The sequence below is a fragment of the Mchenga conophoros genome, linkage group LG3 (genome assembly GCF_057382185.1).
Source record: "Mchenga conophoros isolate Kocher_MC1m ecotype Shallow Benthic linkage group LG3, M_conophoros_male_GT1.1, whole genome shotgun sequence".
NCBI classification, from domain to species: domain Eukaryota; kingdom Metazoa; phylum Chordata; class Actinopteri; order Cichliformes; family Cichlidae; genus Mchenga; species Mchenga conophoros.
In genome coordinates this window covers 36,130,716-36,202,804 of record NC_140528.1, presented here as the reverse complement: position 1 = coordinate 36,202,804, position 72,089 = coordinate 36,130,716, and the positions used below count along the sequence as shown (strand labels likewise).

Genomic DNA, 72,089 nt, shown 5'->3' with positions numbered 1-72,089 from the left:
TCTGGAGAGAAGTCTTGAAGTGAGGATGGCATTTTTTGTTTTATTTCTTTAGTGTAGGAGACTCCTCCAACATTAAAACATAGGTATGGTAAATGGCCTGCATTTGTATAGCACTTTACTCAGTCCCTAAGGACCCCAAAGCACTTTACACTACATTCAGTCATTCACACACAGGCAAGCTACATTGTAGCCACAGCTGCCCTGGGGCGCACTGACAGAGGCAAGGCTGCCAGACACTGGCGCCACCGGGCCCTCTGACCACCACCAGTAGGCAAACAAGGTTAGTATCTTGCCCAAGGATATTTGGCATGCAGCCAGGAGGCAGCCTGGGATTGAACCACCGACCTTCTGATTAGTGGCTGACCTGCTCTGCCACCTGAGCAACAGCCACCCCACCCAAGGTGATGCTTCATATCTCACATCTGAATGTGCAGGCATAAATTTAAATGTCGCTCTGTGAAAAGCAAATTACTGCAAGTTCTCTTCTCCACATTTGCACTTTTTCAAGAATCCTGGGAGCTTTTTTAATGCACTTCAAGTTCAAAACTTTTTTAAGGAACCTGATCATTTAATTAAGGAATTCTCAAAAGTGACTTGGCTTAAGCAACACTTGATCTGGATCATGGAGAGTTTTCCTTTAGGGCTACTCTTTCAGGAATTCAAAGAACTATTTAAAGAACTTTTAATCTCTTGGTTTGTTCGGGATAATGAAGGAAGGTTTCAGAGAAATTGATGATGTGTTTTATTAGATTTTTGGACACCAGTGGAGTTCTGGAAAATTAGATACATCAAGATTTTGATACAACATACAAACTGCAAAGCACTAATGACCTTTCCCCCAGCACAGCAGAAAGAGATCATTCTGGTAGCTCGTAATCACACTATTCAATGGTGTCAGCTCACAGTTCACATCTGAGTTTAGTTTTTCATGGTGTGCCTCTGACAGATGAAGCGCATTTTGCTGGAGCAGTGCAGATCGTTAAGACGTCCATCAGAATGAAGATGAGCGCAGTCTTCATCCCCGGGACCGAGACCATGATGGGTCCAGGCGTCAGGCTGCCCAGGTTTCCACCTCCTACAAAAGAATGATACAAAGTGAGTCTTAAGCTGAGCTGCAACCACCATGACAGACAAGAGAAGCCAGCCTCAAAGCACGTGAAGTTGCAGTTCCTCTAATGTCCAATTGAGGCTCGTTCCAGCAATCACTCAGTTCCCACAAATTTTCAAGGTAAAAAGTCCAACTTTACAGCCGCTATAAACATTTTTGCAGCTCATACAATGAACTATATGGGAAAATGCGCACAGAATTTCTCAAACACAAACGCAATAATGCCAAATAACTATTTATAGTTATGTCTTGATGCATGCTCAATCATCCAGGTAAGGAAATCTCCAAAACTTGATTCTGTTCAACGTTTCTCCCACTGAAAACGCTACTTCCAGATGAACAGAATCAAGTTTTGGATATTTGTAGTTACAGTTATCCCCAAACACACATAAGCATGACCAGTATGATATAAATATAATAGTGGTGTACCCCTGAGATTATAATGTGACATGAAGTGCCTGAGGACTGGGACTTCAGTTCAGCAACAAAATGAAGAGGCTGTTTTTTCCTGCCTGGAGGTCTGGACTATGAAGGTCCTGCAAAAAGACTTTCAGATGTCAGCAGCGAGTACAGCTGATGAGGAAGTGGTAGTCCCGAAGATGCCGCTTAACGTTGATGTCTGATGATTATCCATGATTATGGCTCTCTGGACACTTTTCCTTTTGTCCTTTGCGTACTATTTGTGACATACTCTTTGTAGGTGCCTTTAAAAAGACCATGTCAGGTCACGTGAACTCCTCATAAACATAAAGCAGGATACCCTCGCCACTTTATACCTTTTGATATTGGAAAAAAGGATGTCTTTGTTTTTCCTGAAGCTCATAATGATAGTGATGATGGGACTGAGTATAACGTCTATTAAATCTATTCATTCTACAATTAGTATTCTTTAAAAATCATTGTCCCACAATGACTCTGGGTTAACTGTAAATAGAAAATGTTGCAGATGGTTTCCTGATAATATTGACTCATGATATTTTACTCATGATTAATTACCTAATAGTGTTTAAAAATGAACAAGAATAAAGATTAGAAATATGCCCAATTAGAAAACAAACAAACAAAAGAAACATCTTTTTTAACAAAAGGTTCATCATACTTGGACTGTGGTGCCTTTAGCAAAAACAAAAACCCCAAACAAACAAAACATCAGCATCCTAAAGGCCTCTCTTTGCTGTCTAGAAGTGAAGTGGTCGCAAAGAGGGCGCTGCTTTAGCAACCATTTTCACAGTAACTATCAGCCAGTAATAACTGCTCACCAACTACTCAGGGAATACCCATTTTCCCCTAGTAACCAACACCAGGCCTGTGTGACTGAGGTCATTCATGGCTGGTCTAAATATAAGGAATCTTGTAGCAAGATTACCTTTGAATGGTTGATACACTGGTTATGTACTATTATGTAGCACTATTGTTTTCCTTATGGCAGTGTTTCCCAACCACTGTGTCATGGCACATAGGTGTGCTGTGAGAAATGATCAGGTGTGCTAGGAAGGTTATCTTGTTCCACCTGATTGGTAGTCTAAGCGACCGGCATGAGTAATGGGCAGAACAATTACATTCTCTTCCTAATTGGCACTACAAAAAACACAGCCCCTCATTTTCTTGCACGTATACCAGTTGTTGTTTTTTAAGTGTAACAGCTTACTTCCGGTTCATGATATAGGGTGTCTGGTTGACCCACTCCCACTCCCACTGGTGGCCAAACGTCTCTTTTAGTGTTCTTGGCTCAAGCTGAACTAAACAGCGAGTGACTTTAAGCTTTCAGGAAGGGACAAAGCAGGTCGCTGTAAAGTAACAAGCTTGCTTTCAAAAGTTAAAACTTCCAGTTTGGACATGGGTCATATGTCTACAAGAAAACAGACAAAGTCCAGCAAACACTTTCTTATCATCCCACACAAACGGTAATTGGTTATGGCGTCCACCTGAACAGCAGCAAGACTTCGAGCTCCGACCTTAACATCCTTTAAGTACACCTAAACAGCGGTTAAAAGTCAACCTTTTAGTGGCTTCCTCTCCGACCTAAGCTTCTGCTCTGATCTAAACAGCTAGGATGCCGACTAAACATAGGTTTAAATCTAAAACAGCCGGAAAGGATGGATCAGACGACGATGCTAGGAACGAACTTGAAACCGAGAAGATGGAAGGAGCTAGTGCTAGCGCCCAACAGACCGAGGCGAGTGTTTTGGCCGTAATTCAATCGCTGAAAATACACTTCACTGCTCAACTGCAAGAAGTTATAACATCAAACCAAGAAATAAAAGACGCAATTGGAGTGTTTTCAGAGAGGCTTACCTCAGCAGAAACTCGCATTAGCAAAGTTGAAGACGATGTCTCTTCACTCACAAGTAAAGAGGCTTCCCTTCATAAGAAACTTCAGGAACTCCTGCTAAATTCAAACCATCAATCCCGACAGTGATCATGGGCAACGTGAACTCGTTACAGAATAAGATTGACGAACTGTGCGCTCTGAACAACCACAGACTATGAGTGCAGCTTGTTTATCTTCACGGAGACGTGGCTAACCGAGCTAACGCCGCAGGCTAACGTAGACCTATGCGGTTTCACATCCGTGAGAGCCGATAGGGACACGCAGGCCAGCGGAAAAAGCAGAGGTGGGGGACTCATTGTCTACGTTAACAACAGATACTGTAACCCTGGACACGTCTCCGTTAAAGTTTCGGTATGCCGTCCGGACCTGGAGCTGCTAGCTGTTAGCTTGCGGCCATATTATCTACCTCGGGAGTTCAGTCATGTGATCTGTGTGTGTGTTTACATCCCTCCGAGGGCCGACGCAACAGCTGCCTGTGAGAAAATACACACAGTCACAGCAAGACTTCAGACACAAAACCCCGAGGCTTTCATTATTATATCTGGAGACTTTAACCATGCCACACTGGATTCTACTCTGGCTGCTTTTCACCAGTTTGTGAATTGTCCCACAAGGAGCAACAGGACAATTGACCTACTGTATGCTAATGTGAGAGATGCATACAGAGCCACCCCCCTCCCCCCACTAGGGAAGTCAGACCACAACCTGGTTTACCTACAGCCACAATACACACCCCTCGTCCAAAGGCAGCCTGTCACAACGCGCTCCATCCAGAGATGGACCCCAGAAAAGGAGGATGCTCTGAGAGACTGCTATGACACCACAGACTGGGATGTGCTCCTGAGCCCACATGGTGAGGACATAGAGGGGGCGACACACTGTCTTACAGACTACCTCAACTTTTGTGTGGACACAGTCGCCCCTGCTAAGACGGTACGGTGTTATCCTAATAACAAACCGTGGGTAACACAGGAAGTCAAAGCTGTCCTCAACATGAAGAAGAAGGCTTTCAGGAGCAAAGTGAAGGAGGAGATGAAAGCAGCACAGCGGGAGGTGAAACGCTGCCTGAGGGAAGCAAAGGACACCTACAGGAGGAAGGTGGAGCAGAAGTTGGAGAGGAACAATATGAGGGAGGTCTGGAATGGTGTGAAAACCATCACAGGCCACAACACCAAGAAAAGCACAGTGGGGGGGACTGTGGAGAAGGCAAACGAACTCAACAACTTCTTCAACAGGTTTGACCAGCACACAACCCCCCCACCCTCACCCTCACCTTCACTACAGAGTCCTCTCCCCACTCTCCTGCCTCCCTCGCTTCCCCCCCTTCCTGACACCCTGACACCCCCCTCCTCCAATCCCTCTCTCAGCAGCAAGACATCTCCCCCCCTCCCCTCCTCCCAAACATCTCCCAGTGTCACAGTGGATCAGGTCAGGAGGCAACTGAGGAAGCTTCGCCCCAGAAAGGCAGCAGGCCCAGACAAGGTGTGTCCTAGGATGCTAAAGGCGTGTGCTGCTGAACTTGGGGAGCCGCTACAACGAGTCTTCAACCTCAGTCTGCGACTGGGGAGAGTGCCCGCCCTATGGAAGACATCCTGCATCGTCCCGGTCCCTAAAAGGAACCGGCCCAATGAGCTGAATGACTTCCGACCAGTGGCACTGACGTCACATCTTATGAAGACTCTAGTGCGGCTCTTCCTCAACTTCCTCCGACCACAGGTACAACATGCCCAGGACCCACTACAGTTTGCATACAAGGCGGGTGTCGGAGTGGAGGATGCCATCCTGTACCTCCTGCATAGAGCCCACTCACACCTGGATGAGGGAAAAGGCACGGTCAGGATACTGTTTCTTGACTTTTCCAGTGCCTTTAATACCATCCGGCCCTGTATGCTTCAGGAAAAACTGAACAGGATGGAGGTGGACCCTTGCCTGGTGGCTTGGATCTCCGACTACCTCACCGACAGACCACAGTACGTCAGGCTGAAGGACATCACGTCTGACACTGTGGTCAGCAGCACAGGAGCACCACAGGGAACTGTGCTGTCCCCTCTTCTCTTCACCCTGTACACCTCTGACTTCTGCTACAACTCTGAATTATGCCATATTCAGAAGTTTGCAGATGACACGGCCATCATGGGGTGTATCTGGGATGATCAGGAAGAGGAGTACAGAAGTCTGGTGAGGAACTTTGTCGCATGGAGTCACACAAACCACCTGCAACTCAACACCTCAAAGACTAAGGAACTGGTTGTGGACTTCGGGAGGTCCAGAGAAGGTCCACTGCCGGTTCAGATAGAGGGGGAGGAGGTGGAGGTGGTCAACAAGTACAAGTACCTCGGGCTGTGGGTGGACAATAAACTGGACTGGTCATGCAACACAGAGCACCTGTATAAAAAAGCCCAAAGCCGACTGTACTTCCTCAGGAGGCTGAGGTCTTTTAACATCTGCAGGAAGCTCCTGAGGATGTTTTACCAGTCGGTGGTTGCTGGAGTACTTTTCTATGCTGTGGTGTGCTGGGGGAGCAGCACAGCAAAGAGGGACTCATCCAGGCTGGAGAAACTGATCAGGAAGGCTAGCTCTGTGGTCGGCATGAAGCTGGACACTCTGGTGACAGTGGCAGAGAAAAGGACATTAAAGAAACTGCTGGACATTATGAACAATGCTGGGCATCCTCTGCACATGGCCATAAACAATCAGAAGAGTCTGTTCAGTGACAGGTTGCTTCTCCCCAAGACAAGAACTAACAGACTTAAAAACTCCTTTGTCCCACACGCCATCAAACTGTTTAACTCCTCTCTGGAGGGGAGAGGGAGGGGAAACAGGAGGACAAAGGAGGGGGGAACAACTAAGCTGTAGTGCCTCTTCACCTCACTGTACAATATATATATATATATATGTATATATATATATATATATATATATATATATATATAACAATTCTGTAACTGTAACTTCGGTCGTTGCTGTGCTTTTTGGAAGTCGAATTTCCCAGAGGAACCCACCCGAGGGATTAATAAAGTTCTATCTTATCTCTTATCTTATCTTATCTTAAAAATGGACGACCTCGAAAACAGAAGCCGGAGATCCAATCAGACTCGTCGGATTACCTGAGAATACTGAACAAGGAGAAATCACAATATTTTTGCAAACATGGCTATTTGACATTTTGGGACGGGACGTGCTCCCATCCCCACCTATCATTGAGCGAGCACACAGGCTACAAGGCCGAAATACCCCAAATGGCCCACCCCGTGTGATCATCATGAAGTTCTTGAATTATCAAGACAAGATGAGGGTGATGAGAGCGGCACATCTGAAGGGAAAAATAACGCACAACGGACGTCACATGATGTTTTTCCCTGACCTGTCGACGGAGGTTCAGAAACAGCGGAAACAATACAACCAGGTAAAACAACAACTCCGTGAAATGCACATAAATTTCGGACTGATCTTTCCAGCAAAAATGAGGATTTTCCACCACGGCAACAGGCTCCTTTTCCACACCAGCAGAGGTGGAAGATTTCATGCGAAGAGTCCGGCAACAAAACGAGGGATAAATTCACGCCCACTCCGAAACACTACCATATCTAAAATGTGCAACTCTGATGAACAATTTCAGCTCGGACTTACAGTGGCTGTTGCTGTACAGGTATGATATAGATGGCCTTAGATATGTTATGTTTAAATGTTTTCATTCATTTACATTATGTGGCCACTTTAGTTAATCAGAATCAGAATCAGAATACTTTATTCATCCCGAGGGAAATTAGGGTTACAGCAGGCAGCACGCTAATGGCGCATGCGCACTTACAAAGGAACCTTCTGACCAACTTTACACAAACATCACATTGGGCAGACATGTCAGAAAGGTAGGCTGATAGGAAAAAACAACGAAAATACACTATATGAGGTAAGAGGAGGAGAAAAAAAACTCCACTCAGACTGAGCTCCTAGTGGGAGAACAGTTTGAGAACAGAAAAAACACCTCAGCACAAAAGCACATGACTATCAATACACCATAGAAACACAAGACAAGCAACAGGGGCGGGTAAAGGGTAAGAGAGAGCCGGTGTAGACAGCACATCCGGTCCTGCAGTATATCTGCGCTGGTCCAGTTGACTGCTATCTTCCCCGGTAGGGCACAAGCATCGAAGGCGTTGGAAAGGGAGGGGGGATGAGTGAGTGCTTATCAGTGTAAGTGTGTGTGTGTGTGCGTGTCCATAGTTTAGCTGAGACAGTGTCCTTCGGCCTATCAGGCTAAGTAAACAGTCCTCCAGCCAATCCAGGTGTCCTTGCATGGGACGGGAAGAATAGCCGTAACACAGTCGTTATCAGGGAGTGATTGTTCGGCTCCAGCCTTGGGCCTGCAGCTGGCGCCGTTATGGGGGTCCGCAATCTCAATGTTGATTTGTAAATTTCCATGCGAGCAGCCCAGGAGAATTTTAAGGCTGCCCTAACACTCCGACACTGGCCTCTCGATCTCCCGTTGGAGAGCCGCGAGCCTCAAACTTCTGTTCCATGGTGTTGTCATTCTTTTGATTCTGAGACCTCACAGCTGCAGTGATCCGTTCCGTGATGTCTTCCAACTGTCGCTCAAGGGTCCCATTTTGAGCAGGCCTCTCTCTGATGTATCCCCCCATACGCTCAATGTTGTTGCTTTGAGCCTTCACAGCCGATGCAAGCGTCTCCAAGGTGTTGACCATATTACGTTCGTTGTGAGAGGTCGGGCCTCGTCCCATCGCGTCAATTCCAGCGGGCAGCCTTGGGGGGGTTTGAACAGCCGGTTCCGCTCTCTTATTTCTCTGATAAACCAGGGCTAAGCCAACTCCGATCAGCACGAACCCTGTTATCACGGTTCCGAATAGGTAGATTTCTTCAGCGTCCTCGATCGACAGTCCCGCCAGACACATGACCCTCCAGTTCTGCCACCCGTCCATCGTGTATCCGGCAGGGAAAGTCCCTCCAGGGCACTCAGGCTCTCCCAAGCCCAGACTTAATACGGTCGGATCTAAGTTTGAAGCTTCGAATCAATAATAGGATGCTTTATCAGCTCCTTTTCATGGATCTGATGCATAACCAAGCTGCAATGACTTTGGGGGGGAAGGTTTTGAGATCTACACCGATGGGAGGTCTCGGGGTTGTTTTGTTTTTTGTTTGTAAGAGTTTGTCTTTAAAGTGTAGTGCTCTTGAAATAATAATTTGTGAGTTTCGACAGGAGAGACGAGATGTAGTCAGGTTCAGGTTACTAAGGGCACAAACTGTATGAGTAGTTATTCAAATATTGAACTAATTTCCTGGAATGTAAGAGGCCTTAGAAAATGTATTAAACTGAAAAGAGTGTAGCACCCCACCCGTGATACTGAGTCTAAATCCACTTACCTCAGTTTGGAGGTAAGTGGATTTAGGCGGGGTGTTAGGTTCGTTACAGCCTAGATACCAACAAATGGTTCTGGTATAGACAGGAATCAGGGAAACTATCAGTAAACCTTTGCCTGCAAGTTAGACTTAACCAGTAGTAAAATAATCAACCCCAAACAACTCTTTAACACAAACCAAACATTTAATGAATGTAAGGGCCGGAAAAAGTAATGTACAACACACCCTTTTCTTAACTCAACTCAAATGATATCCAGCTCCATAAACAAATGAAACATGACGTGTAAATGAAATAATTCCCTTTGAAATTATGTTAAACAACACAAATTATGTTATCACCTCTTGGTAAGTGACTCACTAACATACACTCGAAAATATGCTATATAAATCCATTAAATACACAATATTCACACATGGGCCCCACACACACTCACATTCACACTTGTTGCAGGCCTGTTTGCTGCTCACGGCGGACGATGGAGAAAAATCCTCTTCTCCCCAGTAAGAGCACGAAAGTCCAACTTACAGTTCAGTTGCTCGGTAGATTGCCCAAACTAAATCCACTCTCCGCTCTCCCTGCGGACCCGATGCTGTCTCTGCTACAAGCGCGTTAGCCAGTCACTGTCCAGCTCTCCGACAGTCCATAGCGGCTGCCTCCGTGGCGCAGCCAAGCAGTCCGGGCTAGCCTTTAGCCGCGGCACTCGTAGCTGGAAATACAGTTTTACATGGTGGTGCAACCGTTGAAACAAAAAGTCACTTCACCCACAATCTGTTGCGAAGCTCTCACACGGTTAGCTTTCTAGTCATACACTCTTTTGTGCTAGTTAACCTCAGTAAAACTAGCTGAGTCTCTCACTTTGGTTCAGCTAACCTCGTGCATCTCTCCATGCCGTTCTCCTCTCCTCCTCCATTGCAATAGATACACAGGTCCCGTTTCATGCTACCTTCACGGGCCTCCAGAAAATTTGAACTCTGAACAATATTTTAACTCTCTTCAGAGTTACATACCATAAAGTAATACTTTATGATTAAGTTTCATTGCTCTAAATACCTGTATTTACCTTGCGAAATATTACAGGGCAAATTACATTCTGGGTACAGTTACGTCACATAAAATTAACTGTGAACACCTTATGTTACTGTGGCGTTTAAGTTCATGGGAATTACGAGTATCTACTCCCAAATCCCCATCTGGGCTACACCCTCCCCCTTCTAAATGTGATTGATGCCTCTATCAAACCCCACAGATTTATAAACACGAAAATCTGTGCTTTGTTAGTCCAGCTCTTATTTAACATAGGAAGGGCATAGTGCTAGTGGGTGACACCATGAAGTCTGGCAAGTGTGATCTCGTGAATGTCTGTAAGTGCCACTTCCCACCAAAACCCCATGGCTTAAAACCGCTACAGGGTGATCTGATGATTGCCCGAGTTCATCATAACTCAGTCTCAGCACAGGCCTCTTTAGTCGCTGTGGGCGGCCCACTGGATGCTCCTCTCCTTCCAGCGACATCCGACTCTCTTCGGTTCCCTCCTCAGGGCCAGTCACTGTAACTGCCTCAGGGTCTAGATGGAGATCTGGAGGGTTATGATCATCTGGATTTCTTTCAATATCTGCCAAATCAGTGGTTGAACTCTCAAGATCCAACACATTTGGCTTTTGACCTTGGTCCCTCAGAAGCTGTTCTGACAGTGACGGAAGGTTTTTACAATCCATGTATGGGAATTGTGTCAGGCATGCATCTCCCTGATTATCAACTGGTTTAGCCTTAGCGAGTCCCCTTTGGGATCGAGTGACAGGTCTATCAAACAACTCTGGTTCACTATCATTTGGAAGTCTCACTAGATACCCTATGGGTAATAAGTGGTTACGATGCACCGTTTTCTCCACCCCCACTCCCTTCTCAGGTTTCACTCTGAATACTGGTAGACAGGGCATTTTGTCAAGCACAACATAGTGCTTGACACTTATTTTTCAACTTGTGCTTTCCAGTGCCAAAATTCTTTAGCAACACCAGGTCTCCTGGTGCCAAGGTCTGTTCTTTCACATGCTTGTCATGTGCTTTCTTGTGTCTCTGATAACTTTTGACAGCAGCCTCTGTTGCTAGGCGGTAAGCGTGTTGCAAATCAGCTTTCAACTTAGCTATGCACTGGTGATGTGTCAGACTGCTGTGTGTCTGGTCGTTGGTTCCGAAACAGATGTCCACAGGCAGCCGGGCCTCCCTGCCAAACTTAAGCAGGTAGGGTGAGTACCCAGTTGCTTCATTCTGTGTACAATTGTACGCGTGTACCAAATGACTGATGGACTGATTCCATGCATGTTTCTTCTTGGGATCCAAGGTTCCCAGCATGGAAAGTAACGTCTGGTTAAATCTCTCTGGCTGTGGATCTCCCTGGGGATGATAAGGCGTTGTCCGGGATTTCTGGATTTCCAACACTCTCAGAAGGTCGTGGATCAGCTTACTCTCGAAATCACGTCCCTGGTCGGAATGTATCCGGGCCGGAAGTCCATAATGCACAAAGTACCGCTCACAGAGAATCTTGGCTACTGTGGAGGCTTTTTGGTCTTTAGCTGGAAAAGCTTGTGCATATCTGGTAAAGTGATCAGTCACTACCAGAACGTTAGCATATCCCTGAGAGTCTGGCTTTAGGGATAGGAAATCGATACACACGAGATCTAGTTGCCCACTACTGGTGATCTGGTTCAATGGTGCAGCTCGTTGTGTAGGTGCTTTACGTGCAACACATCTCCCACAATTCCTGATGTACTGCTCAACTTCTGCACTCATCCTAGGCCAGTAGAATCGGTCTCGTATGAGCTCCACAGTCTTGTCCACCCCCATGTGACCTGACTCATCATGAAGCAATCTAAGCACCATGGCAACATGCTCTCGGGGTAGTACAAGCTGATGTATTTCCTTTCCAGGTTGTCTCTGTACTTTCCTGTAGAGTACTCCATCAGTGATTGCCAACTTGTTTGCCTCTCTTTGAAGCAACATGGCTTCTGCATTGGAGTCTTTGTCGAAAGTAAAGGGAATCGCTCCATTCATAGATTTCTTTACAGGAGCGATCACTGGATCATTGTCTTGTGCTTTGATAAGCTCGGCTTTGCTTATCTGGGTCAAACACCCGTAGTCAAGATGAGTGGGGAGAACAAAACACTCTGGTAGTGCCTCAGGGGAAACCCCTAAAGATTCAGCAAAGCTGACTGCCCCTCCTCCTGCTGACTTTCTACAGGAGATCTCCTTACACAGAGCTTTGACACTGTCCAAGGGCAGAGTTTGCCAATCAGTGTCCTCTGTTGGTAAGGGGTTGCGCGATAACACGTTAGCATCAATGTTGCTGCTTCCAGATCGGCACTGGAGAGTGAAGTTGTAAGTGGCAAGAGCAGCTAACCACCGATGGCCACTGGCATTGAGCTTGGCTGTGGTGAGGATATATGTGAGGGGATTGTTATCCGTCCTCACAGTGCTCCGTACAGGTAGTCGTGAAACTTGTCAACTACAGCCCACTTCAACGCCAAAAACTCAAGCTGGTGCACGGAGTAGTTTTTCTCTGATGAGCTAAGCTATCGGCTAGCAAAGGCAACTGGCCGCAGCCCTTCTCGGTGTTCTTGGTTGAGCACAGCACCCAACCCCTGAAGGCTAGCATCAATGTGCAACACATAAGGCTTGGTTGGGTCTGCAAATGCCAGAACCGGTGAATTTGTAAGAGAATGTCTAATGTTCTGGAAAGCCTCTGTACATGCAGTATCCCACCTGTCCCCAAACGGTTCATTTACCCGATGGTAGGTCTTTTCTGGGACTCTGACAGCTCTCTTTCCTTTCTGGGTTGGTGGGTAACCTTTACATAGTTCGGTTAACGGCTTGACAATGATGGAGTAGTCCTTTATGAAGCGACGGTAAAACCCACAGAACCCTAGGAAAGACTGCAGTGATGGGAGATCGGTGGGTTGCTTCCAGCGAGCTACCGCCTCAACTTTTCTTGGGTCAGTTGCAATCCCTTTCTCTGACACTATGTGTCCAACATATGTCACTTGTGGCCTGCAGAACTGACATTTGTCAATGGACAATTTTAGGCCAGTCTCTTCCAGTCTGTCAACTTTGATTAGCCTCTGCTCATGTTCTTCCAAAGTTCTTCTGAACACGATCAAATCGTCAAGGTACACTATGACCTCAATCATGTGCATGTCTCCCACTGCTTTCTCCATTACTCTTTGAAAGGTCGCGGGAGCTCCTGTTATCCCCTGGGGCATCCTCTCAAATTGAAAGAATCCCAAAGGACATATGAAAGAGGTCTTCTCCTTGTCCTCTTCTGCCATGGGAATTGGTAGTATCCACTACGCAAATCCAAGACAGAGAACCACCTGGTGCCAGACAAACATTCCAACGCCTCGTCAATGCGAGGAACTGTGTATTGGTCAGGGACAGTTCTGCGATTCAGGGTCCGCTAGTCCACAAACATGCGCAACCGCCATGTTTTCTTTCATGCCAAGACGATGGGGGAAGCATAGGGACTCCTTGATTCTTTTATTATCCCCGCTGCCAAAAGTCCTTGCAGGTGGCGGCGTAAGTCATCCAGATCAGCTGGGGCAACATGGCGGGACCGCTCTCGGGAGGGGGTATGGTCAGCTAGACGAATGTGATGTTGCACTCCTTTAGCCAAACCCACATCCCATTGCTCCGTCGAGAAAACGTTGCCTCTCTCTGCAAGTTTCAGAGTAAGCCTCTGTTTCCATTCAACTTTCAAAATTATACAGAGATGGGTCAAGCAAGCTTAGTAGAAGCTTTTGTGTTTGGGCGGGGACATCAGTCACTATATCAGCTACATGCAGGTGTGCAACCACAGTGCCCATGGGAATGGCAATGTCTTTTAGTGACTGGTTCCGCATGAGCACCAGAAACGTGTCTCTATCAAGCATCTTGGAGAACAGTACGGTTGGCTGCACAAGCACACTTGAGGGAAGGGCATGTGAAGATGCCCGTTCTGTGATGAGGATGCTGTCTCCAATAGTGTGGATGTCTTTGACTTTACAGACAGCTATATGTTCTTTCCCAGCTGGAATGACCAGTGGGCCAGGACCAGTCCACTTAACGTTAGCTACTGGACTGTCATCATCCTTGGCAGACCGAGACATAATAGTCGGTAGGTTCTGAGGCTGCTGAACATCCACTTTGGCAGAGCAAACATTCTCCACTCTCACTTTCTTTCCAGTTGCAGAAATGGGTCTGATTTTATGAACATTGGTGCCCACCAAGACAGGTATGGTATCTGAGCACCGAGGGTCTGGGCACACCAAAGCGAGGACTGGGATAGTCTCAACTTTCTCTCGTGTTTCTTCAGGGAATTCCAATTCAATTTGAATGTACCCCCTGTAAGGGTAGCTGGTCTCTGATTCACTTAGGCCCCAAATATCAAGGCCCGTAACAGAGCGTAAAGGCACATGAGACAAGTGTTTTGAATACCAGCTGTCAAAAATGATGGTCACCTGAGAGCCACTGTCTAAGAGAGCAGTGCAAGGTACACCATCTACCTTCACACCGGCTGTGGAGGGTGGCCCTACCAGTCCTTCAGGGAAACTAGGCGTCCTGACATTGACAACACTCCGGTTAACACCTACATTGGTGGTGGTCAGTTCTTTGGCAGGACTGGGAGTTTTATTACTTTCTCCCTGCTTCCGTTGAGCCTGAATGAATTTCTGTATCACTTTAGGGTAGTTTTCTGGAGCCTTACACTTGGTAGAGATGTGCCCATCCTCCCCGCAGTGATAACAGAAAGAGTGAGTGGGATCTCTGAGTGTTCTCGCTCCCCGCTGACAGTGCGTGGGAGAACCATGGTGGCTGGGCGAGGGCACCGCAACCCCTTTGCTGGGGTTGACTGACATGACAGAGATCTGCTTTCTTAGCCTCACCACTTCTTTCTTTAACGCTTGGAGGTATTTGTCTTCTCCCAAGCCGTCTGCTTCAGCATTCTCTGTGGATGCTGCCCCAGGTGAATGGACACCTGGCACCCCTGCAGCAGTGGTGAGCTCATTGACTTGGGTTTTCAGACCTTGTATCTCAAGTCTGAGATTTTCCACGTACAGTAGTGCTTTTGACATGCACGACTTTGTTGAGGTTAAGTCTACGCCGAGAAGCTTCATGCTCCTCTTCAATGCGGGCCTCATTTAACAGCTGCAGAAAGGTAGGGGGATTATCTTTTCGTTCCCTTAAATGCAAACTTAACAGCATCAGGTCAGATCCTGTTGCACCTTTAATGAGCTGATCAAGACCTGCGTTGTCTATGAGGGCAGGAGACAAACCTCCCTTTTTGACCACCTTGCTCAGAGATCTCACCATTCTTCTCAGAAACTCAGAAAGTTTCTCCCCTCTGTGTTGACATAGCATTCGGAAGGCAAAATAGAGTTCCTCTCCTGTTTCTGGTGTGTCAAAAATATTCTCAATCACATCAATGTATTCTTGAGGTGTTGCTTCAGGGTTATTAAATCATACAGCCAGTAAAATCTCCAATGCGGGACCCTTTACACTTTCCATTATCCTGATTTTCCTCTCTCTGTCAGGCCGATCATATTCCTCTATCATCAGTCGATGGTGAGGTTGCGCACCCTGAGAAGGTGCGCAACCTCCTGTAGCTGCTATTGTCACTGGCAGGCTTAGAGGTATTTTGTAGAAGGTCTCAAACAGCTCTGATGATTGCTTCAGGAGTGGAGGCCTGAAGTGTGGCGGCAGGTCCCAAATCAGTTTGAGATGCCTGCCAGTCATCTGCAACCAGCTGGTCAACTGAACCATCCTCCTCCTCTAAGTGGCCGATGATTCTCCAGGGTGAATTGCTGCCATTAGCTAGAATGTCCAGAGGAATGGCTTTAGTTTTTACCTTTTCTCTGCATTCACACAGTACGGTCAAACACTTGCTCTGAGGATCATACATACGTCCTCTAACCTTCACACATCCAAGAACTTTAATGGATTGCAGTTCTTTCTATGACTTCAAGATGTGTCCTCGGGAACATCTTTAAGTAGTATGGCATGCGAAGGGTTAAGGCCTTCTCCTTTACACCAGTGCCGTAACTGAGCCATTTCTTGGTGCTGGGTGTGTGAATCTTACTGTATGTGTATAGTGTAACACAATACCAAGAACAAACTCATTTTGCTCTGCTGTAACTTACTATAATTTCAAATACAAAATATGAGTAACTGTATTCCGTTACAGTTACCGTTTAAAAAGGTGGTATTTAGAATACACTTACTTTGTTGAAATAAATGGATTACACGGCGGTACTTTCCTGTTTCATATTGTGGCGGGTCAGGACTGTTTGGGTTTTGTTTGACAGCTACATTCTGTTGTTCCAGGCGGCAGCGTTACGGTTGCCATGGTTACAGGGTGACACTCTCTCTCTGCTTGTTTCCTGGGTGAGAGAGTGCCTTTTTGTTGTTGTTGTTGTTGTGCTAAGCTAATAGGCAGAATGCTACAGGCATAGCTCTAAAGAATGTAGCCTGATGGGCAGTGTAGTCGGTGCTGCAGGGAGAATGGACTGCCATACCCGTTATGTGTCTTTGAGCGCCAGGAGGGAGAAAAAGGCGAGTGGAAAAGTACGAGTTATCATCGAGCAGAAACGGGAGCTGGAAGCATGTAAATATAATAATAACCACTGCAGGCAAGTAGAGTGCCTGACGAGCCCAGTTGTAAGTAAGCTATACGACTGTACGCTGTGTTCGTGTTTTCCTCCGAAACAATAAGTTCCGTTGGAGCAGCCTTTCAACACCTCTCTCTGTCTCTCGCAAGAAAAGTTGACCCACAAAACAAACTAAAGCTATTTTTCGGCTACGAGGCCAACACGGAACCCAACGTATTAGCCAGAGGTCCCTTTAGTATTGTTTGGAGCCGCAGACCTTCAGTAATAGTAATAAATCACACAGCAATAGTACATTCACGTAGTTGTAAAAAGCATGATAATATATTAAGTAATCCAAAGTATTCAGAATACATTACTCTCATTGAGTAACGTAACGGAATACATTACAGAATACATTTTGGGGCATGTATTCTGTAATCTGTAATGGACACTGACAATCGTGTCGCATTGGACAGTTACACCTCCACTGTCTTGGACTACATCTGTTTCTGTGTGGACAATGTAACAACTTGGAAACGATTCCGTGTGTTCCCTAATAATCCACCCTGGATGACACACGGAGTTCAACAACTTATTCGAACAAGGAACAACGCTTTCAAATCCGGGGACCAGGAGGCATACAGTGCTGCCAGGGCCAACCTGAGAAGAGGCATCAAGACTGCCAAGCAGCAGCACAGGAGGCGTATCGAGGCCAGGTTTGAGAACAACACAAACCCAAGGCAGGTCTGGGAGGGCATCAGGGCTATCACGGAACACCTATGCACGGCTCCTCTTTGTAGACTACAGCTCGGCTTTTAATACCATCCGGCCATACAAACTCCGTCCCAAACTCCACCAACTGGGACTTAACTCCTCTCTGTGCAACTGGATTGTGGACTTCCTCACTAACCGTAGACAGAGTGTCAGAGTGGGTAAGAACACCTCTTCCACCCTTGTGGTCAACACCGGTGCCCCTCAGGGGTGTGTTCTGAGCCCTCTGCTATACACTCTCTTCACCCATGACTGTATTTCCTCCTGCGCGTCCAATCTCATTGTTAAGTTTGCAGATGACACTACAGTGCTCGGACTTATATCCAACAATGATGAGACAAACTATAGGACAGAGGTGCAACAACTAGAGTCATGGTGCCACGACAATAACTTGGTCTTAAACACCAAAAAGACCAAGGAGATCATTGTAGATTTCCGGAAGAGGGGCCATAACAACCATCTGCCTCTCTTCATTGGCAGTGAGGCGGTGGAGAGGGTGAGCAGTTTTAAATTCTTGGGGGTAACTGTGACCGAGGACCTGTCCTGGGGCAACCATATCACCTCAGTTGTACGGAAGGCCCAACAGCGCCTCTACTACCTGAGGAGACTGCGGAGCGCACACATTCCCAGATCTCTGATGTTGAACTTCTACAACTGTGCCATCAGCAGCGTTCTGACGTATGGATTTCTAGTGTGGTTCCCCAGCTGCACCAAGGCCGATCAGCAAGCACTCCAGCGGGTGGTGAAAGAAGCTGGCAGAATTATTGGAACAAGTCTGCCAGAGATCAGTAATATCTTCCCCACTCGCTGTCTGAGGAGGGTGCACAGTATCCTGCGGGACCAACATCACCCTGCGCGCCACCTTTTCCATCTGCTGCCCTCAGGGAGAAGGTACAGGTCTATACAGGCCAGAACATCCAGACTGGCCAACAGCCTGTATCCACAGGCTGTGAGGCTCCTGAACTCTCTGCCCCCCTCTCACGGACAATAACCATATCCAACTTCTTAATAGCAATGAACTGGTCTGCATTGGTGCATCATATCTTTATTCTCTTCCCCCTCCTGCCCCCCCCCCCCCCTTTCTTAAATAGATAACTATCATATCTGATATCATATCTCACAGTACAATAATATTGAATGGGTTGCATTGTTGTATTTTGTCATGTTTCTCAGGTCTTTGTCTGAATTTCTACGAACATTATTGCTAAGGATTGTCTTATTGCATTGGAGTCACACTGGGTTAAATATGTACACTTGGGTTTTAAGGGGTATTTATTATTTTCTTCTTTTTTTTGGGTTGTATGGAAGCCCCAAACGCAATTTCATTGTTCTTGACAATGACAATGAATAAATAAATACTAAATACTAAATACTAAATACTAACATCTTGTAAAAGGCTTGTGCAGGCGTGAGCAGATTGCTTGCAGGCTCGTAGTAATCCTCCCGGGACCGGCTGGAGCGTTTTCTGCGAGACCTGGGCGTCCGCGGGGAGGAAGCAGACGAGTGGGCCGAAGGGTAGGCTGCCAGCGAGGAACGGCAGCACGGAGGCCCTCCAAGTGCTAGCCGAGTCCCGTCAAAACGGGAGCTGCGCTTCCACGGTGAGTCCGCTGGATCCATTACTGGTCGCGTCGTTCTGTCAGGGCTCTGTGTGCGGGCAGGCAGAGATGAGGATCCAAATGCAGGACTCAAACACAGAATTGAAACTCAAAAAACCTCAGCTTTATTGCTGGCAGAAAAACAAACATGGAGTGAGGATGGAACACTGAGACCAAGGACACACAGGCATAATTCTGAGGGTACGACGCGACACTGAGCATGGGAAAACACAGGGCTTATATACACAGGGTAGTAACGGGGGAATCGGCAACAGGAGGGAGACACAGCTGGGAGAGATCAGGGCTAACGAGACGGGGGAGCTAAGCTGCACACACTAACATAAGACAAAGACTTTCACAATAAAACAGGAAACATGAATTACAAAACAAGCATGCAGACTTTACACTGAGAGACAGACAGAATGACACATGTAATCTGAACTAAACTAAACTAAACGTGAGATATAACTGAGAACAAATCCTTAAGCACGGATAAACAGAAACAAGAAATAATAATCATCATCATCACTACGAGAAGAAAACAATCCATGAAGCAGAAATAAACCAAAACATAATAAACTCAAAATACTGGGTCCAACGGACCCAGAACCGTGACACTCTATGGAGTTCCTTGAAAACACAAACTCTGATGACAACAATGATGAAGACGATGACGACGATGATAATGACGATGAAGACACCTCGTCTTTTGTTACTGCCCACACTTTGCCGGCCTTCCCACCTGTTGCTGTGGAGACGCTCCCGATGCGTTATGACCACGCCCACAGAGAGGAGCAGGTGGCTGCGGTGGCAATGGGAGGGCGGGCGACGCCTGTGAGGTTTGACTCCACCCTCGATGGCTACTACACATTGAGACTGAGAGGTACACTTTAATAAGCGCACTGGTAACCATGGTGACTGTCATGATATCTTATTGAGACACGGTCAGATTTTCCAAATGTAAATGAACCACTCTGTCCCCTCAGCTCTCTCAGACGGAGTGCTGATCGACGCCGTCTTCCTCCCCCATGCCTCATCTTCCTCTCCCGCTTCTCTCCTCTCGTCTCACTCCAACACCTGGACCTCCATCTTATCACACGGAGCCTTCTCCTCGCACACTCCTCCACCATCACCAGGTCAGAGTTCAAATTATAGGTTGCAAAAGCTTGTGACTGCAAAATTGTGTCTGCCTAAGGGACAGTTTGCTCCAGGAGATAAGCGAGAGTTTGAAGATTAATAGGAAGCACCTGGCCTCGAGATGGAGAAGATGTCATTTTAAATGTGTCAAAAGTCGTCAACAGAACATTTGTGGTTTTGAAACTTATGCATGTATTGTATCTGCTTGACGCATGAGGGGGAGTCATAAAAGTAAACCCTGATGGTATAAAACAACTGCTTGTGTATCATTGGGCGGAGATCGATGCTGTCTGGGGGCAGTGTTCATCTCCCCACGCTTGTGTTCATTAAAATCATTGTTTGACCGAAGCTCTTCTGGACCATTGTTGTCTTTGTGGTCACCCTCAATATTTGAACTCGTAACACAATGCAGATTTTCCACTTGTGGGACTAATGAATGCAGATTTGCTGCATGTGTGTGTGTGTTTGTGCAACATTGGCATTTGTTTACTCAGATCCAAAGGCAGGCCAAACCTCTGTGTTACAACCTACATACAAACGAGACACATTCACAATATATGGGTACACAAGTCTGTTTTATTTCAAAGTGTCTCAAACTTTACAGCGTTTGCAGACCCAGTGTCCATCATCCCTGCATTTGGCACAGGTGAATTTCTGACATGTTGCACAGGTAAACCTGCTGCGATTCCTGTTTCCAGCTCTCTTGCACCTGGCACTGCGTTGACTTTACAGTCCCTGGCACAGCAGCTGCAGCAGCTTCATCAGCCTGTCTCTGTGCTAATATTTCCTTGTGCTGCATGAATCGGCAAGGAAGTTCCTGAGCTAGAAGACTCAGAAACAATCTTCTTTTGCCTGCCCACCCTGTACATGCCTTGTACATTTTGTACAAGGCATGTACGCTACTGGCCACCTGCGTGTTGCTGCTCTTACGGAATACATCTGCGCAAGTTGAGGAAGTTCACGCCAGACTTTATTCACCGTGCCCAGTAATGTTGTGTTGCGCTGCAGCAGTCTGTGCGACAGTGACAGTGAAGTGAAGAAATTGTCCGTTGTGACATTTCTCCCATCATCCCAAAATGGCTCCATCAGTTTCATGACCATATAAAGCCTCTCTCCCTTCTGATGACTGGGGTCCTTTCCCAAGTAAGGAGATGCACTGCAGACATATTTGGTGTCCAAGTCCGTGGCCATCCAGAACTTGATCCCAAATTTGTCTGGCTTGGTTGCGATATACTGTGTGAATGGACAACGAACCTTGGTAGGGAACAGTTGTTCATTTATGGTCATGCGTTCTCCTGGAGTGAAACTCTTAGCACAGTTCTTGTTGAAGCGTGTCCAGATGTCGGAGATCGCTGCAAATTTGTCTGTTTTCACCCGTTCTGCCTGCGTGTCCTTGTCATCAAATCGAAGGTGTTGCATTATTGAAATGAATGATGATCTCGGGGCATTGTCTCTTTGATTACTGGCACCAGAAATCGTTCTGACCAGCAATCCACAATGGCACCAACAGGACACATGATTGCTCTTACAAACAGGATTGAAATAAATGACATCAGTTCATGAACTGACTTGCTGACTGATTTGCTACTGCACTGGGCATTCCAATGTCCTCCTCAACCCACACCGTGCCGTCTTTTGCCGTGTGGCTCTGGCTGGGCTTCCCAGTACCACGGGGCCTCTTCTGTGGAGGCATGTTGAGTTCTTGTTCCGTCTCCTTTTCAGATTCTTCTGAGGAGGTATCAGTGGCCTGCTGGACAAATGAAACCTCTCCTCCATCAGAGTCTGCTTTGTCCATTTCCTGAAGCAAGGCCAAAGCCTGTTGTGCAGAGAGGTTCTTCCTGCGTGGGAGTGATACAGAGGCCATCCTGATTTGCGTTCTCAGAAATGCGAAGAAGAAATGATTCTCCCGCCTGGGTCGGTCTGCTTTTATGCACAGCACTGTGCTGTAGTAATGCAATGCCACTCCAACACATACACAGTCACAATGGAACAATGGAAGATCTGTGCTGAGAGTAAAGGAAGGTGTGAATGTGTGTCTTTCATATTTGCAGTTCAGTCAATGTGTGGGATATTTTGTATAGATACGGCAGACATTTGTGAAGGTTGTAACACAGAGGTTTGGCCTGGCTTGGATCTGAGCTACTCTGAGTAAACAAATGCAGATGTGCCAGGCCTCAAGAAGAAGAAGAAGAAGAAAGTGTACTTTATTGGTCCCTCTCTGCATTTAACCCATTCACTCAGTGAAGCAGTGGGCAGCCACTGGGCGCCCGGGGAGCAGTGTGTAGGGACGGTACCTTGCTCAGGGGTACCTCAGGGTTGCTGTTCAGGGGAATCGAACCCCCGACCTTCCAATCATGGGGCCACCACTCTACCTACTGAGCTATCCCTGCCCTCAAGGATAATGGGTGGTTGGCACAACAAAAGCTGGAGGAGAAACGAGCTGACGACCTGTGAAAATCTCAGCAGGGGTGATTAACACCTCGGGACTTGCACCAGAAAATAAAAAACCCAGTAATTCTAGTAGGTGTTGGGTTGAGGGAAGTGATGCAAATTTGCACAGGTTTAGTATCTAGTGTTAAACTGACATCATGCAGTTCATCTTCTCACCAGCAGAGGGCCACAAATCACCATCAATGAAGACTTCAAGGAGATGTTAGTGACATCAGAGCTGTACGTATTGATCTGATCAATATGGAAGTTCATGTTTCTTTGATTGGATCAGTTTTTAAAAGCAGCTGTGTAACTACAGGGGTCCAACAAAGAATGGCCACGCATCATACTGATGTCTACTGAAATTTATTTCTCTCTCTCACTCTTATTGTCTTCAGACACCATGAAAACTGAAGAAACACAAGGTTTACAACATAAATGTCTTTAATATTATCAGAGTCTCTCATGTTAGTTTCCATAAACAGTCTTGAGCAAGCAGAACAGAAAAAAACAAAATAATGGATATTACTAAAAATGTCCTCTTATTACCAATGTAGAACATGTCTGCAACATTATATAAACAATATACATGGAACCATACCGTGTGCGCCTCTTGGACCACAGGCAGAATAACATTAATGTTGTGACTGTAGCTGTAGCTCTGTATCCATGCTGGTTCTTACTCACAATGCCATGGTTGCGCTATCAGCCAAACTCTGGTCATGTGACCATTACAAACTCTACCTCATACGAACTTTACAGCACTTTTCATATTTAAACAAACCCATATTTTTTAATCACATATTTTAGACATGTTTTTTAATCAATGTTACACTTTTATCGTCTTATCCAATAAATAGATGAACTAAATTAAGCATGAATTTATCACAGAAACATATGAAATAAACAACTTTATTTTAACTGTTACTAGCTGTTTTTATAGAACAACAGAAACATGAGAGATGCAGAATGTCTTTAATATTTGATACACTGAGTACTATTGGATGTCCACTTATTCAGCCATGAAGGAAACATCCCATTAAGAAAGAGAAATCAAACATTTGGAGTCATTTTAATGAGCTCAGAGTTGTTGAAAATGCAGAGGAGCTGGTTGTGCACTGAGCTTCAGAGAAACACAACATACTGATATTCACTGTGAAGCTTTGAGTGGAATACAGACAGAAAAACAACATGAGGATCCTGGAATAATGGGAGCTTCCATCTTTAAAGGACTGAAGAGGAAGAAGTTTACAAGGAATCATTTAGAAGAGTTTAAAACATCAACTGATTGAATCCATGAATCTCAAAACGTGTTTGTGAGTGAAACAGACAGACATGTACAGACTGAACTATCTGTTCAACAGTCAGAGTGTTTCTCTTTTTTTTTTCTTTTTTTTTTGTTGTCCCGTTTGGATCTATAGCCATCAGAATTGTTGTCTTAAGGCCAAGAAAGATGCCAAGCGGATTTATTTTACCAAGTGGATCATCGTGGCCTTGCCATATTGGTCCATTTGATTGACCTTTATTATAATTATGAATTTATTTTATTTTCAGTTGCTACAAACGGGACAGACATGACTGTGGGATAGGACAGGGAGAAAGAATGAAAGAAAGAGAGGGAGAGAAAGAAAACCAAAGGGGAGAAGAGACGGTGAGAAGGGGGGGGGAAGAAAGGAAAGAGGGGAAGAGAGAAAAAAAACAAAAAAAAAACAAAAAAAAACAAACTAACAAAAAAAACAAAACACCTGGGTCACCTGTATGGAGAAAAAAAGAGTGTTTCTCTAACAGGAGACACTCTTTACGCTCAACTCAGCACAGACACACTGAGGAATCAGTAGACCAGACTGTAGATCCAGGATAAAGGGTTTCAGTGAATGTGGTGTTGAAGGTGTGGAGGTGGATCAGAGTGTCAGAGGAGACTCTGTAGAAAGACAGAGTGCCAGCAGGACAGTCCACATACACTGCTACTCTGTTAGAGACAGAGGAGGAGGAGGAGGAGATGGATGTTTGTCTGTTATTGTGATAGACATAGTGAGGACCATCATCAGAGCAGTCCAGACTCCATGAATGATCATTCCGTCCAAACACACAGTCAACATCACCTCCTTTTCTTCTGATTCTTCTGTAACTCACTGATATGCGAACTTTTCCTCTCCACTCGACCTCCCAGTAACAGCGACCAGTCAGACCATTTTCACACAGCAGCTGATCCCAAACATCAAATCTGTCTGAATGATCAGGATATGACTGAACCTCGTCCACACGTGTCACCTTCCTGTTGTTGTCAGACAGTTGGAGGTTTGTGTTCACTGTGTTTGTGTCGATTGTGAGTTGACAGGAATCTGATGGAGAGAACAAACACAATCCAGCTGCAGTTATTGATCCATCATCTGTTCATTGATTGACACTTTGATGATGACTCCTGACATGATGAAGATGGTTGAATGTGTGCTGCTTTGTTTTCATGAATCCCATTAAAAACACACTTACACTTCCTCAGACCTGGTCTCAACCATCGGACTCCAGCAGGCTCCACCCTGAAAGGAGGAGGGGGGTCAGAGCAGCACAGTCAGCATGCACACATGGACATTACATGGCTCTCATCAAAGAATACCAAAGTACAGACACTAGTATCTGTACTTCTACTGAAGTACAGATACTTTTTTACTCAAGTAAAAGTGAAAACGTACCCACTCTAAAATATTTATTCCAGTTTAAATTTTAGTTCCAATAAATCTTTTAAGCTTCACTCAAAAAATAACTGTTTGACTGAACATAAAAAAATAATTACCGTATTTTCACGACCATAAGGCGCACTTAAAAGTCTTAGATTTTCTTCAAAAAGTATGGCGCGCCCTATAGCGCAGTGCGCCCTGTGTGTTGTAATGAGGACGTAGTAGAGAACACCATGAGAACGCTAAAGGGTGAAGTGTGGCCGAGTTGGAGGAAAGACTCGAGCGGTGGATCATCGAGCAAAGAACGAGCGGGAGAAGCGTTTCGACGGTCACCATTCGGCTAAAAGCAGTTTCACTTTCACTTTTTATGAAACCGTGCCATTTTTCCATCCGGACCAGGACTACGGTAGCGCAGCAACTTCCAGCGGATTATAAGGAAAAGCTGACCATCTTCCGCTCCACATCGGCGACAAACACATCCAGCCCAGCCACATCACTAACATGGACGAGGTCCCGCTCACTTTTGACATCCCAGTGAGTCACACTGTGGAGAAGAAGGGGACCAGCACGGTAGCGATACGCACAACGGGGTATGAAAAGTCTTCTTTTACTGTTGTACTTGGCTGCCATGCTAATGGACAGAAACTATGGTGATTTTTAAGCGAAAGACTTTGCCTAAAGAGAAGTTTCCAGCAGGAATCATCATTAAGGCAAATGAAAAGGGCTGGATGGATGAGGAAATGATGAAAGACTGGCTCAGGGAGGTGTATGTAAGGAGACCAGGTGTTTTTTTCCACGCATCACCATCGCTCTTAATCTGTGACTCTATGCGTGCCCATCTCACAGCCGATGTGAAAAAACTAGTGAAACAAATGGATTGTAGATGCTTGGGCTAACATGTCTGCTCGCACTGTTTTTCGAGCTTTCGCAAAAGCCGGCATCATTTCCGAGGAGCCGCACGGCACGGAAAGTGACTCTGACAGTGAAGAAAGTGAACCTGGAATGTTTGATGGAGATTTAGCGCAGCTGTTCAATTCAGACACAGAGGATGAGGACTTCGATGGGTTTGACTGATGATAAAAATGTGAGTACCAAACTTTGTTTTGCTCCTGCTTTATTTTTAAATACGCACACTTGTATGCTTGTGTGTTGTTGATGATGACGATTACCGGTAATAGAAATGTGAGTAAGGTACCGAACTCAGGTTTGCTCCCGCTTTATTTTTAAATACGCATACGGTACTTGTATGCGCCCTATGATCCAGTGCGCCTTATGTGTGTGTTAAATACAGTAATGGCACACATAACTGAGACTGCGCCTTTTAGTACAGTGCGTCTTATGGTCGTGAAAATACGGTATGTAATTTGTGATTACATTGCTCTAATTTAGCATTATGAAAGTCAGTTATTTGAATTTAATGTATTTGAATTGGACCAACTTAATTAACCTATTAAACTCCCAAGTGCTTTCTGAGGTTTCTGCTCGAAAATGAATGGAGTATTTCTCAGCAATTAAAAATTCTGTGTAAACAATCGTGGTTTCAAAATATAGCTAAGTCCTGTGACATTTCATCAGTTGTATACAGTGTTGGGTAAGTTACTTTAAATCAGTAACTTAGTTAGATTACTAGTTACTTCTATCAAAAGTAACTCAGTTACTTCAAGTTACTCATTACTTTCAGAGTAACTAGTTACTAGGGAAAGTAACTTTGGTTTTACTCAGAATTCTCTTGTTAATGTGTTGCTTCCGTAACTGGATACCCAGCAAGATTGCCAGTCTTCTAGCTTGCTTACTTGCCACAAGTGCACTGTGCCACCTACCAATAGAAAGGAAAAAATAATGTGCACATTTCCACGAGAGAAATCCCACACCTGATTCTATCCTAGCCTGCTTTTTACATCTGTGATGGCATGCCACACATGGTAAGCTCCACACCTCACCACCCGTTGATTCACTTTAGTTTAATTTACAGTCACTACTTTAAAATATTCTATTTATTGTTCAATATCGTTTCTTTATTAAATGTATTCATTTTTCCATCACACCTTCCAATGTTTATATGGCGTGCACACATATTAACCTTGCAAGGTCAAAGTTCTGTTTTATGTTATATTAATACATCTTTCTTTGTTTGAGTTACCTGGGGGTTGGTGTCTCCTCCTGTCTGGCAAAAGGTGTGGCAAAGGGCTGGGAGACCTGAAGTACTACTGACAGCCTAATTGGATTGCACCACATGCTTCATTGCCTGGGGGGTGTTTCATGTTTGTTTAAATGTTTTGTATTAGTTGGTTATATGGCAGCCATCTTGTTTTCCCTCGTGTGTGTGTGTCATTTGGTTTAGCTAAACCAGTATTTAAGTCCCCCTGTGTGTCATTTCAGCAGGTCAGTTTGTCATATGTTTGTTTGAGGTTCTGTTAATTATTATCTTGAGTTTAGTCTATTGAGTTGACCTCTTTTATTGGTCTGCCTGTTTAAGTTTTGGCTTTGTTAAATATATTGACCAGCCCACCATTATAGGAAAAATCATAAAGCCTTTGAATGAAAATAAACACTGTTGTGACAGTGATGTACACTGTTCTGATGGTATATATGTATCAATCTATCAATTGTTTGTTGTAAGACTCAGATAATTATTCTTTTAAAAGTGAGACATTTTAAATGAGAATAAGAACGTATTTCCTTGTGCCCACCTCTCCCTTTTAATGTCCTACATGGACCCCTGGCAACACTTTGCTAGATCCGCCCCTGCACAGTTACCAGCTGTCAGCTACTTAGAAAAGGATCCTGGTGTTATTTGTCTCTCAGAAACAGTTCATAACTTCCCTTCAACTCATTCATGTTAACTAAAAGGTAAACCTGTTTCTCCATCACAGCTCTGATGATGAATCATCACATCTCCTGGTTTCATCTTCATGTTTCCCTCTCATCACATAACCAAACCGATATCATGACCAGCAGCTTTACAGCTGTGGCTCCAGCAAACATCAGCTGATACTAGAAATTTATATTAAATAAATTCTAACAACAGCTGATCAAGCTTAAACGTGCTGCTGTTGTTTACCGCGACATCCGCTGGTTTCCTCTTTCTGGCGCAAAGTGGGCGATAAATAAACGAGAGAAAAGCCGATCAGCTGATCATAGATCAGTTTCATGATTGAAGTAGAAACAGGAGAGGGAGGGTGAGACGATGAGAGAAGAAGAGGCAGCTGTGCAGCGTAAACACAGAATAACTCCAGCTTTGTGTCTTTTTCATTGTAGCTGAATTACGGGACAAACTGTTCCTTCTCAGCTCAATATGAAACAGATAATATTTTCTCTGAATGAGACGATTCCGTTTTTTACGGGATGGTTGGCAACTCTAACCTTATGAACAAAATAAAGTTCAACATCAGTAACATAGCACCACCCAGCTGTATAGAAACTCCGTCATGCTAGCTAGCACGCAGTACGAAAAAGTCAGCATAACGAAAATAAACTCCACCTAAACTTGGTTCATATCTGATCCAGATGGACTGCAGGTTATAACATCTTACCTGAAGTTCAGTTCACCTGACACTCTCGGACCAGCGGCCGCTTCGGGTCTCTCCTCTTGCCTCCCTTTTCCTTCATCCACCTGCTCGCCTCCACCACTTGCTAATGTTATTGAATCTGTGGAAGCTCCGGGATAGCCACCACACGAAGTAACGAATAACGAGCCTATCTAAATTAACGACTAACGCGTTCCTGGTTTTGGCATAATAACTAGTTACCGTGCTCGTTACCACAATAATAACGTAGTTACTGTAACGCGTTACTTAATAACGCGTTAGTCCCAACACTGGTTGTATATATTGCAGCAGTTGTTACTGTGTCAAGGTTACCAAAGCTAGAACAGAAAAACGAATTGGATTTTTTCCTTGCCCAATTTAGTTTTTTATTTTTTAGCATATAACCCTTTTAAAATATGCTTTAGTTCACACTTTAATAGACAAATTCAGTAATCAACATATAAACATCATCTGTGAAAAGATTTATGCTTCTAAAGAGAAACAGTGAAAAATTACAGCAATTAATAATTTTGGCACAAATTGGATGAACGAGAATGGACGTATAACATGTACGAGTTGAATTTGTAGGTATTAAAGAGCAGAAATTATTCAATTTCAACAAATTCCCAAAAATGCTTGTTCTTTTGAATATTTTTGAAGAATTAATCACACATTTCAAGGCAACAGGCCCTTCCTGCCTTGCACCCTAGTGAGTGTACATGGTCTTTGACAATTTAAAGTATAAGGGGCTCTACCTTCGGCTTCTTTTTTCCTATTTGCATGATTCACACCTCTTTTTAATCATTTGAGGCAACAGAATCATGGTAATGATTCTGCATTCACCTCAGTTCTACCAATCAGAAGTTGCAAGGCCAGAAATCTGTCCAGTAAGGGAATTTCTTTCTTAGTGCATTTGCGCCACTATACGTTTTTGTTCTATTTTTCTGCAGCTGGTTCAGTGAATTTTGGTCTGAGGGTGGTGAAACGTGGTGTTTTGGAATAGGTGATAGCTAAACTGTTACGATCCTGGGTCTTATGACCCAGCGTTTTGAGTTTTAGTTTATTTTTATGTTTATAGTGTATGTTTAAACTCATCAGGTTATCTAAGTTCATTTGTTTATTAGATTCCCCTTGTGTCTTCTACCCCTGTCTTTTAGTCTCCCTTTGCCCTTTATGTGTTTCATGCTGCATGTCTTATGTTGTCAAGTTTGTATTGTCATATCTGCATCTCATGTTTCCTTTTTCATTTTGAAGGTCCATGTCCTACATCAGTGTATGTGTTTCCACTTCCCCTAATCACCCTTGTGCGTATTTAGTCTGTGTGTTTCTCTTCATTCTTTGTCAGGTTGGCTGTTGTTCATGTCATGCTTCCATGTTTCAGGTATTGTTGCATCCAGGCCAAGTTTCATGTTGAGGGTTTTTTCATGTTTATTTTTAGTTCACCCAGTTTAGGTTAATGTTAGCTTTGCTTCAGTTTGTCTTGCCCTTTGTTTGTACCCTTTTTACCTTTTTTTTTTTGTTAACATTCAAGTTTTGTTCTCTGTTCCTTGAAGTCTGTGTTCTGGGTCCTTTTCGTCAATCCATACAGTCTGCCTCTGCCAGACTGTAACATAAGCTAACTAACTAGCCATTGTTTACATCATTACATGCAGTCTGGCAAATTCTGGGCTCGGTTGTTTACGGACCTGCTCTTTTAATCACCGCTTGTTTTTGCTCTTTTTGGTGGTTGTAGAAATGGTTTAAATGAGCATTTAGCTGAGATTCTAAGATTTCTGTAGATACTACACATGTTGATATCTGCATACAAGGCTTGACAGTATGGAGGGTAACATAACTCTTGAGCCCCAGAGCCCTCCAGAGCCCCATTCCCGCCAGTACTGGGGGCAATGGTACAACTTTGATAAATCAACGTATTTGCTGAAGTTGATTCCAACTGAGTTAATCTCCCCCAAATTATGTTAGTCCATTTTTTTTAATACTAATAGAAACCCATTTATTAACGTGGAAATCTGTTCCATGATGATTATAAGAGTTGTTTTTTATTGAACCTGCAAGAATTTATATTAACTTTCACATAGTTATCACTCTATCTATCTATACTTGTCAGGGTCATGGAGGGCCTGAAGCCTATCTCTGCTATCATAAGGCAAGAGGCCTGGTACACCCAGGACAGGTCACCAGTCTATCGCAGACAACCGTTCACACCTGTGGCTTACAGGTCCATCGAGTTAATGTGATCCATGAATTGTGGTACATCCTGAGATTTCCAGAGTAGAATAACAAAGCCCTCTTTTCCACTTCTTTCATGTACAAGTTGGCCACAATGGGTTTAACTGGAGAAGCCATGGCACACTCATGTTTTTGCCTGTACATCTTTTGCCAGCTTACAATGCTATGATTGCAGCCATTCCCCAACTCTCTGTCAATGGTACTCATTGCCATTGATCAATGTTCACAACAATTTGCATGTTAATGATCCAAAACATTGACCTCACAGTGCATTGTTCACCAGCGGTGCAGATTTTGGACGTGTTAACAGATGACAGATTAGGCCCGGGCATGTGATACTTTCAGGAAACACATAATATTAAAAAGGAACAATTCATTCACTTCCATCATTGAAGTTGGCTAATAAAAACCATACCCCATCTCCTTATGCATTTACCTGTCCAAGTGTACACAGGTGTGTCTGACATGTAATAAATAACATTCTACATTCTTAAGGTCTGTAGTCTACATGCTATATCCAAAAAACAGTCCCCACTATTTTATTACTTTTTGTCTCTGATATAAGCAGACTTCTGGGTCTGTGGTGTTCCTCCCCCTCCTGAAAAGGTGAAAACAGCTGCCATCTTTCAGTCACATACATCAGTCTGTCCACTGACGTTCTTTCCATGACTTTCCCTAGATGAGAAGTTAGTGCTATAGGCTTATAATGTGTGGTCTTACTGGGGTCCTTTCATGGTTTCACACTTGGAATAATTAGAGCTTCTTTCCTGCTGCCTGCCATATTCTATTGTAGAAGAACAGCAGAGCATTCAGTCCCTCATCCTCTAACTGTTTATCATAATGTATGGGAGTGAGACAAAATGTTTTTTTGAGAATGCAATTTATTGAACAACAACAACACTTAATCTGAAACAGGCTGTTTTACAGCTGATCAAAGGTTTAGGACCACATGCCTTTAAAAGGCCACATATAATAAAGGCTAAGATCAAGGTAGCACAGAGGGAGGTTAGCCAACTATCGGAGCTGCAGAAAGGTGCGATGAGGAAGGTGCCTAAGAAGTATAGCAAACTGTCCATACCAGAGGCCTTGGAAACTGCAAAGCCACGGCTCACAGCCTTGGCTGGCCGCTTGAAGAGGCACACCAGAGAGATAGAAGGCAGGAGAATAAACCAGCTGTTTTCCACAGAACCAGCCAAGGTGTAGTCTCAGTGGCAGAGGAACAATTTGAGATCAGCACCCGCGAAGCTGGAGATGGAGCAATACCGGAAGAGCATATGGGAGAAGGATGCAACCCATAACAGCAATGCTCAGTGGCTAGTGGATCTGAGGGCAGACCACAGCAACCTCCCTGATCAGAGACCAGCAACCATCACAGTGGCAGATATCCAAGAAAGGGTCTCCAGTATGAAGTGTTGGACAGCACCAGGCCCTGACATAACTCACGCCTACTGGCTGAAGAAGCTGACTGCACTCCATGAGTGTCTGGTAGTACAGATGAAACAGTTGCTAGTCGATGAGAGACACCCAGAATGGCTAACCAAAGGCTGGACAGTCCTGACTCCCAAGCTAGGCGAGTGGCTCCAGCAGATCCCCGGACATTGGAGAGCACAGTCCTAGGAACAGCTAAGATACTGCGCAGGACCCTCAAGCTCCCAGGCCTCTGGTAGAGGACCCAAGCTTGAAGGATAGACCGCCCGCAGGGGCGAGTGGGTATATATGTAAATATGGAGAGAGAAAGAGAGAGAAATATACAGGATTCTGACAGCGTGTTTGTCTGCGCTTGGGTCCACTCTTTGTGCGAACCACTAGTTCATGACAATTGTGACAACATGGCTTTAGGTCTTTGAGATTTATTCTCCTGTGATACTTACCTCGTCTTCTTGTGCCCACAGCTTGCATTGTTTCCACTTTCAACCTTGTCACTGTTTGCAGCATCAAGCCAACTTCACATTCACCTTCATCGGAAAATATGGATTTCCCTCACTTCAGTTGCCTGCACTCCTGCTCCACCACCACCACAGGTCAGGAAGTAAAAGCTAATCATCCATCACTCTGCCTGACCACCCTCCACTCAGACTCCTCCTGTCCATAGCACTTGCCCCTTCACCTCTAGTCGCTGTCTAGGCTCTCGTCTTGCAACCCTTTATCGTTGTATACCACTGCCCAAGCCAGTGTCGAGGAATGCTACTCCATTTTCTCCAGTGTTGTTCCGTGCCAGCTACATTTAGTTATCAGTGCTCAGTTTCTGTTTCAATAAAAAATTTAAAACTTTATCACTGTCTGATTGTTAGCTGCATTTGGGTCCATCTCCTGTGTCCGCCCCTGGGGCTTGTAACAAAAATGCAGTTCCGAAAGGTCACAGTCAAGAGTAGAGATGGCACGATACCACTTTTTTATGTCCGATACCGATACCGATATCATAAATTTGGATATCTGCCGATACCGATATGAATCCGATATAGTGTTTTTTAATCAACAAAACTGTTTTTTAAAATATCTTGCTGCATTTTGCAAGTCTGCAAGTTCATACTCAAGTTTAAAACAACAACTACACTAAAGCTATTCTGTTATACCTGTATACAAAAAAAATATATTTCATAGTTCAGCAATACTGATCAATCTAATAAACTTAGACCTACACCATCCTCCCTATTCTGGTATTTTAAAGAGTACTTAGCGTAAATATTAAGCAACCTAACTAATAGGGTTCCAACTCCCAGCAACAACAAAAATAAATAAATAAAAAATAGGGAACCACCCCTCACGCTCCACCTCATGATGCTTAATCAACGTAATCAACCTTAATTTGATGCAGTGTGAAAAAAAATGCACAGAAATCAATTATTTTTCAAGAAATATTAAATAGATTCAACATCTTTCTTCAACAAAATTGCAGACTGCACAGATGGTACCTTCCCAAAGGAAAATGTACTATAGCTTACTAGGGTATATATATTAGACTTAATAGTCACTATATACAGTAATTGACTTCTATTCATTTTACATCAAATTAAAACTTTGGGTGTCAGATAATTATTTATTAAAAGCTAGACATTTTAAATGAGAATAAGAAAGAAAAGTATGTCTTTGTGCCCCCTTTTCCCAGTTAATGCCCTATCGGCCCCCTGGCTAAACTTTGCTAGATCCGCCCCTGCACAGTTACCAGCCGTCAGCTACGTAGAAAAAGATCCTGGTGTAGAAAGTAATATTAAATAAATTGTAACAACAGCTTATCAAGCTTAAACGTGCTGCTGTTGTTCAGCCGCTGGTTTGCTCTTTCTGGCGCAAAGTGGACCAAAAACAAACAAGAGAGACTCACGACAGAAAAGCCGATCAGCTGATCATTAGCAGTTTCACGATTGAAGTAGCAGCCGGAGAGCGAGAGGCAGTCGCTCGTTAAGCTTAACGTGGGAATGCTTTACAAACATTCAGAGATGGACTTACACACTTGCTTTACTTCTCTCGGGGATAACTTTGTCGGAGATGAAATGCCAGGTTGCTAGCGAAGCTCCAAATGCTATCCAGACCACCGACAGGTCCCGCATGCCACAGCTGCTCTATCACGTGATGCATACTGCTCCGACGTTCTGAGGCGAGTTACGGCGTGTTGCAAGTTTTGTGAGGTGCTTTCGTGATATTTAATGGATCGGATTACATTTTTTATTTTTCTCCGATATCCGATCCAGTAATTTAGGTCAGTATCGGACCGATACCGATACGTAATATCGGATCGGTCCATCTCTAGTCAAGAGGACAGGAGACAAACCAGAGAAAATTAGAAAATCCTGATGACCGTTGATCTGCTCTGTCTGCAGCTCTAAGATCTGCAGATTTGGTGGTGCTCTTTAAACACTTTCACGGTTGTTTTTAGTTTTTTGACACGGACATGGTAACCAGTATGTGTGTATGAATAAGTTTTAGTTCAAGTGATACTGTTTTTTAAAGCACAGTTTATGTATAGGCTTTTAAAAATGAATTTTTACCATGTTTAATTCTGATTTTTTTTCAAAATTCTTTAATTCTTCTTTAATTCTAATTTTGCCCTTATGAAAGACGTGTGGTTGTTAGTTTCTAAAGAAGTCATGATTATAAACCCTAACTAAAGTTTGAATTTTCCTCTTTTGATGAAGGCAGGCTTAATGTGTTCAAGTCTTGTCTGTATACAGACCTCAGTCTACTTAGAATAAGGGAGAACATTTATTTTTCTAGAAATGAATGCATGGTTAAACAGATATAAAGAGATCAGATCTAAATGGTGACTAAATATTAGGCATTGTCAATGTTGCTAGAGAAGTTCTCAATGGAGTCACCTTCAGAAATATATCTTATTTTTGTTCCACTGTACTGAGTTTCTGTTGTGAGCAAAGGAAAAATGTCAAATGGAAAGATATGATTGGTCATGTCTCATCTGAATGAAACAAACAGGAAGTGAGTGAAGGACGCAGGAAATGTTTCCGGCTCTTCCTCCTCTTTCAGAAATTCTCTCCATACCTGAGAGTGTCCAGTCTCCAGCCTGGAGCCTTCAGTCCAGCTAACAGCAGCTTCATTCCTGATAATCCTGGATGATTGTAGCTCAGGTCCAGCTCTCTCAGATGGGATGGATTGGAGCTCAGAGCTGAGGCGAGAGAAGTACAGCCTTCCTCTGTGATCAGACAGCCTGACAGACTGCAGACACACAAAAAAAACAATCCATCAGTTAATTGTTCACTAAACATTTGTTTTTATTTTTCTTCTTTTGGAGAGAGTACGCCAAGCATCACATGATCAGTGCTTCATGACACTGGGGAGGAAGAAGTCTCTTTGAACAGCAAGAAACCTGAAACAGGACCAAGGGGCAGGGATAGAATTGACCAAACGACTACCCCGAGGTACCCCTGAGCAAGGTATTGTCTCTACACACTGCTCCCTGGCTGCTGGATTGGTGGCTGCTGTCGAGGAGGGAAATTATTTTACTGCTATTGTTAAATAATTGTCATTGCATTAATAATATAATCTGCAGCATGGATATTGCATTCCAAGGTTTAAACAGTGTCTCTTTCAGAAAGACTGAGTTGCAGGCTGACAGGAAGTTGTATGCAGAAGTGAAAGCAGGAAGTTATTTTGAGCCGCAGGCTAAGACGAGGCTTTAACAATGTAACAGATAGCTTTAAGAAGGCCTTAAGCAGTTATGACTATTTTATACACAATGCATATCTGTGCTTATTAAAGAGTTGGAGCTCGGTCAATTAATTGGGGGTCGGAAGCTTTGTTCGGCGCGATGTTCGGACAATCTATTGTGCAAGTGACTTGGAGCCATAGAAGGAATCGCAATACATGCTTACAAAACACTTATATCAGGTCATTTTATATTAAGGTTTTAGTAGAGGTTCTTGGTTAAAACATTTATTTAGTAGAAGACATACACATAGTTTCAGTGAGCTTCTGGTCTGGTAAAAGGTCAGAAGTGCAACAGGTGAATTGAGAAAGAGCATTTGAGGACGAGACACAGACAGTAGGTGAAGAGGTGACACAAAGAGCATGTGAGGTCAACACACACACACACACACACACTTTAAATTAGATTTATTTAGAGGAAGAGGTTAGTTATGTTTGGCTGTAACTGCAAAATTGTCTTGGTAAAAGAGGAACCGTTTCTTGGTGTCTCGGCAAGAAAGAGGAACAAGACAAGAACTGAAAGGTAGACAGGAAGGGCTAGCCATGAAAATAGAAGATGATTTTCTAGGTGAAAAGTCATGATGATGTTGATCTGATCTATGTATAAAATGTATCTGTGACGCATGAAGGGGCGTCAGTAAACAAACCCTGATGCTATAAAATATCTGTTCATGCTTTGATTAAGTCGAAGACTACTTCCTGTCTGCGTACAGAGTTGTCTTCCCACGCGTGTATTCATTAAAATCATTGTTTGACTTCACCCGGCCGGATTGGTGTGGTTATTCTTCGATCACCTCTTGTACCCTTCCTCAATATTGAATCTTAACACTGCCCACTGCTTCACTGAGTGAATAGGTTAAATGCAGAGGAGTAATTTCCTACAGGATTAATAAAGTATACACTATTATTATTATTACAAGTTTGGGGAGGAGCAGCTATGTCACTGTTAGATGGGTATGTGGATAGAGGAAAAATAAAGATAAAACTTGTCACAGCAAGGATCAAACATAAAGCACAGGAGAAATTAGACAACATTTAAAGACATGCTGTTACATATAAACAAATCAGGAAGGAAAAGAAACGTATACTCAATGGCTCATGGAAAATCCCCTAGCGGTCTGACTGTATAGCAACATAACTAAGGGATGCTTGAGAGTCTGATAAGCATTATCCAGACTCTACAGTACATGGGCCTGATAGACTAATAGACAACACTCTGTCTTGTTTTCCGTTTTTAGAAAATATACAAATCATAAGTAAGTCTGCACTCTGGGTCTTCCATCAGGTATGAGTGATTTAAGTTATGACGGAATCTGATTGTGCAAGGTTTTATATGTGGGGAAAAAGGACTTTCTCTGTATCTATGAAGCGCCTTGAGGCGACTTTTGTTGTGATTTGGCGCTATATAAATAAAATTGAATTGAATTGAACTTTACCTTTAATTCTAGATTTTGCAGCAAGCCAAAAATGACAACTCAAAATTGGATGAATATAATCTCTCTTACTAATGTTCTCAGTACTCTTATTGTCACGTTTAGGGAAATGTTCCAACAGCCTTTTAGTGAATTACATTACTCTAGCTTCTAACTACCAAATATCAATTTTCAGTATCATTCTGAGATGTGATGTTATTTATTTTAGTCAAGAACAAAGATTGTTTCCTTTACTATGCACATGACTCCTCGCAGTTTTATAAAATATTTTCAGGTGTAATTCATAATAAATAACCCATTCCAAATTACTAAATCTATTAAGGTTAGTTCTTTATGCAATAATTTTCAGATTTTATGATAAATGATCATTTAAAAAAGTGTCTTTACCTGAGAGTTTCCAGTTCACAATATGGACTCTTTACTCCAACAGACAGATGCTTCACTCCTTCGTCCTTGACTTCATTTTTACTCAGGTCCAGCTCTCTCATACTAGAGAACTGGGAGCTCAGAACTGAGGACAGTACTTCACAGCTTCTTTCTGAGAGATCACATCCAATCAGTCTGAAAGATTAGAAACACAAAGAACAATAAAACAGGTATTAAAAGTGTCTTCATGTTGAAGTGAGAACTATTTAACAATATTTAAGCTTGTTTTTGACAGGGTTCCTGGGTTGTTGAATCAGTGTTTTCAGTTTCTTCATGTTTAGTTGATTTTTCCACCTGTTCACATTTCCTGTTTTCCTGTGGCAGCCTTCTGCTGATGTATATGCTAGATATGTTCTAGTTTGCTTCCTGTGTAACGGCTACCCTGAGGTACCCCTGAGCAAGGTACCGTCCCTACACACTGCTCCCCGGGCGCCTGCTTAGTGGGCTGCCCACTGCTTCACTGAGTGAATGGGTCAAATGCAGAGAAAAACAAGTAATTTCCCCATGGGGATCAATAAAGTATCCATTATTATTATTATTATTATCATTAGTCAGATTATGATCAGCTGTGTACTCACCCATCTCTAATCATCATCATCAATCACTGCATTTAAGTCTTTAGTTTCCTCCAGCTGCTTGTCTTGTCATTGTCAATCCCACTTGTGTGTCTCAGTTCAGTTCAGCCAGCCAGTCACCCAGTCATTCAGTCAGCCATCTTATGTTCCAATTCATTTTAATAAACACCATCCTTATCCTTCACTGCGAGTCCTGCGTTTGGCTACTCTCCTTTCTTCCTCACATCCACACAGCAATCACCCTGACAGAATGACAAGACCTGTGCCACAAGGACACGCTAAGGACCCAGCGATCTCGGATTTATTGGAGTGGCAGTAAGCAGCGCTCTCCCCTTGGGTGGAGGAGCTCAGGTGGAAACAAAAGATGTGATGTCATGATCTTGTACAATGTTACATCTCTCTTCACTTCCTTCCCAGTCACGGAAGCGTTGGAGGTAGTTCGTAAGAGATTACAGGATGACCCCAGCCTCAGCAACAGGACCACTCTCAGCATCAACCAAGTGTGTTTGCTTTTGGAACTGCCTTCATTCCACCTATTTCACATACAAGGGTCAGTACTACAGGCAGAAATATGGGTGCGCTATGGGTTCCCCAGTTTCACCCATCGTGGCCAATTTGTACATGGAAGTGGAAAAGAGGGCTTTGCTATCCTACCCTGGAACACCACTGAGTGATTGGTTCAGGTATGTGGATGACACCTGGGTGAAAATCAAATCTCAGGACGTACCACAATTGACGGACCACATTAACTCGGTGGACCAACACAATTTTACCAGGGAGGATATGAAAAGTGGCAGGTTTGCCTGTAATCTGTAAGATTTTCATCAGTAATGGGGGACATCTAAAAGCTGTTATGTATCGGAAACCTACGCATATGGATCAGTATTTAGGGTTTGACTCTTGTCATCCACTGGCGCATAAATGGGGTTTCATCAGGACGCTACAACACAGAGCCAACACCATCCCAACAGGCACAGCGGCATGGGAAGCAGAAGAACATTACGTCAAGAAGGCCCTGAGTAAATGTGGTCAGCTGGACTTTTGTCAAAGCTGGACTTTTGTCAAAGCTGGACTAGGCTGGACTTTTGTCAAAGCTGGGAAGGCGCCTAAAGAAAGCTTTAGCCAATCCAGGAGAGAAGGACAACCGCTGACAAAGTAAAAATCCGTAGTGATCCTGTACCTATCAGGAGTATTGGAACAGTTGAGACGCATTTTTTCTAAACACCGCATCTTTGTGGCTTTTAAACCCCAAAACAAACTGCGGCAAAAATTGGCCCACTCTAAGGACCGGTTCCCCTGACACAAAGAGAGTAACATAGTGTACACTGTTAAGTGCCAGGAGGATTTCCAGGATTTATAAATCAGGGAAACCAAACAACCTCTGGCGAAGCGGATGGCACAACACAGAAGAGCTACCTCATAGCCATGGTCCTCATGGCCATTGATCAGTGGTCTTTGATCAGTGGTTGTTGATCAATGGTCATGAGAATTTGCATAATTGTGATGAAGGAACTGACCTCCCAGCCCGTTGCTCCTTCAGTGGTGCCAGTTTAAATCATTATGCAAATTTTCTTCCACTAAAAACGCTACGTCCAGATGAACAGAATCAACTTTTGGAGGGGTCATCAAAGACAATTCATGGCACTGAATCTGATCATTTTTCTCATTTGGACATTATTACCTCACCTATCTTTCAGCCTTTTTCTGCTAGCAGGGTGACTCAGACCCTGCCTTCCCCTTCACCTCTTCCGGTTGCTTGGGTGAAGGTGGCTAAGGCTCAGCCTGTCCTTGTATTAGCTCCTCGGGTGGCTAGGGCTCAGCACGTCCCCGCAACCATGCCAGTTCCTCTGGACTGGGCAGCTGACTGCCAGCCATCACCCGTTCCTGTGCCAGCTCCCAGAGCAAGGGCAGCTGAGATCCAGCCTACTCCAACACCAGTTCCTATTCCCCGTGTGGTGGTGGCTGATGTCGGTAGCTTCTGTGCCTGTCCCAGTACCCAGGGTGAGGGTGGCAAGCACCCAACCTGACCTCACTGGAGGCTCAGGTGAGCCCATCCAGCCATTGTCCTCATCTTCTGGAGGTTGGGAAGAGCTCTCTCAGCAACCTGCTAGTTCACCACTTCATCCACCTCCACAACCAATATTCCAGGCCCTAGCTAGATCTCTGGTGCGGTTAGCAGCCCTGGTCCCAGCTCAGGGATCAGCTTTATCAGCTCAGGCTGCAGCAGTGTCACCATTGCCAGCTTATGCACAAGCTCAATCACCACCTCAGCCATTGGTTCAACCTCCGGTTAAGTCTTTCGCTCACCCACCAGTTCAGTCTCCAGTTCAGTCTCCAGCTCAATCACCTGACCTACAACCACAGCAGCCAGAGCCGGCTGTGGGGTCTTCTACATCTCAGGCAGGGGTTTCCACACCGGCTGGCCCTGCCCCACCGACGGCTCCCACAGCGGCACCTGCAGCTCAACCTCTGGTGGCTCCCACAACATCGCCTGCAGCTCCATCTCTGGCAGTTCCCATGCAGTCACCTGCAGCTCCTCCACCGGCGGCTCCCATGCCGTCATCTACAGCTTCTCCGCCCGTCTGGTCTCATTCTGCACCTGCCTAGCTTCAATTAGTGCCTTGGCCATCTGCCAAGCTGAACTGAGATGTACCAGTCACAGCTCCAGTGACAGCTTCACCTGGACCGCCGTCTTCCACGTGGCCTCCCTCCAGATCGGCTCCAGTGTCTTCGCTGACCGCTCGGCCTCCCACCTGTACTGAATTCTCTCAGCCACTGGCCACGTGGTCGACATCCTGAAATGATTAATTTTGGACTCTGTTCCTCCCGTCTTCATTAACAAACTCACTTATAAGATCTTTAATCAAGGAGATGGTGGGAAGTAATAAAGTACAAATGCTTCATCACTGTACTTAAGTAAAATTTTGAGGTATCTGAGCCTGAGTATTTTTTTTTACTACTTTTACTACTACTTTATTTTTACTACTTTTTTATGTCCTTAATTTTTAATCATTATGAATAACCAGAAGATGTTGCATAACAAGACATAACATGTGCAAAAATCACGGTTAAAAGTTGGACAATGATTTTTTTTTTTTGATACAAAACTGGAATGACTGCAGTTGTCCGTAAGTTGCGGCTGTGGTACTTCTAGCTAGGGAGGTCTAAAAATGACAGAGTCTTCATTTATTAACAATTTTTTTTAATAATTACTGTCTTTCTATTATCAATAATATTTGCCCTATTAAAACTGTGTACCCTGTACAGGTCGCCAGTCTGTCGCACCCTAACCCTAACACACAGAGACAGACAACCATTCACACTCACATTCACTCTATTATCACACCTATGGGCAATTTGAATTAACCAATTAACCTATCCCCACTAACTGCATGTCTTTGGATGGTGGGAGGAAGTCGGAGTACCCGGAGGTAACCCACGCAAACACGGGAAGAACATACAAACTCCACACAAAAAGACCCCGGCATGATGGTGGAATTAAACTCAGGACCTTCTTCCTGTGCGGCAACAGTGCTAACCACCATGCCACCGTGCTACAATGACCAATAAATAATGAAATATGCTAGAATACTTAAAAGGATGAAACTGAACTTAATTTTGTGAAAGGTTTAACTGGTTAATAAAAGAAAGTCATTAGATCCAACCTGAGAGTTTTGAGTTTACAATATGGGCTCTCCACTCCAAAAGACAGCTTCTTTACTCCTGAGTCACACAGGCCATTGTTACTCAGGTCCAGCTCTCTTAGACTAGAGAACATGAAGCTGATAACTGAGGACAGAGTTTCACAACTCCTCTCTGAGAGATTACAGCCATTCAGTCTGAAAAAAATAATACAAAAGACACACACATGTGTTCATGATACAATCAGGACTTAAGAGATTTAGTTTTTAAAAGAATCCACAATGATGTCTTCTGTTAAAGATGCAAGCATACAAAAAGGATAAAGATTTGACTCACTCACTCACTCACACACACACACACACACACACACACACACACACACACACACACACACACACACACACACACACACACACACACACACAGAAAGTCACCTGAGAGTTTCCAGTTTAGAACGTTTACTCTTCAAGCCAGCAGACAGAAGCTTCACTCCTGAATCATTCAGCTTGTTGTTACTCAGGTCCAGCTCTCTCAGACTAGAAGACTGGGATCTGAGAACTGAAGACAGAGCTTCACAGCTTCTCTCTGAGAGGTTACAGAAACTGAGTCTGAAAAAAAAGTGTTTATGATAAAATGTTATCATTTTTTGATATTGGTCCTAGGTAATAAAAAGAATACAGTACTCTGCAAAGGTCACTGAGCCACCCCTCATTTCAAAATCAAAAATATTTGCTGTTATTTTAAAAACAAGTATACCTAGAAATGAAGCGTATAAAAAAAAAAGCTTGCATATTTCTAACAGATTTGAAAGTCAATGGTATGACTCCATCCTCTCTTGATGCACTCTCTACATAGTCATTTAGCAGTAAACACCATGCACCTTCAGTATTCTTTCCAAATTAAGAAGCATAATGCGCCTCTTCAGCCCTTCAGCCACCTGTTGTTAGTTCATTAGCTTTAGATTGTCACCAAGTCGAGGTATAATTTTCTTCATTTCTTATATGATCATTTCTTATATGAACTTGTTAAAGAGCGAGGTCCCGTTATATATTTCCATTTCTTAATTGAACACACCTATTATTTTCTTAAGTAGAATTATTTTATTTTTTTAAAAAAGGGATGATCAAATGTTTACTTACAGAGCTCTGTTGGAGGCTTTGACCACTGGCAGCAGCCTCAGAAGAGCCTTCTCTGAAGAAGAGTATTTCTTAAAGTCAAACTCATCCAGATCTTCTTCTGATGACAGTAAGATGAAGACCAGAGCTGACCACTGAGCAGGAGACAGTTCATCTGTGGAGAGATTTCCTGATCTCAGGGACTGTTGGATCTGCTTCACTAGAGAACGATCATTCAATTCATTCAGACAGTGGAACAGGTTGATGCTTTTCTCTGCAGACAGATTCTCATTGAGCTTCTTCTTGATGTACTGGACTGTTTTCTTATTAGTCTGTGAGCTACTTCCTGTCTGTGTCAGCAGACCTCGTAGGAGAGTCTGACTGGTCTGCAGTTGAAGACCCAGAAGGAAGCGGATGAACAAGTCCAGGTGTCCATTTGGACTTTTTATTGCCTTCTTCACAGCACTCTGGTAGAAGACTGTCTCTGCGGATTTGGCTTCACTCCTTGATTCTTGTTTTCTAAATAACTTGAACAATTTCAGGTGTTTTTCTTCCAGCAGATTGAATCCAGAGTTGATGAAGGTCAGATGGACATGAAGAGCAGCCAGAAACTCCTGAACACTCAGGTGGATGAAGCAGAACACCTTGTTCTGGTACAGTCCTCTCTCCTCTTTAAAGATCTGTGTGAACACTCCTGAGTACACTGAGGCTGCTCGGATATCGATGCCACACTCTGTCAGGTCTGATTCATAGAAGATCAGGTTTCCTTTCTGCAGCTGATCAAAAGCCAGTTTTCCCAGAGACTCGATCATCTTCCTGCTCTCTGGACTCCAGTGTGGATCTTTCTCAGCTCCTCCATCATACTTGACCTTCTTCACTTTGGCCTGAACCACCAGGAAGTGGATGTACATCTCAGTCAGGGTCTTGGGCAGCTGTCCTCCCTCTCTGGTTTCCAGCACATCCTCCAGAACTGTAGCAGTGATCCAGCAGAAGACTGGGATGTGACACATGATGTGGAGGCTTCGTGATGTCTTGATGTGGGAGATGATCCTGCTGGCCTGCTCCTCATCTCTGAATCTCTTCCTGAAGTACTCCTCCTTCTGTGGGTCAGTGAACCCTCTGACCTCTGTCACCATGCCAACACAGTCAGGAGGGATCTGATTGGCTGCTGCAGGTCGTGTGGTTATCCAGAGGCGAGCAGAGGGAAGCAGTTTCCCCCTGATGAGGTTTATCAGCAGCACATCCACTGAGGTGGACTTTCTAGGGTCAGTTAGGATTGTAGTTTTGTGGAAGTCCAGAGGAAGTCGACACTCATCCAGACCATCAAAGATTAACACAACCTGGAAGTCTTCAAATCTGCAGATTCCTGCTTCTTTGGTTTCAGTAAAGAAGTGATGAACAAGTTCCACCAAGCTGAACTTTTCCTCTTTCAGCACATTCAGCTCTCTGAAAGTGAATGGAAATATGAACTGGATGTCCTGGTTGGCTTTGTCTTCAGCCCAGTCCAGGGTGTATTTCTGTGTTAAGACTGTTTTCCCAATGCCAGCCACTCCCTTTGTCAGCACTGTTCTGATAGGTTCATCTCTTCCAGTTGAGGCTTTAAAGATGTCTTCTTGTCTGATTGTTGTTTCTGGTCTGTCTGTTTTAATGGATGCTGTTTCAATCTGTCTGACCTCATGTTCATCATTGACCTCTGCAGTCCCTCCCTCTGTGATGTAGAGCTCTGTGTAGATCTGATTCAGAAGGGTTGGGTTTCCTGCTTTAGCGATCCCCTCAAACACACACTGGAACTTCTTCTTCAGGTTAGATTTAAGGTTAGGCTGACAAATTGCAGCTGGAAGTTCTGAATAACAATAATAAAATAGAACATCAACAATCAGTTCATGTTCTTTACAAAATGCTCATTATAATTTCAGTCCCACAAAGAAATTACTCTCTATAAGGTAATCGATCTCTTTATACATTACTAAATATTTCATTCATCCAGCAGCTTAAATCTTTACATAAATCCTCTTACTGCTCTGCAGATGGTCAGCCAGCTCCCCCTCCTTCATTCTCCTCAGGAAGTCCACAATAATCTTCACAAATGCCTCTCTGCTGCTCCTCCCCTGTTCATCATCCTCCCTTGGACTCTTTAAGCATTCTGTGTATTCTGGACTCAGAACCTTCTGGATCTTCTTCAGCTCGTTCTTCACAAAAGTGATAATGTTTTCCTCCAGCAGCTGGAACAGAATACTTTATGAATGACCCAATCAGACTGAAATCATTGAGCCAAAAATCAGATCCACACTGACTATCCACTGGTCTACAAAGAGCAGCATGAAGATGACTGTAAACAGAATAGATGTAAAAGTAGTTGTTGTACATGTACAGACCATAAATATGGAGTCCAGGTGTGTTTGATGCTGCTCGGCAGACTGACTACTGGGAACCTCTGAGCTCTCCTGGTCCACTCTGTGGAATTAAAAATTAGTTCAAGAATAATAATTTAATTCAATTCATTTCAATTCAATCTTTATTGACTTTATGTCCATAAAGAGAAGACAAAACACCAGAAAAAAAACCCACAACATATAAACCTAAATAAAATGTATATAAAATTTAAAACATTTGTAAAAATATAAAACCATAATATACATAAAATACACAGCTACTTAAAAGAAATAAATACATACACAAACACTTCAACCGGTGCTTTCTCAGACTGGATGAGTAATGGGAACCACTCACTCTTGGATCTGTGTGTACTAAAATTATTCGGTTTCTAGAGTCATCCAGTCATTCTCTATTAATGAACATTAACTTTCTTAAAAGTGCTTTACAAGTCCAAACATGCACAGCTACAAACATCTGGCTGGCACTACCCCTTCTAGGTATCCTACAAGGATTCACATTGCATCATTACATGCAACATGCAGCTTCTGCATGCTACATTGTTTTTAGAATGGCCACAAGTGGGCAGTAGATAGAGGTGTGCAATATGCTTTAAACAAAGCCACTTTATCTGGAGGTGAACATGAGCTGAATTTGCGTGCAGTAGTATTTGCTTGCACACAGAGCTTCTGCCTTTGTCTGTATATGTCGTCATCATTTATTTGGTCAGTATTATAGTGACCGAGGTATTTAACCTTTTTATGAACTTCAAGAGTTTTTTGGGTAAGTTTAAACACAGGGAAATTTAGCAAGCTATCCTGCTAGGTTCTCCATATCAAGACAGCTCTTCTAACAGCATTGTACTTTATATCATATAGCACACCATATTCAGTACAGACATTAAGAAGCGCCTGTAAACCAGCACTGCTTGGACGAAAAACAACCAGGTCACCTGCACGTATAAGATGATTTATCAATGTTATACCTAATATAAACCCAGTGGTATAGGCTTTTAGCTGCATGAACAAATCATCAACAAATAAATTAAATAAAATTGGAGTTAAAACCCCACCCTGTCTGACAGCATTGCTGACAGCAAGGGGGGCAGAAATACTGCTTCTTCATTTAACCTGCATCTTCTGATGAGCGTGCCAGTAAGAGAGAATCCTCACAGTGTATCCAGGAACTCCCGTCGCTTCACTTTATCCAAAGGGTTTCTGTGGTTTACTCGATCAAAACTTTAGAGGCATCCATGACACACATAAGGACAGATGAATTTTTAGCCCTATACAAACTATTTCCTTGACTGCATATTGTCAGGGTCCTGGGACTGGGCGACCCAGGATCCCTGGGCAGTCATGGACCTGTGTATTATTATTATGTATTTTTGGTGTCGTTTCTCCTTCTCTGTGCGTGTACATATGTGTGTTTCTCTGTGCTGTGTTAGTCTGTGTCCCACTCATATGTTTAGGCGAGGTATGGGTGTGTATGTCTGCGGGTGTGCCTGGAGGATGGAGCTCGGCCACCTGCAGGCCTGAGGGGTGTGGCCCTGCGGAGGGACTGGCCACACCCGAAGCCACACACCTGCCGCTGATCAGGGCTCGTCGGGGGAGCTACTTAGGAGAGTCTTGGAGCTCCCACCGACGCGGGATCATTGAGTTATCTTACCAAGTCAGTGTGTGTTAGCGTAGGTCTGTGCTGTGCGTATATGCCCGCCGAGGGTTAGTGTTGACGGCTGCGTCTCTGGTTTCCCTACAGGAGGAGGAGTGGTCCGGAGAGGCAGCACGCACGGGGGTGCGGAAACACAACAGCGGGGAGCACGAGCACAGATATCGGAGGGAAGCACGCACACGGGGTTCGAGGGAGCAACGGGGAGTTATTGTTTTTACAGCCATTTCACTGTAAATAAAGAGCACTGTTTGCATCGCAGAGTCTGCGTTTTGGGTCCTCCTTTCCCCACATCCCCACGGTCTGCCAGCCAGACCGTGACAGAATGATCCCGCCAACCGCCATGGACCCAGCAAACTCAGGAGTTGCCACGGAGGAGAGATCGCTCGCGCAGCTATGGGATTACTGCCGGAGCGTAGTCCAGGCCGTAAATCCACACAGGAGACACATACAGGTAGTGTTCCTTGATAATCACCTCACATCCACTACCTTCACCACGAACATTCTGGACATTAACAAACTTAGGCACCTGGTCGCTAGGTTAAGGGAGAGCTCGAGTTTTGAACTATTTGGCTTGGGTGGTCCGAGCATGGACAGTTCGGCTGCTCTCCTAGAGACTCTAGCCGCTTGGTTTTTCACGCGTCGGCGGAGGGCTTTCCCGTCGGTGCTCGCGGCACAATCGTTTGATCCGCCGTTACGGAAGGCATGCCGCACTCTCTACCATCATCCCATTATGCCTCAACCCACTCCTGCGGTTTCAGCCCAGTCAGCTGGCAACGGACCAACAGCGCTCATCACCGCAGTGAGTAAACCCGACTCGTTTGTGTCTATTAATCATGTCATTGAAAATCACAACCCAGATGAACAGCAGAAGACTGTTTCCATACACCCTGCCACACCATCGTCGCCTCCGGATCATCCATCTGTGGCTGAAGCGCAGCCGTCAACTCATCCGCCTGCAGTCACCCCTCAGCCGTCTGCTTCACTGGCCGCTACCTCACCACCCGCACCTGCCCTGCCCGAGTGGGAGCTCTGCGGGCCCCAGTGGGTGCTCAGCGAACGGGAGGAGCTCGCGCTGCCGGAGCAGGAGCTCGCGCTGCCGGAGCAGGAGCTCGCGCTGCCAGCCGAGGAGGAGCTCGCGCTGCCAGCCGAGGAGCCCGGCGAGCCGGAGGAGCTCGCGCTGCCAGCCGAGGAGGAGCTCAGCGAGCGGGAGCCGGAGCTCAGCGAGCGGGAGCCGGAGCTCAGCGAGCCGCCAGCCGAGGAGCAGCTCAGCGAGCCGGAGGAGCTCAGCATGCCCGAGCAGGAGCTCAGCATGCCCGAGGAGCTCAGCGAGCCGGAGCAGGAGCAGCTCAGCGAGCCGGAGCAGGAGCAGCTCAGCGAGCAGGAGCAGCTCAGCGAACCACCAGCAGAGGAGCTCGGTGAGCGGAAGGAACAACCGGCGCTGCCAGCAGCCGAGGAGGAGCTCTCGCTGCCAGCAGCCGAGGAGGGACCCGCTCAGCCGGAGCCGGAGATCAGCGGACCGGAGGGACCTCCACGTCTAGCGCGGCCTCCTCGCCATCTACGTCCGGTGCGTCCACGTCAGCGATCGGCGCGTCATGGACCTGGTGCCACGCCTCGCTGTTGCTCACCGGAGCAGCGCCGCCGCCACCGGACCCGTGGCAGGCCACCAGAACCGTTCCGCCGCCACCGGACCCGTGGCAGGCCGCCGGAGGAGCAGCGCCGCCGCCACCGGACCTGTGGCAGGCCGCCAGAACCGTTCCGCCGCCACCGGACCCGTGGCAGGCCGCCGGAGGAGCAGCGCCGCTGCCACCGGACCCGTGGCAGGCCCCCTAAACTGTTTTGCTGCTGCTGCCGGACCCGGGGCCGTCCGCCGGAGCTGCTACGTCGCCGCCGTTGGGCTCGAGGTAGGCCCCCTGAACTCTTTTGTTATGTTGATGGGCCGCCTGAGACTGTTTTGTGGCGTTTTTTCTTTTTGTTGCTCCGCTGCGGGATGCGCGGTCGGACTCTGGGACTGTGACCTTGGGGGGGTTGTTTTCTTTGGGGGTTTTTGCTTGTTTTGGTTCTGCCCTCCGTCCTGGACCTCCCGCCGCCCGCCCTGGGTTGGTTGTACTGTTTTTGGTTTGTGTTTTTGGGTCGTCGGGAGCCGACCCTTAGAGGGGGGGTACTGTCAGGGTCCTGGGACTGGGCGACCCAGGATCCCTGGGCAGTCATGGACCTGTGTATTATTATTATGTATTTTTGGTGTCGTTTCTCCTTCTCTGTGCGTGTACATATGTATGTTTCTCTGTGCTGTGTTAGTCTGTGTCCCACTCATATGTTTAGGCGAGGTATGGGTGTGTATGTCTGCGGGTGTTCCTGGAGGATGGAGCTCGGCCACCTGCAGGCCTGAGGGGTGTGGCCCTGCGGAGGGACTGGCCACACCCGAAGCCACACACCTGCCGCTGATCAGGGCTCGTCGGGGGAGCTACTTAGGAGAGTCTTGGAGCTCCCACCGACGCGGGATCATTGAGTTATCTTACCAAGTCAGTGTGTGTTAGCGTAGGTCTGTGCTGTGCGTATATGCCCGCCGAGGGTTAGTGTTGACGGCTGCGTCTCTGGTTTCCCTACAGGAGGAGGAGTGGTCCGGAGAGGCAGCACGCACGGGGGTGCGGAAACACAACAGCGGGGAGCACGAGCACAGATATCGGAGGGAAGCACGCACACGGGGTTCGAGGGAGCAACGGGGAGTTATTGTTTTTACAGCCTTTTCACTGTAAATAAAGAGCACTGTTTGCATCGCAGAGTCTGCGTTTTGGGTCCTCCTTTCCCCACATCCCCACGGTCTGCCAGCCAGACCGTGACACATATATATGACAGTGCTATGCTTTGGTTTGAAGCCAAACTGATCATCCAGGGAAGAGATGAAAACACTAACTCTATCAAACAAGATTATTTCTAGCGCCTTAGATAAAATACTGGCTAGTGCAATCAGCCTATAATTATCCAGACAACTCACTTTTGCAGCTTTATATTTCATAACTGGTACAAGTAAAATGCATAGCACTGACTCAGGTAGTATGCCATGAATCATAAACCCAGTGAAGCAGAGCGCTAGAAGAGGAGCTAGCCTTAAACTAGCATGTTTTAAATGGTTTGCAGTGATGTGATCCAAGCCACAAGATTTACTATTAGATAACCTGCAAATGGTTTCATTTACCTCATGTGTCCTTACACTAATTGCTTCATCGCTCATGTCAGAATTGTCTTCATATGGTTCACTTTTTATACAGTTAAACAACGCACTGTAATGCTGTCTCCATAATGCTTCAATGTTATCTGCCCCAGAAACACCGTCAACAGTTGATGGTAGAGATGGTTTACAATTACTAAAACCTTTCACCTCTTTCCTCTTTCATACAGAGCAGTCACTATATCATCACACATGGAGCAGAGTTCATGTTTATGCACAACATTCTTACAGTTGACATCCTTGTACAAAATCACTTCTTTGGGCAAAGAAATGTTTTTCAGAGGTATATCGGCATTACTATAATAAGCTAAGAAGTCATCTTCCCTAAATGCTGACCAGTCTAATTTTACACTGGTAGAAATAGTAGCAATATTATTTTCAGTTATTGCTGGCATTTGTTCCACATTCACAGTAAAACCAAAAGGTAAATGGTCTGACACAGTTACCTCATACCTATGCTTGGCACCACTGTACCGTGTCTGCGCAGTTTAGAAAAACGCCAGACCAGAGCCCCTTCAGGCTAGAGTAAAGGATTGTACATTTAACTCACATCATTACATTAAGCAGTAACCTTGAAAGAGTATAACTTGCTATGTTAACTAGAAATTTTTTGACGGGTCACATCTCTACTGAGTTTCTCTCTCAAATACAAAGCAAGAGTTTCTGCATCTACATCCAGGGCAAATTTAGTGGCAAATACGCTCACCAATTTAGTTTTCACAGTTTTGATTGTACTCACAGCTCCAGTGCCAATGATCGATACAGCTCCAGGCCTCTTATTGCGTCCAGTGGTAAAAGCATGCGTTCCTGAACCTGAATTAACCTTCTCCAACTTCCAACAAAGTCTGCCATTTTTCACAACTTTATGCAACTGTGGGGAGCATGTAAAAAGCTCTGTCTCAACAGAATCCTCCCTTGTTGCAGTAGTTTCCATATTAGGACCTGAGGCTCTCATCAGAGCCCGATCTTGACCACATAGCAATATCTCTGCACAAAACGCTGACACTGTGCTTGTCCCAGTCTTTGAACCAGCCAAAGTTCCGGTTCCCTGCCTTCCACATGGGCCACCTTTAACTCGACTCCCCTGCCGGTCCTCTGAGTGCTTCCACAGGGGAAGTGGGAAGCGGTCTCCGGCCCCTGAGTGTTCAGAGTAATAGGCTCAGTCAGCACCTCAAACTGACACTCAAGAGCAGTCACACGTTGGTTGACCTCGACAGCATTGGTCTTAAATTGCTCAAAAACATCTGCCTGTAGTTTGATTGGATGTTTTAAAACACCCACCTCAGCACATAGCTGGTCCATTCTCCGTAGTAAACAACACACATCCATGCTGGAGTGTGTAAGAGGCGGCAAATCATCCAGGTACGAGAGACAAATCTGGGGATATTCTCACCACACTCATTCAGCACTTTAAGGCAGAGTTTAATATTGTTATGATGTCCTTTATATCCAACGCACCGCTGTGAGGTAGTAGGGCAGAGCTCAAACAAAACTTTCTTGGAGTCAAATGTGTTCCTGGCCAACAACACAATTTCATCCTAACTTAAAGTTTTTTAATTTGAGTGAGATGGAGGGGAGACTTGTTTTCCCACCCTCACTGATTGGGGTCTGTCTGTGAGGAAGTTGAGGATCCACTGACACAGTGATGAGCTGAGTCCTAGATCTGTCAACTTGGTGAAAAGCTTAGAGGGAATTATTGTGTTGAATGCTGAACTGTAGTCCACGAACAGCATCCTAACATAATTCCCTCTGCCCAGTGTCCAGGTGACTCAGGGATGTGTGGAGCAGGTGAGATATGGCATCGTCTGTGGAACGATTAGTCCGGTAAGCAAATTGAAGTGAGTTGATGGTGGCAGGAAGTGAAGAAGTTATGTGATCTCTCATCAGTCTTTCAAAACACTTCATCACAATTGAAGTCAGTGCTACTGGACGGTAGTCATTGTGGCAAGCGGGCTGTTGTTTCTTTGGAACAGGAACTATAATGGACTGTTTGAAGCATGTGGGAACCACAGCTTGGGCCAGGGAGAGGTTGAAGGTCTCCGTGAACACCGGTGCTAGCTGATCAGCGCAGGCTCTAAGGACCCGGCCAGGGATTGCATCTGGTACTGCTGCCTTCCTGGTGTTCACCCTCCTGAAGGTGTTCCTCACGGCATGCTCTGTGATGACGAATGCATTTTCTTCACTGGTGCACTCCGAGCGCGTGCAGCCGTTTGTTGTTTTAATTGCTGCGGCGTCGAAGCGAGCATAAAACGTGTTCAGCTCATCAGCCAGTGAAGCATCTGCATTCATCATTGAAGAAGCTGGTCGTTTATAGTCCGTTATAGTCCGCAGTCCTTTCCACAGGCTCCTAGAGTCGCACTGTCGTAGCTGTGACTCTAGTTTTTCCCCGTAGCTCCGCTTTGCCTTTCGGACCGCGCTGCGCACATTGTAGGACGCAGCCTTGTATAGGTCCATATTACTGGAGACGAGCCCTTCATTGTAGGCAGCGGTGCGTGATCTCAGAGCATCGCGGATGTTTTTATCCACCCACGGCTTCTGGTTGGGAAACGTTCGGATGATAGTTCTTTCTGCTGTGTCGTCCACTAGTTTCCCAATAAATCCCACAACCGCTTCCGTAAACATGTTGATGTCATCAGAGCTGCGCCGAAACATGTCCCAGTCTGCGTCATCCAGTGCGTCATCCAGTGCGTCCTGCAGCGCGGCCACTGATTGGTCCATCCAGCGAGTGACCTCCCTCCTGATTGGTGGTTGCTGCTTTAGCCTTTGTTTGTAAGCAGGCATGAGGAAGATGGCGGCATGGTCCAATTTTCCAAATGCCGGCAGGGGCTGAGCCTTGTAACAGTTCTTGAACGGGGTGTAGCAGTGGTCTAATGTCCTCGTGCCCTGGGTGGGGCAGTTGATGTGCTGGTGAAGGTTGTGAAATGTCCCTTTGAGATTCACTCTGTTAAAATCTCCCATAACAATGAGTGCGTCATCTTGGTGAAGTGTTTGTTGATGTGTGAGAGCCTCATGTAGCTCACATAAGGCAGTGTCCGAGTCCGCGTGAGGCGGAATGTAAACAGTGCAGGCAATGACCGCAGTGAATTCCCGAGGGAGATAGAAAGGGCGACATTTAACGATCAAAAGCTCCAGATTGGGCGAGCAAGAGCGTGTGAGTGGGGAGATGTTTGTGCTTTCGCACCATCTGTTGTTCACCATCAAACACACTCCACCACCTCTTTTCTTCCCCGACTCCCTTGTCCTGTCCATGCGGTAAACCGAAAAGAACCCCGTCGGCTGCACGGCGTGGTCTGGTATCGCTGGGTTCAGCCAAGTCTCAGTGAAGCAGAGGAGGTTGCAGTCCCGAATGTCTCTCTGGAACTTGATTCTGGCTCTGAGGTCATCAAGCTTGTTCTCGATGGATTGAACATTGGCTAACAGGATACTGGGCATGGGAGCCCGTAGCCTCGAGGCCGTCGCTTAGGGTCGCGTCCTTTGTTCTCTCTCAGGATCTCCTTTGGCCAGGTTGGGTCCGGAGTTAGACATGGTGAAATGTTCGTGTATTGTAGACCAATAGAAACCAAAGTGTCTCTACTGTAGCGGATTTGTGTGTTTTGCATGATGCCCATGCAAGATTATCGCAGATATAGCAAAAAGTGACGAAAAACTGCAAAAAGTGGAGAAGTTGGGGCAGAGCATCCAGCACGGCAGTCGACCTCACCGGCGCCATTTTTTCTCCACTAATGGTGGATGATGCCACCATTAGTAGTAATGTCCCTAAGCAATATTTAATAACTCCGATGATGATCCGAGAAGCTTCTTCAGCTTGACTATGACAACAACGGGTATGACCAACGATGACCTGGATGACTGAGAACCTTCACAGACATCCGATGATGTCTTGTGCATTCACTAGGGGGAGCAGTGTGGAGGGAACATTCCTTTACAGGTTTAATACACACTTACACTCCAATTGCATAACAATATTTATGTGTGTGTGTATTTCTGCAAAAAGTATTTGGTGCTTTGTTCTTAACATTTCAAGTGATTTGGTCAGTCAAATGTTGCATTAGGAGTTCCAAATAAATTAACGGTAATAGCAGCAAATATCATGGTCCTTCCTACTTACTCAAGTTGTCTGGTGCATATCATATCACTTTTGTGATTTTTTTTTTTTAATCTAATCTGAAAATGTTCAAAGATTTCAAGGTTAAAAATGTTTGTGCTGTGAAAGAGACAATCCAAATACAACAATGGGTGTGTCCCAGCGATAATGTCCCATCTGCAGTCTCTATTTATCTTTTTAGTAATTTAGATAGTTATCAGTGCAAAACCTCAATATGCTGACAGGCAGAAGAGAATTAACAAGCATTAGTGTTTAACCTGCTGTTAATGATCTTTTTAACTATGCAATTTAGATTCTTAACAGCTGATACATATTTTATATATTTTTAAAAGTATTTCTTGTTATTGTTCAAGCAAAGCATCATCATTACTAGAGCTGGGTGATATTGCCTAAAATTCATATCGCAGTGTAATTTGAAGTATGTGTGGTAACGATATATATCGCGATGTATTTTTTCTTCTGTATAACGCATTTTCGGCACTATAAGGTGCACATAAAATCCTTTAATTTTCTCAAAAATCGACAGTGCGCCTTTTGATCCGGTGCGCCTTATGTATGAATTCTGGTTGTGCTTACTGATCTCGAACTGATTTTATGTGTTACACAGCGCTCAAAAATCTATCAAAAAATATTTTAGTACGATTTTGGTAAGCTACGAGGCCGCACTGTTTGATGGATTGTCGGAGCATTACGGCTACCATAGTCAGGAGCCTCGCTGAGTAATCTGGGTCCAAAACTCCATCCTCTTCAGGTCCCATAGTCAAACAAACACTGCAGCATCACTGAGAGTTAAAAACTGTCTAAATTCTTTCATCTTTAATAAAATCATCAGTGTTGCTGCTTTACCAGGTGTAACAATTAAGTTTAACATCCATGAAAACAGAATTTATTCAATTTAACGGACTTAGAAGTTAGCTTGCTAGTTTCCAGCTAAACATGGTATAGCATGTTCTGACTGAGAGATTTCTGAAAACAACTGAAGTTGGACTTCAGGACTAGCTGGTATATAATGATGTGCTACATGATCGTTAGCAGCAACTTTTTTTTACTCGATAAACATTAACGTGAGGGTTCCTAATGGTTAGGGACAAATGCAATCGCATGGCAGGATGCTGAAAACGGACCAACCTTCAGTCAGGAGAACAACTGAGATCATTCATCCACAATACGAGGTTAGTCATTAATATACTGCAACAACATGGGAATAGAGCAGCTGTGAGAAAATTCAACATTAATGAATCAATGGTACGGAAGTGGAGGAAAGGCAGTTTTTGGCTCAACTCATATTCCAAAACTTCCTTCATCTCTTCACTATTACTGTCGCCCGGTATAATTTGCAGATGATACTGTTTGCAGCCGCTGCGATGTTTTCAATCAAAATAGGCGCAGCTTGATGACACCATCAACATGCGCTATCGCGGTAGAGCGGTATAGTCAAAATCTCTGCCATTCTTTTTGTTTCTACCGTATGCCGGTTATACCTCCCACCCCTAATCATTACCATATAACCTCAATATAAGGAATAAACCATGCAAAATCTCTGGGAAACTGCAGGAACGTTTGAGTCCTTAAGTTTGAATGAAGCGTTGGAGGTAGTAAGAGATTACAGGATGACCCCAACCTCAGCAACAGGACCAATCTCAACACTGACTAAGTGTTTTTGCTTTTGGAACTGTGTCTTAATTCCACCTACTTCACATAGGGAAGCAGAAGAACATATCATATCAAGACAGCCCTGAGTAAATGTGGTTATCCCAGCTGGATATTTTTCAAAAATGAGAAGGAGCTTAAAGAAAGCTCCAGCCGATCCAGGAGAGAAGGACAACTGCTGCGTAAGAGAAAACCCGTAGTGATACTGTATTTGTCAGGAGTATCAGATCAGTTAAGATGCATTTACTGTATCTGATTTTTCCAATTTCTGTTGAAATCCTGTTTTTAAAAGTAGGCATTCAGAGGATGTTACTAAAAGTGGTGTTAATTCAGCTGCAAACTTTTTGACACCTTGTTGTCATGGCTGGGGCAGCAGTCGTGTGGTGTATTGAGAAAAGGATACAAAATGAAGGCTAGATGCAGGTGAGCGTTTATTTACAAAGGGTGAAAATAACAAAAGTGAGGGCAGAACTGAACATAAACCTAAACTGGGAAAAAAGAATAAACCTGGAACACGTAACATGGAGAAGAACACAAGCTGAGAACCGAGAGACACGGCGAAATACCAACTACGCAGAGTAACACGGAGGAACACAGACGACGCGACGAGGAGCACAGGCAGACACACACTATAAATACACACACCAGGTAATGAGGAAATGACACACAGGGGTGGACACAGCTGAAACTAATGGACATAACGAGACACAGACCTACAAAGTAAAACAGGAAAGACACAGACTGTTTTACAACACAAAACTCAGAGACATGAACAGAGTACAGAGGGAGACACAGGTAGGGATAATACACGACAACCAAACACAAAGAACTAATACAAAATCAGAATAAACTAGAAAATAATAACAATAAACTCAAAGCGCTGGGTCACAGACCCAGGACAATGACACATGTTAAATTTATAATAGAGTGTAACTTAAAAAATATGATGATGCAATTTCTACTTGGTGGAATGATATGGGAAGTCATGTAAACATGTATGTTTAGTTTATTTAGGTCGCTCAGTCATCTTGGGATAAATGTGAGATATCGCTTCATTTATTTATATGCTCAGTCCTGTCCCACATTTCCAACGACACAATTCCACAGATTCTATAAAACTCAGCCCAAACAAAAATATTATCTGTCTATTGCATATCTAGCAAGTTTACACTGGTCTATTACACTCTAATTTGTATGGTTGCAAGGTTAAAACAGAGCTTGAAAAAAAACCCATTCCCCTCCAATATGGACCATATTGGAGGGGAATGGGCTTATTTCGATGCCATGCGCATCAAAATAAAGAATTCTGTGCTTAAATAATGAATTGTAGAATAAATTCTGCATTTGTAAATTCATTTTTGAATTCCAATTTAATAATGTGATTTTCAAAATGCTTTTCAAAATGCTTTTTAAAATGGCGATTCCACTCCTCATTTCAAAATCCATTTCCCTTTGCTGTTTGCTCACAGATTAGCTCAGGAATTAACATTTGGATTAGCAGCTGGATTAGCAACTTCATTTGAAAAATCCTGCTGCAATGCAAATTAGCCACACCGGGAGATGTAAGGAGCTCTCGGATTGGTTGGACAGACACAAGCTGTCTGCCTAGATTTTTCTATGCTGCTGTTTGTGTTGATATCTTTGCCCTGCTAAGAAGCGTGTGTGCTTGTACAAAGACCTTGCTGCCTCGGGATTTACACTCGGCTCGACACGGATATGTGAAGAATGAAGGGACCCTGTAGTGAAAAGGAGAACTGAACCTCTGACTGTGCACCTCTTTACTCAGTCTGACCACCTATTGAAGGTAACGTGCTGACGTGGCTAATGCTAACATGACCGTACGTAGCCCCGTTAAGGTCATCTTAGCTTATGAAAATGTGTAATAACTCCGTGTAATAACGTGTTTTGTAAGCTGCTGTGCTCTTCACAAATAAAGCTGGAAGCAGCTCAGACTATTAGAAGCGGCACTGAGCCCCGTTACATTTATACAGTGTTAGAGCAATGGCTGCTACCTACAGCCTTTAAACTAGCGATTAAAATGCTGACAGTAAACTCATCAGTCCAGATGTTACCACATTTCTTTGTGATATTGAGAGTTAAAACAACTGAGACAGGCTGATTAAAATAACAGCTGTCAGTTCTCTCATTCCTTATATCAAGACTGGAGATCACACTACTGATTTCAGTTCATTTGATATGCGAGTGCACAGATTCATTCTCAACTGGACGTAAATGATGATCAAAAGTTGTATAATGAATTCCTCGCTTATTGAATATTTTTGACCAGGAAACAACATCAAGAATTTCATTTAAATCAGACACCAAACTGACATCAAAGAGTTCATGTTACTAACAGCTCACCTCTCTGCAACAGACGCCTGCTGGCCTTTAAAATATATGATTGCATCTTTAGACCCATCACTCTTACAGGACACAGAGCTGGGTGGAGGTCCGGGCTGGTTCCTGTGAATAATGATGGAGCAGTGATGTGAGTGCTGAGCTTTGACATGTAGAAGAGTCATGGACAGTTAGAGATGGTCATCTCACCTCTGAGCTTTGGTCTGGCTCTCATGTTCCCCACACAGAGTGGTTTTAGAGGGAGGGACTCCCTCCTCTCTGTCCTCACACTGATCCATGCTGCTCAATTCACATCCGCTCACACACACTTTCTACCTTCACCTGCAGAGGAAACACAAATCATTCATGTGCACATCAACTGAGAGCTGCAAAGGTCATGTTTGCTGTGTTGGACTAACATCCACTCAATCTGAGACGCAGCTTTCATCAGTTCACTACAAAAAGTGTCACACAGTCGAGTTCAGCCTCCAAATTCCTCTATTACTGTAGTTCAACAAAGCAGTAGGTCAAACATGGCTGCAGAAATGGCAGAGAGCAGCCTTACTTCAGTAACAATGCCCAGGACCAAGCTGACTGCTTCCAGAGTTCATACTCTTAGTATGAACTCTGGAAGCTAACTGTTACTTAGTTAGCTTAGCTGCTCTGCTAGCTAAGCTAACTAAGTAACAGTTAGTCTGACAGCAGTTACTATGGAACAAAGGCCAAGCCAAGGTCATATTCAGTGTGTTTAGTCTGATTCCAGGACTCTGATCACACACAGTGAAAGGAAATGGCGGACGCGCCCAGCCTCGTTGGTCCAGCTGCGAGTCTGGTACAGTGAACTATGTGAAAAAACCTAGGGTATAAAATGATATAAAGATTCCTAAACACTTCCGGTCGGAAGAAGTGAGCTGGTCATTAAATTCAGTATTATTCTCTGCTCTGTCTTACATCATATTCATCAGAAACAGAGGTGTGATGTATGATGTTAAGTGTTTTAAGTCACAGAAACAGTGTTCACGGAAGTTTCTACCACAAAACTAGAAAAACTGGTAATGGCATGCAGCATAGTTTCAGTTTGCAGCATACCTGAGCTTTGTGAAGCATCAACAGTAACAACATGCTATGTACCATGCATAATTGAAGGTAAACTGTACACTTTACAATTTAGACTTCAACTGAGATCATATATCAGATTTTCTTTATGTAAAATAAATGACTGCCTCACTTCCTGTTATGCTCAGTTCCATCAGTTTCTGTAACGCCTCAATCATCAGCTTTCAACAGAGCAATGTTTACCAGGACACTTCCTTGTGTCTGAGTGTCTGTGTGGGAACTTTAGCCAAGTTATTAAAACGTTATTTTACACTGTTTCTTTGGTTTTTAACACTATTCTTCTGTTTTTATTAATAAATGCTTTGGTCCTCTGTAGGTCCTCACCTCTGGTTACCAGCAGCACCACGAAGTCTCAGACTTGATCTTCTAACAAGTGTCAGATGATCTTGTCCAAAGTGGTTCAGATCTTAACTACTTAACATTTCCAAAAGACTGGACACAGACTCAGTTCACAGAGTGTCTGATATATTAAGGACTTTGATATGCCGGTTAGAGATAATCAGAACTGATTAATGTTCATTTGTGATTAGATGTGCTTCTTATGTGGTTTTGTGGATTAACAAAGATAGATGTAAACCTTTACATGAGTATATCGTCTCTAAAAGAGAAAATATTTATTTTTATTAAATAATGAACTGGCTACTGAGCACTCTCGGTCAGTTCATTATTCTGTAAAAAGAATGACTGGTCTGATCCAAGAAATAGAATTCAATAAGGAACATATATCAACTAACAACTTTTTCTTTTAAACAGTTTATCTGTGATTAATTAAAAAAAAAGATTAAACAAGTATCAGGGTTTGGTTCTGCAGTTTACACCTTGAAATTCTTTAGTTATCGAGGAAACTATATAAATGTGTTTGAGGCTTATTTTACTCATTAAAGTATGTTTAAAGTCAGGTATTGACTAAGAACGCTTCATTACAAAAAGAATTTGAACATGTATCAGTTTCATTATTCAACTCATCTAAATGTACCATTAGAGACAATAAATGTATATAGCATAAGATTGGCATTAGCTGTCAGAGGTTTGTGGCCAAAATCAGGACAACAAACTCAAGCGAGCCTTCGCTCAGACTGAAAACAGTTAAAAAGGAACAAAGTTCTAAGTGTTTAACAAAAAAATCAAAAGACTTCAATGAAGGGCAGCACACAGAGAAACACAAAAGACCATGCACTGACCAATAGTGATCAAAAGCTTCAAACAGTAAAAGAAAACTCAGACTCAAATCCACTGATCAAGGAAAGAAAAAAGAAACAAACAAACTGAATGACTCAAGTTGCATCCTCCACATGCAGATATTATTACCATTAGGTAATGTTCATGGTGTTTGTGAAAAAATCTATTTACTTCTGATTGGCTTTTTTAAGGAAACGCTGAGCTGGTGCTGCTTTGGTTTCTTTTGTTTCTTCCCCATCTGTTCAGTAAAATCTGAAATCTTAATCGACTGTCAAAAAAACGGATTTGTTTGTTTTCTTCTTGCAGTTTCCAGTTACAGGGAAGATCAGTAATCAATCAGAGATGACTGATTAGACGCATCAGACACTGATTAGTAAAGTTTTATACAGATTGATTTTATTTGTCACACTAACAATTGTTTCAGCGCAGAGATACTGACTGATAACCAGTGTGGATTCTGGCTGGTCAATAATCTATAATCATGTGGATTTGTCTTAAAACACAAGAGTGATCAATGTCTGTCCTGAAATAAGAGCTGAACATCAGGTCCAAACATCACAGAGCAGAAACAAACAGTCAAACTATTAAAGGAAGAAACAATGCAAACTTACATCTTTTTTCAAACGCACACACCAACAACAGGTTCCACTCCACACCTGGACATTAAAACTGACACAGGGGTGAGCTTCCTGGAAGGAGGTGGGATTCCACCTAAAGAGTGTGAGAGGGCCACACCTTCATGTGCTGATATACAAATATGTTGTCTGACTGCTCAGACTGACTCTGAGTCACAGCAAAGTTCATATGCTGACGTGTGAAGGCATGAAAACTTGTGAGGAATGGGGAACAGTAGGGATCTTAAATCATACAAGATGTCAGTGAGTGAGACGTTAGAACGAACGGACTTAAGATGACTCTAAGCAATCAAAGTTGATCTGAAACAGAAGATAAATCCAGTGATTCTTTGTAAAGTTCATCTGGTGCTCACATGAATCCTGTGATGAAAGATTTATTTCACTGAATGTTTCTTCAAAGCTCATTTCAACCTGTTGAAGTCATGAATGAAAGTGCAGACTGAGAGTGGATCACATGATGTTTAAGGTGTGTCATGTGACATGTTCCTGATATTATAACTGCTCAAACACTGATGAATATATTTGAAGAATTATTACTGATGTCCAGTGATGGGAATAATGGCGTGACTTTTTTCAGTAACGAGTAATTTAACTGTTACTATTCCTATCCTTATAACGCCCTTACCATTGCAAGAAAATGCGGTTTGACTGAGGAAGAATAAAGTAGTCGTGGTAAGCCAATCACACGACCGCTTTAAGATGACAAAGCAACAAGGTGATATATACCAGTTTTTAAATTGTATTGATAGGCTACGTAAAACTAGAGTCATGATAAACAATATACACGCCTGTTTTTCCTCAATAGTTTCGTCACGTTTACTGTCTAAGGACAGCGCAGCGAGACCTCTCTGCTTATGAGCAAAAAAAGAAAAAACAGCCCATTCGTGTTGGTGGAGAAATGCACCATGTCGACCAATCAAAAAATGATATGGCAACATGACATTTGGCTGTTTAGGAAGAGGGGGAAGTTTTAGGAGTGACGGCGAGAGAGAGAGAGAGAGAGAGAGAGAGAGAGAGAGAGAGACAGCAGAAAAAGAGAGAGAGAGAGAGAGAGTTTTGAGATGTGAGATTTGTGACGTTTAGCGTGTTTGGGGTTTGTAGTGTTAAGTGTTCAAATATTGAGGATGAAGTACACAACAACACCAAGTCCAGAGGGTTGGGTAAAACAATGATTTAATGAACACACGCGTGGGGAGATGAACACTGCAAAACCTCAGCTGTAGATCTCCGCCCAAAAATACACCAGCAGTTGTCTTTATAGCATCAGGGTATGTTTTCTGATGCCCCCTCTTGCGTCATTACATGCATAAGTTATAAAAACCACAAATGTTCTGTTAACGACTTGTGACAAATGAGAAAAGAACATTCTCCTTGTCTCCACGCCAGGTGCTTCCTGTTCATCTCCTGACTCTCTTTTTTTTTTTTTTTTTTTTTTGTTTTGCCTGTCCCGTTTGGCTCTTTTGCCATCAGAATTATTGTCTAAAGGCAAAGAAAGATGCCCAACGGTTTTACTTTACCAAATTGACCATCCCAGCCTTGCCGTAATGGTCCATTTGATTCACCTTTTATTGTTTATTTTATTTTCACTTGCTGAATACGGGACAGACTTGACTGGGGGAAAGAAGGGGAGAAAGAAAGAGAAAGAGCTGAGAAGAGGGACAGGGGAGAAGGGCAAAAAAACAAAAACCAACAGAATGGGCAGAAAAAGAAAAAAAATGCATATATCGATCACCTGGATCACCTGTTGAGAAAGAAAAAAGAAAACAAGCAGAAGAAAACAAGAGTAATAGAATAAACAACATCACAATGATATATGGGAATATGACAGTAAATACTAAATATTAAACATTATTGTGCAGCACATAAGATCAACAGAACACAGTGTGCTTTGAGGTAGGAGCCAAAAAGGGTGTAGTTTGTGGGTGTGATAACCCGTGTGTACACCTGTGAGCATGGACGCGCTTGTTTTGTTAAAAGGTTCCTTCATGTAATGATCTGCTAGAGGGTGTGGGGGGTCCACAGCCCCGTCCTCCAGGGCATGAAGCAGGTATGGAGGAGATCAAAACTCCAGACATCCAGAGGCCCCCAGAACACAAGAGACCAAGGAAGACCAACAGAGGGGCAGCCGCGCCACTGTCCCAGAAAGAGCTGAGGAGAGTCCCAGATGAGGGGTCACTCAGCAGCCGCGGAGCAGAAGCCAGGGGGAGTTGCAGTGACGCGCCCGCGAGCTCTGCCGGCAGCCAGCTGTGCCTGAGTGACCGAGCCCCAGGCCGAGAGGCCGGGGGCACCCCACCTCCGAAGTGGCCCGAGCGAGCCCCAGGATCCAGGCCCCGATAAGCGGCCGCCAAGGAGTGAGCCGGTGTGTACCTGGACGCCCATCCCCAGACACAAAGAACCACCAACGCACCGATGTCTGAGGGAGTCCGCCATTGGCAGGGGAAGTGGTGGTGGGGGGAGATAGGCCTCCAAACCTTGGAGGGCCTGAGATGTCCCCAGAGAGGTGGCGTCTGATACCCAACCTGACATATAGACACAGACATACAGGCACACACAGATAAAAACATCCATTCCCACCCTCATGCTCTCATATGCACTTACTCCACACTCAACCAACGTGGAGACAGACATAAAGAGACGCTGTACACACAATCACACTCCCAAAGCATACTCTACGAACCGGGTCTAGGTACCCTTGCCCCTGGAGGGGGGAACTGCACCCAGACCCAGGTGGGAGAGGCAGACCGCCCCGACTCCGCAGCAGCAGGGAGGCCCCACACTCCAGACCGCAGTCGGACGGCCAACTCCTCCTCCTAGCCCCCCCGCTCCAGCAGGCCCCAGATAACGGGGGTGAGAGAAGACTCCAAACCTCCCTCCACCTGCTCATTGTAGTGTTGATGCATGTGCATTCTAAGGTGCATTTAAAACCCAGGAGGGCATGGAGCTACCTGCCAGAGAGCAGCAGGTAAGCGCATAGTCCCTCCTGCTAGCCCTCAATGTCTACATGTATTTAAAATTGAGAGGTGGGCAACCACGCGAGGGGTGAGGTGTACACCCTGATGGTAACTTGGACTCCGTGTATCGTGCCCACCCCCAAGATCCTATATGTATGTGAGAGTGTGAGTAATGTGAATGTCTAAGTTGTGAGATAAAATTGAGGCAGAGGCAGCCAGAAGGGGACAGAGGGGGGGGGGGGGGGGGTAGCCTCCTCTGCACCCTGGTGACATACCCCTACTCCAAGGCCCTGCATGTGTGGGTGGTTGTGGTGGAGCGGGAAGAGGGAGGCAGCTGGAGATGGGGAGGGAAGGAAGGGAGGGGCAAGTGACCCCTCCCTGGGGCCAGCTCACCCGCTGACCCCAGTAGGCACCCCCATACTCCCGGTCTGGATGGGCCCCATCCAGACCGGGGCCCAGTGCAGCAGCGCCTCCCGGGCTCTGTGGGGCAGGGAGGCGCTGCTGAGACAGTCCACCCAACCCCACCACAGAGAAAACTGCACCCACCCCACCATCCACTCATCTTCCAGACTACATAAGACAATAGACGCCCAGGCTGAGATCTTCCTCCACCTCTCCTGTATCTCCCCCTTCTCCAGAGAGAGTTCCTGAAAAGCGGGAAGCTCCTGCAAGATGTGTCAATCTCCCCCACCAGTTGAAGAGCCCCCCCAGGTGGCTCGACGCACCGGTGGCACCCTGCGCCAGGGCTGGGCCCCCATGCACCCACCCGCCCACAACCCCGGCAACACACAAACCAGGACCCAAGCCCCCGAGGCCCGGCAAGGGCCCCAGCCCAGAGACGGAACGCCCCCAGAACCTCACGCCCATCCCGGACCCACCCAGGGGCAGACAGGCTACCAGGTCAGTAACCCACGTCCGTCAGCACAGACCCTCCCCTAGCCCCGCTGCACGCAGCCACGAGGAAACAGTCAGAAAAGAGCCCCCAACCGGACATGACCGCTACCCCGGATTGAGCCCCCTAAGGAAGATGCCTCCGGGGAACCCCCCGATGCCCTAAGCCTGTCCCTACCCCCACACCAATCACAACAGTGAAGGCGGGACCAAACTATGACCCCCCACCCCCACTAGGTGATGGAGCTGATCAAAGGAGCCCAGAGCAATTGATCTGATGTGGTGGCAGAGGCTGTATCAAGACTAATGTAATCTAATAGATAATTTCTATATTGGTTAGAATTAAGATTATTTTTATTTTTCCAGTTCATGAGGACAGTTTTCTTGGCTATGCATAGGGCAGTGAAAACCATATAGGCTATATTCTTTTCTGAAGTGACATTATCTATGCTGCCCAACAAACACACTAAGGGGGAAGTTGGAATGTTACATTTCAGACACTTTGATAAGTCTTCACATATCTCGCGCCAAAACTTCTGAACTGGTGGACAGAACCAAAGAGCATGGATATAATTGTCCGGTGAATTGGTTTGGCAGTGTGAGCAGTTGTTGGTAGACGTGAAGCCCATCTTGAACATCCGATGACCTGTATAGTGCACTCTATGTAATATTTTGTATTGAATTAATTGAAGACTGGGATTTCTAATTAGATGAAAGGTTTTTAAGCAAATCTGAGACCAGAAGTTTAGGTCTAAGTAAATATTTTCTAAAAAGTATGTTTTACCAACCGTTGTTGACTAGTTTCTCAAACATGTCAAAGGCTGGCATTGTCTCGCTTTGCCGAGCCTTTGCACATGCTCAGTGTGTCTCGGAAGTTCAGGTGCCTCTGAACTGAAATGAATTTGCTCATTTCAATTTTTTGTCTTTTTTTGTTTTTGAAAATAAATAGTTTTTGTTTAGTTTCTATTAGTTTCCATCTTTATTAATTATTATTGTATTTACAGTGTCAGAGGCTAGATTAAAGTACATTAATTCAGGTATTACAATTAAAATAAATCAGCTGCTCATCTGAAAAATACTTATATCTTTCAATACTTTAAAAAAATGTATATATTTATTACACAGAAGAAACTGTATAACATGGATTTTTATAAGCTGCAGCTACAGGAGACCAACTTTGTCCTGAGGAAAACTGTATATAGCAGCAACATGCACGTCAGTGTTTGTGTGTGCATGTTGTATTTGTCTGAGCAAAGCCCAGCAGAAAGTGATGGTTGGTTAAATCTGAGTACAAGTTTGGACTGTACATTCGGTTTACAGGGTGTGTCTTTGAACATCAAAGCTGTAACCATGTTTAACAAGAAATATAGAAGTACACTTTTACATCAACGGTTCACAGCTAGAGGCTTCATGTTTTTATTTATTAATCAAAAAGAATTTCTGTTTGTTGACAAGAGTTATTATCATATTATATTTTCTAATCTGGTTTTTCCTTATTTTGTTTATTTTATTTCAATTCAGTTTACTTTTTGTTAGTTTTAGTCTCAGTAGTCTGGTTTTGATCTCTAGTCATTTTTACTGTATTGAGGGCAAATTTCAGAGGCAAGACAGATCAGATATTACAATAAAACCACATAACTCTTTGAAAGCAGGTGGTACAAAACCCTAATGTATAAACACGACATGAAATGAAACTGGAAACTACCTACTACTGGTTATTAGCTGTATTGTTGTTGATAGAAAAGGGTCCACATCACAAAATCCACAAATCCAAAAGGAGATCAAAACAACAAACATCCCCAACAGGCAGAAAACATGATGAACTAGCTATTCTGTTGCTGTCACTCCCAGAATATGATCACACATGCTCTTCACAGTTACAGCTGTGAGTCTATCAGAATTAACTAGGGAGCAGCAGGTTTCTACTAAAACTAAGCTGAAATTAGCCAGCAAAAGATTACAGACTGGTTCAGTAAAAACACAACAGTTGCGTTCACAGAAAAAAACCACACAGTTTCTGTTTTGAAACAATTCAAATAGTCATTCGATGACTTTTTTTAAAAATAAAATGTTTGTCTCCTCTCATCAATAATCTATAATAAGTCAAATGAAGAAAGAAGGGAAACTTACAATTTCTTTAAACTCTACCGAGTAGAATTTCGTCTCCACACCCGGACTTGTCAATGTGTTCTTGTCTCAACTCGCGTTGAGTTTCTCCAAATCCTCTTCAGCCATGGTGTTTATTCAGTTTTCTAGTTTTACTTTCTCCACCCATTTGATGCATCGCATTATGAAATACCACACAAGCAGAGACAAGTCACATATCATCAACGCAGCACAGTGTGAAAAACAAAGAATGACTAATTTCACCTTTTGTGAATCTTTTGTACTTCTCAAAACATTTCCTATCGTTTGATTGACACAGCCTCTGGCTGTAGCCTGCTTTAGGCCTCCTGAGAACTCTGAGTATCCTGTGCAGCTGAGTGCTAGACTTTGATTATGATTTACTATGAATTTTACACTAACTGCAGAAATAAGTAATAATAAAAATCTTCATAATCTGTGGGCCCAATGTGGGTTCCATGTATCCCATGTATACTGTAAGTATTAAGACGTTATCACCTACCACCTTCTGGTGTTGGCCAGATGGGCCGATGGCGCGATATGGCAGCCTCGCTTCTGTCAGTCTGCCCCAGGACAGCTGTGGCTACAACCGTAGCTGCCCCCACCAGTGTGTGAATGTGAGAGTGAATGAATAGTGGCATTGTTAAGCGCTTTGAGGGTCTCAAAAAGTGCTATATAAATGTAATCCATTATCATTATTATTATTATAGGATATTATGGTCGACAGTATCGAATGCTGCACTAAGGTCTAGCAGGACAAGCACAGAGATGAGTCCACTATCAGAGGCCATAAGAAGATCATTTGTAACCTTCACTAAAGCTGTTTCGGTGCTGTGATGAGCTCTGAAACCTGACTGAAACTCTTCAAATAAACCATTCCGTTACTTGTAACGCGTTACTGTAATCTGATTACTTTTTTCAAGTAACGAGTAAAGTAAGGGATTACTATTGCAAAATCGGTAATTAGATTACCGTTACTTTCCCGTAGGAACGCTGCGTTACTGCGTTACTAAAACCGTGATTTTTTTGCGAGAATGTCTCATGACAGTGACATAAGCAAGTGCGCCGTTAGTGACAACAGCTGTGTGCAGATCAACAGTGGATCATGTATCGATTGTGGGAGAGAGTATGAGCGTGCAGCGTTTAAAGCGTGGAAGTACTGACCTTATATCGAGTTTGATTCCATAAGAAGTGACAAAAACATTAGCGTCCGTTGTGCGTGGGAAGAAAACTTTTTACAGCGAAAAAAACCCCTAAACTTCCAAGCAAGCACCGAGTGCGCAACGACGTAATGGGAAGTTCACAGAGAAACTCGCGGATTCTTCATCTGACCGCAGCACACCTGCACCAGGGTAAACCTCCGCCTTCCCTGCTCCTGCTTTAGGCTACAGGTGAAAATAGAGCAAAAGGACCGCTGAGTCTTTGACTTTCTGCTGTGTTTTACTTGCATCTATTGGAAAGAGTGAGTGTAAACACAAAAAAACTTTTATTTTATGTGCTGGAATGTGCAGAAAATAGGTTTAAATGTTAAACTAATTTATTCAAGTCAGAAAATGTTGCATATAATTATATTTTTGCTTGATGCATAAAGTTAAAAGATTAAAACTGATAAAACAAGTTAAAAAAGAGACTTTTCCATTTGATTACATTTTGTATGATGGATTATGTAGAAAAAGTAGAATTGGGCTGAAAGATCTATCGCTTTATCACCTCTTCAGGTTGTAAATCGTGTTTTTAAAAAGTAACTAAGTAACTAAGTAATTAATTACTTTTGAAAATAAGTAATCAGTAAAGTAACGGGATTACTTTTTTGGGGGAGTAATCAGTAATTAGTTACTGATTACTTTTTTCAAGTAACTTGACCAACACTGGTCACGTGTAATTTGTCAACATTTTGTAAAGGTCAAATTGTGAGTGTTTTATGTTGTTTAATAATGTGCTTATTGTTTAATCTCTATGAGAACAATATACTGTGGAAATTGATTATTTTATGTTGTTTGTACAGTTCTCACGGCATCGTTGGTGGCACCTGTGTGCAATAAATGCCAGTAAAAATCAAGAACGCCTTGTGTCCGTTTTTCTGGAGGGAGTTACAGTTAATACACCTAGTACTTGTTACTATCGTGGTCCTCAGCAGATGGTACTACAGAGGTCCAGCATACACGATGGATCCTCACACGCAAACTTGTGAAGATCCTCTGACCTCCTTTTAGCCAGCACACAGATATTCACCCCCATTAGTTTGTGTTAACAAAGCAGCACCTCTGCACAGCAGCCTCATAAGTGAAGGTGTGTAAATGTGAAAACTCCTCCTCAGTTTGTGAAAACTGAGGAGTTTCAGCATGAAGAGAAACCAACTCAGTCCAAAACCAGAGGAAAAAATCATGTTTGTCACTTAAAACCTTTGGATCCTTTGACATGTACATAATCTCAGCCCGCCCTGGTTACACGAGCACAGCTCGTGTGTGTCTGTGTGTGGTTTTCCTGTGACACCAGGGCTGGAGAGTAAATGCTCTCTTCGTGTGCTCGTTCCCCGCTCCTTTGCCATGACTTCTCCTGCTGTCCATGGTGAATGTTTCTGCTCCCTTTGGTGTGTCAATATACAAACATGTTCAGTTCACTCCAACCGTTTCTACGATTCTACTGAAACAACAGACCCTGCAGTGAGTATAACTCAAACAAGCAGCAAACACACTTTCACTACACTGACTGAGTTTCTCACAAAAATCCAGCGTTGACTGAACCTTCGCAACGCTGTTAAGTAGCTCTCCCGATGAGTCTGTTCAGCAACAGGTGGGTGTGATTACTCCTCAGGTGTGGCTGGCTCCATGGTGGGAAAACTACGGATTATTGGCAGGATATTCTTGAGTTGTCTGATGACATGGAGCAGAGGGAGATTGAAGCCCCCTTGGCCACATCTGGCAAGAAGTGAGAGGCTCAACATCCAGTCTTAGACTTCAAATTTTTTCACTTATTTCAAGCAAAAATATCTTGTGTTAAGTGAAAAAATCTGTTAATGGAACAAGTGAAAATTTTCCAATCTAAAAACAAATGCCGATATTTTACTGAAATGTTACTCTTGAACTGATTTTGTCTTATTTTGTGTGTGATGAAATTATTGTGACTAGAAAAAAGTCAAATATACTTGGTAAGATTTTGTATTTTAGAAATTACACACAAAGCAGTAAGCTTGGTACTTGGCATCCAGGTGCGCTGTTTTTAAAAAAAAATATATATATATATATATATTTTTATAACCACAGGTTAGGTTTGTTTCCCTCTTCCAGATGTGTTTGACATTTTGTGTTTGTGTCCAGTTTGCGACATCATCAGGTTTAGATAAATTTTTTTTACAGATAAACAACAGCATCCCTCTGGCTGGACTCTAACCTGTGATTTAAATCAAAAGCTGACATTTTCCTTCTGACAGCACCAAGCAGCTGAATGTATGTTTGAGTTTACCTGCATACATGGTGTTCACCTGTTCAACACCTGCCTGCTCAGTAACATCATCTCACACAGAGGAACAAACAACAGGTTTATGTTTGAGGTGGTTGTCGTGGAGTCACCACTTTATTTCTTAATCACTGAAACATTGTTTTTCTGGATGAAATTCTCAGTCAGCTCATTTGTTGAGTTAAAGAGATAAACTTACACAACACTGACAAACTGTGTGTGTTCTCCATAACACCTGGTATTGATTACTGAATAATGTGATTGTCCAGTCTCAGACCATCAGCAGGTAATGTGGTCATGTTTTCTGATTCAGCAGCAGGTGTTAAACAGCTGACAGAGTTAACACCATGTTTGCAGGCGAACTGACGGACAAACTGACAAACCTGCAGAAGCAACATCTTTAGAACATGCAAACAGATCTAAGTGTCTTTGAAAACTCTTCAGCACAGGATTGCCTGTTGGGGGCTGAGATAAGACATTTTGAATCAATTAACAAAGTCTAGTCTTGGAAGCTACATTTTGTATTTAAAAATGATGTTTTCTATTCATTGGAAGGGGTTGATTTGGATCTATTAGTGTGCTGTGGATTTGGCCAATATGGTACGTTTCATTTGTACACAATATTACAGTTGCTGAATAAGCATAACAAAGTGCAGTTTAAGTAGTTTATAAGTGTTTGTCCCACGATCAAGGCTGGACTGGGACAAAAAATCGGCCTGGGCATTTTGACTAGAGACCGGCCCACCAGGATAAAGATTGGAAATGTGACGTCATTCAGGGGTAAAACCGCAAAGGATTCTGGGAACTTGTGGCAAGAGGTACTAGCGCACGCAGGCTTTCAATTGAACTCAGTTACACAGCGATAAAAAGAAACCCAAAAAATGGCAAGAAGCTGTTGTATTATTAACTGCAATAGCCGGTCGCATGACAGCCACGGGAAGCCGACGGGTAAAGAGATCGTTTTTTTTTTTATCAGATTACGTCATTGAAGAGAAATTTTTTAAGCCATGTTTCCGAAGTAAGAGCCGACGGATCGTCTGGATATACCAAATATAACGTCTCAGAACACTCCAGCTCACATGTTAGTCTGCTCCAAGCATTCCCACAAAGGTCAGAGTTTTGTAGTAGTTAATGTGTCATTTTTCTTAACATAATTGGTGATATAGTGGCGCTGTCACTTGGTGTTCGCTCACTCTGCTCAAACACAGTGGTGTTTCTGAGTAGCTTATTTGCTTAGCA

The 72,089-nt window shown here is 44.2% G+C and overlaps 1 protein-coding gene across 2 annotated transcripts; it reads right to left on the bottom strand.

Moving 5' to 3' along the window:
* Positions 1 to 22,792: 22,792 nt before the first annotated feature.
* On the bottom strand, positions 22,793 to 67,448 carry LOC146578418 (protein NLRC3-like). 2 transcript variants are annotated; one of them, XM_085258856.1, is made up of 12 exons: positions 67,401 to 67,448; positions 58,709 to 58,840; positions 58,523 to 58,624; positions 45,512 to 45,590; positions 45,154 to 45,358; positions 43,161 to 44,979; positions 42,456 to 42,629; positions 42,045 to 42,218; positions 37,766 to 37,939; positions 35,283 to 35,456; positions 24,851 to 24,897; positions 22,793 to 24,702 (listed from the first exon to the last, which is right to left on the bottom strand). In XM_085258856.1, the coding sequence occupies exons 2-12, from the start codon at positions 58,795 to 58,797 to the stop codon at positions 24,170 to 24,172; spliced, it is 3,570 nt and encodes a 1,189-aa protein (XP_085114982.1). In that variant the 5' UTR covers positions 58,798 to 58,840; positions 67,401 to 67,448; the 3' UTR covers positions 22,793 to 24,169. The 2 variants fall into 2 exon arrangements, with proteins under 2 accessions (XP_085114982.1, XP_085114991.1); XM_085258865.1 differs by lacking the exon at positions 67,401 to 67,448 and adding an exon at positions 61,405 to 61,443.
* Positions 67,449 to 72,089: the final 4,641 nt, after the last annotated feature.

Coding starts and splice junctions, on each gene's coding strand:
- LOC146578418 (XM_085258856.1), bottom strand. CDS start 58,797: ATGGATCAGTGTGAGGACAGAGAGGAGGGAGTCCCTCCCTCTAAAACC. Junction 58,625..58,708: donor AGCCAGACCAAAGCTCAGAG/GTGAGATGACCA, acceptor CATTATTCACAG/GAACCAGCCCGGACCTCCAC. Junction 24,898..35,282: donor TGGAGACTGGACACTCTCAG/GTATGGAGAGAA, acceptor TCCTCCTTTCAG/GGTGGAGCCTGCTGGAGTCC.